The sequence below is a fragment of the Miscanthus floridulus genome, chromosome 3 (genome assembly GCF_019320115.1).
Source record: "Miscanthus floridulus cultivar M001 chromosome 3, ASM1932011v1, whole genome shotgun sequence".
Lineage (NCBI taxonomy): Eukaryota > Viridiplantae > Streptophyta > Magnoliopsida > Poales > Poaceae > Miscanthus > Miscanthus floridulus.
The window spans coordinates 132,635,247-132,705,782 of NC_089582.1; the positions used below are offsets into that span (position 1 = coordinate 132,635,247).

Below are 70,536 nucleotides of genomic sequence, written 5' to 3' on the forward strand. Positions count from 1 at the left end.
GATTTTAAATAGGCTATTCACCCCCCTCTAGCCATATTAGGACCTTTCAACCGCCTGAGTCGCTCACCCTCGCTCGACTCGGCTTCGGCATCGCCGCTCCGTCTCCGCTCTTGGCTCTTACAGGTGGGCTGAATTCTTTGTTTATTCAGGAGAAGTCGACCTTGAAACGTGAGTCGATTTTTCTCTCTTTTGCGTGAGTAGAATACTCCAATTGGTCGATTTTTCCGGCCTCCGCGTTAGATGATGAGTCGCTTTTCTATCCCCACTGGAGAAGCCCTCATTATAGTTCATCCCTGTAGTAGTTTGTGTGTACATTGGCTATGGTAAGCTCGCATATGTACCCGCCCCTGTTTGCCGCCTTCAGATATATACATGTGGTGCGCATTTGTGATGACATGTATTTCATATTGAATGAGAAGGAGAGTCTCCTAATCAAACTCTATTACCGTATTAACAAGCAACTTGGCCGCAGAACGCTTGAAGCCTAAGCATCATTAGCATAATTCTAGGCAAGCACACTTGCCTATGGCGACAAGGACTAGCACACCCGCTGGCACCTAGTGGCAGTACTCTAAAAAATTCACGTGTACCTAGGGACATTCTATAAGTGCATTAACTTACCTGCCGCGTGTCATGTAACCAAAGACATGCTGATACATACAAAGTCTACAATGTTTCAGCTAGCTGGTAGACTATTCTAATGCCTATGGACTACTTTTCTGCAACATTATGGTTGCTCTTAGATTATGTTTTCGATGGTGTTTTAATTCCACGACTAAGTAAACAGTAGCCTGCTCACAACATAAAAGCAGGCAATCACGGGACATATATAATGTGTCTGCTGGTTGTGCTTCAATGGAACGTTGGCATGGTTAAAATGGTCGAATTATAGACACATGAGCAAGAAAGAAAACGGTTTTGATGACTTGGTCCTTCGTTGCCCGATGCCTGACAATGGCGCGTGCGCCGACCCCACCACCATCGCCGCCGCAGCGCACCAGCGCCCGGACGCCCCCCGCAGACTGTGGCATCTCACACGCTGCCATGACAGTGGGTCCCACCTCCCACCTTCCCTCCCTCTCCCTTCTCCATGCATGGCAGCAGCATGAGCAACACAACCATATATGCGCAATGGATAGAGCAAGGCAAGCACGCACGCAGACAACCACCACATTTACCACACACGCACCAGCAGCACCTTGTTACCTTTAACCACGCTAACTAGCCGCCGTCCATTTGCATGCACCATGCAAAGTTAGCACGCAGGCACAAGCAAAGGCCTCAAGAGTATGCACGCGGTTCGTACTCACATGCGTGCCGACCATCACGCTGTGAGCCACCGGCCATGCATGCCGAGCATCCACCCCCCCCCCCCGCTACACACTGTACCGCCCACCTACAGCGTTGTCCCATCGTCCTATGCAGCCATGGCGCCACAGCGACACCATTAATGGCGAGAAGCTGAGCACCAGTGGCATAGCTCCTCCCCGGCCGCAAGTAGCGAAGTATGAACCTAAAAAGAATGGAGGTGACCAAATTTGAAATAACTTTTTCAACGCCTTGGAAGCGTAAACCGTGTCTGTAAGATTTTGTATGATCCTGACAAAGCAGAAGGCAATTCCTGAGGTTCACATCACGCTATCTCTGGCCACGTCTTTAAAACCACACCCTCTATCTCATTGATTAAATTTGAAATTGTCTAACATATTAAAAAGTGAGAATTATATCCATTTTAGGACGGAGAGAGTACTTAAATGTTAACACTCAAAATTGTTCGTGAATAAAGTTTTATAGTCCACTAAAAGCACGGTAAAGACCTGCCAAAAAAGCACGGTAAAGATAAAGCAATAAATGGTGGTCCCTAGAGAATTTATACGAGAAGTGCAATAGATTGAACGTGCAAAGTATATAAAACAAGATGGCGAGTGCCTCCCTAAGCTATCTAGAAATTCACTCAGTAAATTAGAAAGCACAGGACATCTTCACCTACGCAGGGTGGGTCAAAAGTAGGTGGACACATTTAATGCCTCTCCTCCTTACCATTAGATAAAAATAATTTACTGACCATGCAGGAACATTTGTACTTACACATGCATCCATGCATCTAAGAGACAGCTTGGGTTGTGTGCACGTTGCTCCCGAGGTGGTCGGTGGTTGGGGTTGGTCGCCATTAATACGACTCCCTAGCCAGTGTAGGTTCAACTTCCCAGCCATGCAGTGTCCCATCATCCCTTAGCACCTCCGTGTCCACCTCACCATGGCAAACATCAGGGCGATCGCTGCCTTCCTTGCACCGCTCGTATGCCCTACACTACCAGCAGCACCATCGACATAAATGAGGAAATAAAGCTTCGGAACCTATTTCTAAACTAAAACTTGACAACAAATTCTTTTCAAAAAGTTAGGATGTTGCATGCGAAGTTCTATAAGTAGCTCTATTACTATGGTTATGTATCCAGGATAGATGTCACTCCGCTGACTTAGGTAGGCTTAATCAAGTTCTCTATAGGTACACTGACCCTGAGCATAGTCCGATAGTATCGACTAGTTACAGGGAGAGATCGGTGTGCAAAAAACCTAAGAACGGTTGCCCTATATGTTGGCAATAGTAGAAGGACATATAGGACGTGCATTCATGCATATCCTGTTTGTGCACTGTAGTGCCCGTATTGCTTGCAGATACGCCATCCATAGGTGTCACGCGTGTCGTATGGTGCACGACTGACTCGTTCCTATTCTAGAGTTAATGATAAACTGTGGCTTTGTGCTTCGCGTCGCCTGTGGTTCACGCCTGCCATGACCCACGTCTCCCCATACTCTTTTCTGAGCTCTTGTTGAAACCTTGTCTTGCAGCCGTATTAGTCATTAATGGCATCAAACATCGCTCACCCCAAATGCGCAAAAAATTTGGTCAATTCATTTATAGTGATCTCGTGTTGGAACCTTGGTGGACCGTGTCAGGACCACTAACCGCTCTGCCTTTATAAGCAGGGTCTGGCTTAGCTGTTGGTATCACCACCCGGTGCACTTTAGCTCACCTAGCTTTTCCTTTTAAGCCAGCTTTTCGCTCAGTCCTTCCTTGCAACCACCGCCAGCGATGGCAGGAGCCTGGGTTAGTAGTTACTGCCTAAACACTGAGGGTTTTCCCAAGATCCTGTATGCCACCCTGTAAAAGCTTAGAGTAAAATATCGTCCCGACTATGAGGGCCGTGAGTATGAAAAGCATGGCACTAAGCAGTGTGAAGTTACCGTCTACATTAGGAAGAGTGAAGAGTTCCCCGACATCACTGAAGCCTGGAATGTGACCACAATCGGGTTTCGCTTCGTCGACACCTACCAGATTGTGGCCCACAAAGCCTTGCGGTACCTTTACTAGATCTATGAAGAGCCCATTGCCCGTACCCCCATGAGGTTCTTTCCACCTTTGGAAAAGAATCAACGGGCATCGAGGGATCGCATGGAGGCTTTGTAAGGGTGGGATGCGCAAGAAGATAGTCCTATTGCGGTGCACTTGACCACGTACCTGCTTGCTCTTGATGAGCAATATGACCGGCAAGCCTCAGAGCAGAGGAAGTGCCTTCGACGAGCCGAGGAAGCCAAGATCTTCTCCAAGATGCTTCAGGTGCAGCATGCCGAAGCGCATGCCGGTGCGACAGCCGCTGAGAGTCGAGAGACTACCATACCGAAAGCTCTGAAGGAGACTAAAGATCAACATGCCCATCAGTTGAGAGAGGCCTACCTTATCACCTGGGCCAAGCGAAGGACGGTGGCTGCTGAACGGTAGGATCCCTTGATCGTGGAGGGGATCCCTATCCACCCGCCAGATAGAAGGAGAACCGGTGTTGCAGTACCACCAGCACCCCCACCCTCGGAAGTGTCAGAAGTAGAACCCTTGATTCCTCTTACTCAGCCGTTGCCAAGAGAGGAGACAGATCCATAGCCAGGGCGGTAGAAGAATCCACCGAGCCCGGGAATGAAGATGCGTGGTCCAAAGTAGATTAGTTGCCTTAGAATGATGTACCCGTAGTTAGTAGTGTCTTTCGTCGCTGTCCACCGGTATTGTAATATTTCCGTTGTATTTCATCCGTAGTTGTTGAGGTAGTCCAATCGTAGGAAAGGTGAACGATATATCGAGAATGGAAGAGTAAGTGCATGTATGTTGTACCAGCATAAAGACGTTCAGAATATGCATTTTATTTATTTCGCTGTGTTATTGCATCCATCTACCGTAAGTCTCGTTAGACATGCTTAGGGTTTTCGAGGGCGATGTTAAGTGGGTTACAAGAGAAATTACCATTCGGATACGAGCAGACCAATCGTGATTGGATAACATAGGACACTGTATCGACTAATTGTGGATGTCCCAGCAGAACACTTGAATATCTTTAAATCAAATCTGTTGTTGGATTTGAAGTCCTTGTCCCTTGTTGCGAAAGGAACCCTTATTGTTTGAATCTTCCCTTGCAATACTCCTCTGATTCTGTGGTCTATGACCCCACCGTCTTCATTGCGTGTAAGTTGGTAGTAGTTGCCTGGTTAATAGCTTATGGTGTCGCGATAAAACCGAGGGCCCCTGTGGAACAGCTGCCACATGGTGACGCTACTCGGCACGCGTTGGTATCGAGGTTGTTCACCAAGTACCTTTACCAAGTTACACCGCCATACTACTTTTGATACAAATATTCGGGTGTTTGAACGGGAAATCCACAACGGGTTGATGAAATAGTGTTCTCTCAAAGTAAACAAGAGGAGGTGGTTTCGGAGGATGCATGTATGTTGCGATCCCACTTCATACAAAGATTGGCGCATATTGTGGATAAGGAAGAAAAGGAAAGAACACCTAGAAAAAGTTAGCCTTGGGTAGTAGGGAGTGCTTAGAAAAGCCTAAGTGGATGTCAAGTCCCAAGCACTGTGCCTAGCTCGACCACGCTACACATGCCGGGTCGCTGTCACCACGTGCCCTGCAGACGCCGTCGGTGTCGGGCCCATTAGCACCCTGTCCTCGCATGTCCACGACATCGTGCCGCACTCACCGTCCTCGTGTATTGTGCGCTTCTTCTTTTTTTGGCCTCCGGTCCACTCTTGATCCTCGTCCTTGTCCCCGTACCGGACCCCTCCCTTCTTTTTTCTTTTGGGGACACGGCCGTCCACACGCCTCCCTCGTCGAGCGAACCCTCTCTCATCTTCTTTATTCCCCCCCCTCCGCTCGCTTGTGCAGGGAGCGCGCCATGGCCGACTTTATCCCCGCAGCGTGAACCGACAGTGTATCCCATCCATGTCGTCTCCACTTTCGGTGCGCCGCGCCCTATCTCCGTTCGCCACTATAATATGCCCTTGGTCCTTGCTCTTCTTCTTCACCCCATCCCTCTCGAATTCGAAGCAGAGCTACGAGATCTAGTTGTCATTGTGGAACTAGGTTCGTCTGACAGAGGCGATGGTGTAATCTGAGAAGAAGGGATCTGGTTTTCGAAGAAGTTCAAGTCTACCGTTGGTTAGTTTGGTCTTAGGGTTCACGATGTTTAACTTCTTAGTCTCATGTTTCTGGATCTGTTGGTCATACGCCATATTTTGGATAATCATTATCTTGTTGTTTCTTCATTGCCCTTGTCTATCCCGACTTCTGGAGTAAGCCTTAGTTGTACTAGGTTGCTCTTAACCATGTAACTTTAAATCTCGGTGTAATTTAGTGTTCGACTTCGTGTAATCTTTCGCGTAATTCCAGATTTACGAAATGTGTTGTAGTTTCGCCTAAGGGGAGTGGATCCTAATTCACTCTTTTGTAAACCCTCGCGTTAGGAGACGTACTTGTGTTGTAGTTTTTGCTCTTTCCACCTATAATGTAATCCTAGCCAATGTTGTGCTTTGAATCTAAGTGCGTTAGTTGCTTGAGCCCAACTCCATTAAATACTTCTTTTCACTAACATGTCATTGATTTGCTGGTCTAGAATAGGCACCATATAATGACGACCAACCTCTATGTTCGTTTACAACATTGTAATGAATAAAGTCATGTTACCTTTTCTTTCCATATTTTCTCATTTAATGTACCAAATAGACCAGTCTTTCGTAGCAACGCGATGAGAAAACATATTGGCCCCTTTCGCTGGTCTGAAACTTGGCTGCAACTGGCTGAAAATACTGTTCTGGCTGAATTGTTGTGAGAGAAAAACACTGTTCTGGCTGAAAAAAGAAGTCGAACAAACCGAATATAGGGTAAACCGAACAGAGCCATTAAACATATAAGCCATATTTTCTAAGATTTTTCCTATATTAAACATATCACCTACAGCAAAGCGGGGCAGCCGTGGCCAGTCCATGTTAAAGCCCGCCAAAACACACACGCACGCACAGACGCACACACAGCAACTTACAATGTTTCACCGAGTTGTATTGTAAGGACAAAAAGGGTCCCAGCTCACTATAGAGACCCCTAGAAGAGTAGTACACATAAACTGTTCTATCCATGCAGAGCCGCCATATACAGAAATGAGCGAGTCAAAAGCAGTGAAGAAAATATACATTATCTATTGATGAAGCAGTCATTTGCTCATCGTGAATCCTTAGAACTCGCCGGTGTTTGTGTCATCGGTCGGCCAGACCACTTTCTCGACCAACCTTTGGCGCATGATATCCAGGTTCTCTTTGGAGATCCGCTCGTACATCATCGTGTGGTCGCATTTCTGCTCAGACGCGGGTTTCAACAGAAAGGTAAGTTAATTACCCTGTTTATGCCATCTAATATCTTTTTTTTTTCAGATTCAGCTTAACTTTAGTTCGTTCTCTGCGTCACTGCCTTGATCCATTTGCCGTATAGGTGGGGGCGCGTGACCATCACTCTATCCGCCAGGTCTTGCCTCTCCTATCACACGCGAACAAGAAACAGATCAAACAAATGAACCCTGGAACAATGCTTGGAGGGGGACACTCGTGTTTTTGTCAGTTTCGTCAGAACAAGAAGCGAAGGAGAAAATCGGATATATACCTTGGCGAGCAAGCGAAGGCAATAATCGCCGTCTAATGGATCGTTGACGTTAATGTAACTGACAAAAGATTTGTGTTATGGTATAATTTATAAAAGCAGTTGCACATACAAAGGAGGTAAGATTGAAGAATTCAGTCCACTAGCTCACCTGTAGAGCCAAGTGTACGATGGGGGATTCATCTCGTACAGCTGATGGAGGACCGTGTGCGTGGCCTTGTAAGTGAAGTAGTTGATGATGTTCTGCACACACAACAAGCACGACCGGTAGGTAAATCATCAGTCAATTCACACACCACACCAGGATAAACTTGTCAATGCCGCCTTCGACGACGACGAGTCAATGTAAATCGACGATGCCACATGTTTGAGCGGAGCTGAGTTGGTGACGAGTGCGGCGGGCGCATGAACCGTATGTTATGTACCTTGTGCACGTCTTCGAATCCGTCCTCGTACGTCCCACCGAACTCGGCCACGACGACGAGCCCCCGGCCGCAGCCCGTGGCTCGTCCCCCGCGCCGCGCCGGCCGTGCCCGTGCCAGCGTGCGCCGGCGGGGTCGCCACCTGAACGCGCCAGTCGTCGTCCCGTTCGCCGCCCGCGGCGAAATGCCCCGGCACGCGGCGGGAAGGTAGACGGTGTGTGCGGCGGCCGCAGCCACCACCGGTGCGGCCTGGGCGACTGCTGCATCGTTCGTGGAGATGGGATAGCTAGCGGGCCAGATATTTTCCGTCGGCTGGCCTCGCCCGGTGCGAGTGCGATGCACTCCTAGCCGTGAGACGTCAGTAGCGTGGCGGAGATAGAGTGGGCCCTGGGCGTGTCCGTGCGCGTTTATGTGAAGTTGGCTTGTTTTTTTTTTGGCTTTCGTCGAGAGAATGAGAGGGCAACGGCAGCGCCTACGAGCGCCGTGGGCTGATATTTGTGACCCGCGCTGCGGTCAGGAATAATGCGGATGAGGTTCTTGTGGGGCACCGAAGCCTCAAGGGACGACATTTCGTTGATTCAGCATTCGACCAGCGCCCGGACGCTGCTCCCACGTCCGCGCCCGACGCACGCCCAGGACCGCACCTAGCGCACGCCCCGCACCCATCCCCGCTCCGAAGGCAGTTTGTTCGGATGGAGCTTCCCGCGCCTACGTCCGACGCATGCGAGGCCCACGTCCCAACCCGCCTGATACGCCGTGCCCGCGCCACATCGCAGGCGATCCGCCGCGGCATCCAGTCCCCGTCGCTCTGGTGTCCGCGGCATCCATCTGTGCCACGTCAGAGAGCTGCAGTAGCTGGACCACCAAGAACTTAGGCTTCCTCCACACCTACTATCTACTTTTACAATACTCAGATAAAACAATTGCAAATAAATGAAGCATTCGCAACATACACCTGCAACATAGTCATTTGCAAACATATGCAATATCCGGATAAAACACTTGCAACATACGTCTGCAAAACAGATGAAATACTTGAAACATGCTCTTGAAACATGCGTGTATAGCCATAGCAGCATATGCAATATCCAGATCCACTTTTGCAACATCCAGATGAAACACTTGCAACATACGTCTAAAAACAGATGAAACATTTGAAACATGCTCTTAAAATATGCGTGTATAGCCATAGCAACATATGCAATATCCAGATCTACTTTTACAACATCCAGATAAAACACATGCAACGTAAATCTGAAAACCATATGAAATATACGCTTGAAACATGTGTAGACATAGCAACAAATGGAACATCCAAATGAAACACTTGAACATACGTTTGAAACAACTGAAACACTTCGAACATAGGCTTGCAACATGTCTGAAAACGCATAAAACACTTGAAACATAGTGTCACCAACGGTCACGGTTTACCTGGTGGGGAACTGTGGTGGTACCGGCCTCCCCTTCCTGCCGACGGGGGCGCACAGGCCCGTGGCGCATCAACGGGGGCGAGGTGGATGACGGAGCGGGCGGGAGCAAGCAACGACGCGTGGGTGGGCGAGGCGCGAGGTGCACGGACCTAGTGGCATGGGCGCGCGGAGAATCTTTTTTCTAACTGATATATCTTGAGCGTGAACCGAAAGTGCTTCTCCAGGTTGGGGAACATATGTATCTTGCAAAGCGACTCTTGCAAAACAAGGATAAAAATGGTTTGTGAAAGGCCTAAAGCTACTTTCAGTTCGTATTGAAAAAAAAAACAACTATTTATGTGAATATTCTACTTGTGGATGTTGCCATGAATTACAATGTTTCATTGCCCTGTTTGTTTGGCTGATAAGTCATGACTGAAAGTAGTATTGACTGATTTATTGTGAGAGAAAAATATTATTCGTTGGCTGAAAAAGTACGGCTTATAAGCCAAGCGAACATGGCGCATGTTCGTGGCTGCTGGTCTTTTTGTGGTTGTCTGTGTTGGTTGCTCTTGCCGTGGAGGTGAAAGGTTAGTGGTGAGGGGAGGGGAGTGTGTACGATTATTTTGTTCAAATTGTCAATTAAAGGTGTCTGTCTATGGTTCTTGGTCCCGTTCGCTTCGCTGAAAAAATAAACCAAAACACTGTTCCGGCTAATTTGTTGTGAGAGAAAAACACTGTTCCACCTGAAAAAATAAGCTGAAAAATACGGATTATAACACAAGCGAACGGGGCAAGTCACGGCGGCACGACAACTTTGCCTAAGCTACGACAGCAATACCCTCGGCCGTCCAATTAATCGATCCATATTTTTCTCATCTGGCTCGATGAGCCTAATTCACCCTGGATCGTCGTGGCCAGTCTCCCTGGCCGCGAAAACCAGAGTTTTGGTTCCGTTTTCCGGACGATCCTGAGCTCTGGCTCCATCCCACCTCCCTCGTTGCGCGGCGAGCAAAACGGGCGCGGCTGTTGCGTGATGCGTCCACGAAACCCGGCAAAAGGGGTGCACTGAAAGCGAAAGCGACAACATCGTCGCATCGCACGGCAGACAACCCCCACCTACGAAAACGAGGGAGGTGGGATGTTCGCTTGAACTTATCAACTAGAATCTATAGTATTTTTTCTCTCACAACAAAATAACAGTCGGCTTATCAGCCGCCTTTAATACCAGCCGAACATGCCCGACGACGTGGCCGCGTCAACCACGCCGCCCGTCCCGTCCCGAGCGCGACGCCGAGGCCGGGTGGGTCAGGTAAAAAAGCCGCGGGCTTTCCGGGTGGACTAGCTCGCCGGTCGTCCTTCGTGTTATCTCCACCAGCACGCGCGACGTTGTGCGGAGGGAATTGGTCGCCATCAGACATTCAGACGGTCGCCGCCCCGTGGATTGAGGGATTCGCACCGGCACCGGCAGTCCGTGCGTGGGTGGGGCGGGCTCAGCGCCGCATTCTCAACGAACCCGTGGCCGTTTAGTGTCATCATCACGCGTCCTCGGAGTTGGTGGATGCGGAGTACCGAGCACGTATGACGTATCCGTTCATGTTTCATCCAAGTTTAACGACTCGTTAGGGTAAAAACTAAGTGTTCCTTCATACAAAAAACTAGAAAGTGTCTCGTGTACGGTGAACCCGAAGCGGTTGGAACTTGGAACTAAACCATGTCCAGTGGCGGAGCCAGGGGGGGGGGGGGGGGGGCTGGCAGGGGCCATGGCCCCCCCCCCCCCCCCCCCCCAATATTTCACAAAAAAAAAATTTAGTAGTATGACTTAATATTTTTTATTTATATTAAGAGGAAGATTATATAAAATTCTTGTCATATATACCTATTAATATCTTCTAGATAATATAATCATACAAAACACAACTTTACTTGTCACAAGGAACCTAATGAGTTAAGTTGCACTTAGTTTTTACATGTTAGCTCTTTTGGCTGGCCCCCCTAAGTATAATTCTTGACGGCCGGCCCCCCTGAACATAATTCCTGGCTCCGCCACTGACCATGTCACGTACGTGTAGGTTTTCTTCGCGTGAAGAAACTCACACGCTGTAAGCTAGTATCCCTAGTTTTCTTGGAAATGCTAGCACTACAACCACATGATAGTTGGCCAAAGAACCTATTGGCAATTGCAGCCAAAATTGTAACACTCCCAGTACGGACTACACCAAGTGGCTAGTCAGTCACCTGCCGTAGTGTTCACGTCCAAAAGTCTCGCCGATACGGCGATACCGATACCGTCTTTCGCCGTCTCATCGGCTCAGACTCTCACGGTCTCACCTGCTCCGAGAAAAAGGCTGTAGCTGTTTACAAATTACAACTAACCCCGGGCCCACAAACACTCGAGGGCCTCGACCCGAACTCTCAATAAACCCGAGGGCCTTTTAAAGAAAACAACCCCCCGTCAAAGCGTTACGTTTATTCGATTTCGTGCCCCGTCCGTTTGACGACCGAGCCCCTCCCTTTTCCAACTGCCTTCCTTCCCTGCCGCTGCGGCGGTGGCGGCAACGACTCGCGCTCGCGGCGACGCCGAGGCGGTCCTCGCCTCCTCGGTTCTCCCGGAGCGGGGCGGGGCGTGCGGCGCGGTTCGGCGGGATGGGCACGCCGGAGTTCCCCGACTTGGGGAAGCACTGCAGCGTCGGCGACTGCAACCAGATCGACTTCCTCCCCTTCACCTGCGACCGCTGCGACCATGTACGTTTCCTGCAACCTCTCTCCCGTTGCTTTTGGTGCTTGGATGTGGCGATGCTCGTCTACTTTACTCCGAATCGGACTGTTGGCTGGTGCAACCAAATTTGTGTTGCGCTGTAGAATTGATCTTCTGTAGATCATGGAACTCAAGGACTGGAGAAATTTTTTTTTGATGGAAATATAGTGGACGCTGTATCGCGAGACAGATCTTGGGAGGAGTTGTAGTAGCTTGTGGGGCAAACATTCACTAGCTTTAGGTTTTGGATAATGATGTACTCCTAGGCGGCAGTAGGCACGAACCGTAGGAGAGGGAGAGAGGGAAAAGGGAACATTAACCACTCGTGCTAGTGACCGGGCAACACTTATGGCGGTCTTTTTCACTGCTTTGGTGAGATTGAATTGTTGTATCTAACCATGAACAAAACAGTGATCCTCTATGCATCTTTGGGTTCAGCTTTTGCTGTGCTCCATTTGTTATTGAGGTAGAGTTCTTGTGTCACCCTTCACCATTGGTATTTCATATTTTCATCTAATGTCAACATTTTTGGTATGGAAACCTTTAACCACTTGGCTGATTCTTGGATCCAGTTCCAGATGTTCAAGAAATAAGATCATATAGTTTATTATGAACCTATTAAAATGTTTACTGATTCACACACTATCGTGTTTTGGGTCCAAATTATAAAGAGGCTTTTACCTGTGTGCCATTATAAAAGTTGGTAATTATCTACAAGCCATTAAAAAAGTTGAGTTCTCATAGGTGCCACTGCTGTGAACTCTTTTGCCCTCCACGTCACTTCCGTCAGATTTGGCTCTAACGGTGTCAAACCGCGGTTGTGAAAAGTCCAAAATACCCTCAGGTCTGAATATGCAATTAATTTTTTTGGGCATCTTAATGACCTCAAATGAAAAAACTCAAAACTAGAAAGTTGTAGATCTCGACAATATCTACAATTTTTGTATAAAAATTATCTTCATTTAAATTCTATACAAAAAATTATGATTTGATATTATTAATGTCTTAGAAAAATCACATTTTTGTACGCAATCAAATGAAGATAATTTTTATAAAAATATTGTAGATCTCGACGAGATCTACAACTTTCTAGTTTTGAGTTTTTTCATTTGAGATCATTAAGATGCTAAAAAAATTAATTGCATATTTAGACCTGAGGGTATTTTCGACTTTTCACACCCGCAGTTTGACACCGTTAGAGCCAAATCTGACAGAAGTGGCATGGAGGGCAAAAGAGTTCCGAGCAGTGGCACCTGTGAAACTCAACTTTTTTAATGGCTTGTGGGTAATTACCAACTTTTATAATGGCACACAAGTAAAAGCCTCAATTATAAAGCCTTCATGAAAGCTGTAGTATTTTTTTTAGTCTGAAAGAATACCAGCTCTACAATTCGGATAATAGCCTGAGGCACGCTGCTTATGTAGAAGTTAAGTCCTGCTCCCAGTTATCACTTAGTTATCTGTGCTTAATTATGTTTCTGCTATTAAGGCCTTGGGCAGCACAAGTGACTGTGCAAGTACCCAGGCAGTTAGCTGTTTAGTTAATGCTCTAATGAGCCATCAATGTAATCAATGTGCTACTTATCTCCTATATATGAAAGAGCAGTCGCCTGGGTGTGTCATCCCTGGCTGAGTAAAAACACTCTGTACCTCCAACAATTGGTACCAGAGCCTAGGTTAGACACCTCTCTCTCATCTTCTACTCGAGCCCCCTTCCCTGCTTTCTCATCCATGGCCTCGACATCTTCTGAGCGCCGAAGGAAGGCTGCCAAGGGCGTCAGCGATGCGGAGGACTCCTCTGGCCGGGCTGCGCGCTTGAAAGCTGCAGAGGAGGCAGCTGCGCAGGCGGTCCAGGCGGCGCGGCAGGCGGCGGCGGCTGCAGAGGAGGCGGCAAGGACCGCGCGGGTGCTGAGGGAGGAGATTGCAGCAGAGAAGGAAGAAGAGGAGCTGGAGTATGAAGAAGGAGAGGAGGAGGTCAAGAGCCCGCGCCGGAGGTCTCCATCTCCGCCAGTCCGCAGGCGTGGCCGCGGTGGCGGGCGTCGGGAGTCGCCTGTGTACGACAGGGTCGTATACAGGGACTCGGGCAGCGGCACGAACTGGCCGATGCTGTCCAAGACGAACTACCACGAATGGAGCCAAGAGATGAAACTGCGAATGCAGGCCCGCGATCTGTGGGACGCAGTTGAAGGAGAGCGGGTCTCGTTCCGCGACGACCGGCGGGCTATGGAGGCGATTGTCGCAGCGGTTCCCAAGGAGATGGGGATTCCGCTCATCGACAAGCGGACGGCGAAGGAGGCGTGGGACGCCATAGCTGCTGCGCGCATCGGCGTGGACAGGGTCCGCCGCGCGACGCTGCAACGCCTCCGCCGCGACTGGGAGAACATGAGTGTCAAGCCAGGAGAGAGCGTCGAAGATCTTGCCTTCCGCCTCTCAACTCTGCATCGACAGCTTGTCCTTCATGGTGATCAGGACATCGATGAGAGGCGTGTGGTGGAGAAGTATCTGCGTACAGTACCGTCGAAGTATGCGCAGATTGTGGTTGCTATTGAGCAGTTTCTGGACTTTGACATGCTCACGCTTGAGGAAGCCACTGGGAGGCTCAAGGCTGTTGATGACCGTGAAGAGCAAGCGCCTACCGAGCCAATCACCGTCGGCGGCAAGCTCATGTATACTGAGGAGCAATGGCGCGCACGCTGGAAGAAGGAGAAGAAGGGCGGCGGGGATGATTCTGCTGGCTCTAGTTCAAAGAATCAGCGCGGCGGCGACCAAGGCGGCGGTGGTGGCCGCGGTCGCGGCGGCTGGCGAGGAAAGGGCCGTGGCGGCGGCCGCGATGGTGGACGCTGTGGCGATACCTGCCACAATTGTGGCCAGGAGGGCCACTGGGTAAGGGACTGCCCTCATCCACGCCGAGACAGAGATGGTGACCGTGATGGTGGCGGTGACCGCGGCGGCGGACGGGGCAGAGGCCGTCGTGGCAGCGGCCGCGGTGGCAATCAAGGCCAGCACGCTGGTTGCCGAGGGGGCGCAGGCGGCGGTGACGGCGGCCACAATGGCCGTGTGCAGTATGCAGAATGCGAGGATGATGGGGCTCTGTTTCTGGCGCATGGGCTCGTTGATCTTGATAAGTGCGCGCCGGCATACACCTATGCTGCTCAAGAGGTGAATCTGGAAGAACCAAAAGCCCGCGCCTTCCTTGGTGCCAATGACGATGAAGAAAAGGCAGATGTGTGGTACCTTGATTCAGGAGCTACACACCATATGACTGGACGGCGTGAGCTCTTTTCTGACTTGAACACGGACGTGCGAGGCACGGTCCGATTTGGAGATGCGTCCAAGGTTGACATCAAAGGCATCGGTTCGATTGCTTTCGAAGGAAGAACTGGTGAGCATAGGGTGCTGCAGGGTGTGTACTATATACCAGCCCTGAAGAATTCCATTATCAGTCTGGGTCAGCTTGACGAGACTGGCTCCAAAGTGGAGATATATCACGACGTGTTACGTATCTGGGAACACACTGGCCGTTTGATTGCCAAGGTGAAGAGAGGGGCTAACAGATTGTACACACTCCAACTTCATGCAGCCCAGCCACTTTGTCTTGCAGCATGCAGAGGAGATGTAGCGTGGCAGTGGCATGAGAGGATGGGGCATTTGAATTTTGATGCACTCCGCAGACTTGGGAAGGAGGAGATGGCGCGCGGTGTCCCGGTTATTGACCATGTGGAGCAGGTGTGTGACACCTGTGTCACCACCAAAATGAGAAGGCGCCCGTTCCCAGCTGCAACACAGTACCGTGCCAAACAGCCCCTTGAGCTGGTGCACGGCGATCTTTGCGGACCAGTGACACCTGCAACACCTGGAGGGAATCGATATTTCCTGCTGCTCGTCGATGACGCTAGCCGTTTCATGTGGGCAGCGCTCATACCAAGCAAGGATGCAGCAGCAGAAGCCATCAAGCGCATCAAACTGAGCGCAGAGGCGGAGAGTGGTCAGAAAATCAGGGTGCTTCGCACCGATAATGGAGGAGAATTCACAGTTGCTGATTTCGCTACCTACTGCGCAGAACAAGGCATTAAGAGGCACTTCAGTGCTCCCCACTCACCTCAGCAGAATGGGGTAGTTGAACGGCGCAATCAGTCAGTAGTGGCCATGGCAAGGGCACTGCTTAAGCAGAGGGGCCTGCCAGCTCGGTTTTGGGGGGAGGCTGTGATGACAGCAGTCCACATACTGAACCGATCACCGACACGTGCGTTGAAGGGGATCACCCCATATGAGGCCTGGCATGGACGTTCACCAACTCTGGGACACATGAAAGTGTTTGGGTGTGTGGCATACACAAGGAAGCTCAGTCAGCTGCGCAAACTTGATGACCGCGGCGAGGCCGGCGTGTTTATTGGTTATGCAGAAGGAGCTAAGGCATATAGGGTGTTTGAGCCTGTGAGCGGGCGTGTCAGGATCAGCCGTGATGTTGTATTTGATGAAGAACATGGCTGGGATTGGTCCTCGCCGGAATCTGGGCCATCAGCTGTGAACAGCAGTGAATTCACAGTTGAGTATATCTGGTCAGAGGAGGTGAGCGAACCAGCGCCGCCGTCGTCGCCTCTGCTCCCGGATTCACCAAGAACACCCGCACCAAACAGCCCAATTGGAGTTGAAGGAGCAGAGGGCTCCGCATCAACTCATCCTCAAGCTAATTCTGCTCCAGCGGCACTGGAAGTGTCACCACCGCCACCAAGTCCTCAGATTGAGCATGCCACGCCTCTGGAGGATGATGATGATCGACTGGATGCTTATCACGAGGATGAACCACTTCGCTACAGAACTGTCAGCAATATCATTGGCCAGCAGCCCACACCGCCACCTGCAACTCGCCTGTTCGCAGAGCTGCATCTAACGCACTCTGGCGAACCAACTTCGCATACTGAAGCCAAGAGAGATCCAGCGTGGTGCGCAGCAATGAAAGAAGAGCTGCGATCAGTAGAGAGAAACAAGACCTGGGAGCTTGTGAAGCCTCCTGCTGGTCACCGTCCAATCACCCTGAAGTGGGTGTTCAAATTGAAGAAGGACGAACACGGTAATGTTATCAAACACAAAGCCAGACTTGTCGCTCGTGGCTTTGTCCAGCAAGAAGGCGTGGATTATGATGATGCTTTCGCCCCTGTCGCACGCATGGAATCCGTTCGAGTCTTGTTGGCTCTGGCGGCACAGGAGGGCTGGTCTGTTCATCAGATGGACGTCAAGTCCGCATTTCTGAATGGAGACCTCAACGAGGAGGTATATGTGCATCAGCTGCCTGGCTTTGCTGTTGCTGGACAAGAAGACAAGGTGTATCGCTTGCGCAAAGCTCTGTATGGCCTACGGCAAGCACCAAGAGCATGGAATGCAAAGCTTGATTCAACATTGAAGAAGAAAGGTTTCAGACAAAGCAACCATGAAGCTGCAATCTATAGGCGAGGTTCTGGAAACTCTCTGTTGCTTGTCGGTGTGTATGTGGATGATTTGATCATCACAGGGGCCAAAGAGCAGGATGTTGAAAGCTTCAAGGCTGAAATGAAAGCAACATTTGAGATGAGCGACCATCGGGCTCTTAAGCTTCTATCTGGGCATTGAAGTACAGCAGAGCACCGATGGCATCACCCTTAGACAGACTCACTATGCCAAAAGGATACTGGAATTGGGTGGTATGGTGGACTGCAACCCAGCAGCCACTCCTATGGAGGAAAGGCTAAGATTGAGCAAGAAGAGTACAGCCAAGGAAGTTGATCCAACACAGTACAGGCAGCTGGTTGGAAGCCTGCGATATTTGGTTCATACTCGACCTGACTTGGCATTTGCAGTCGGGTTTGTGAGTAGATTTCTGGAGAGGCCCACCATAGAGCATCAGCAGGCAGTGAAGCGTATCCTTCGGTATGTGGCAGGCCGTCTGGAGTATGGCCTGCACTTCACCAAGGCATCCAGTGAAGCCAGATTCATTGGCTACTGTGACTCAGACTTGGCTGGAGATATTGACTCAAGCAAGAGCACTACAGGTTGTCTATTCTTCCTAGGCAACAATCTGGTCAGTTGGCAGTCCATTAAACAAAGAGTGGTTGCCTTATCTAGCTGTGAAGCAGAGTATGTTGCCATGACTACTGCTGCAACACAAGCTCTATGGCTGTCCAGGTTACTTGCTGAATTGTTGGGAAAGAAAGTGGAAGTAGTAGAGCTGCGAGTGGATAACAAATCAGCAATAGCACTTGCAAAGAACCCTGTCTTTCATGACAGAAGCAAGCATATCAGAATCAAACAACACTTCATCAGAGATTGTGTTGAAGAAGGCAGCATCAAGACTGAGTTCGTCGCCACAAATGATCAACTGGCAGACATTCTGACTAAGGCCTTAGGCAAGGCCAAGTTTGAAGACATGAGAAGCAAGATTGGGATCATGAAGATCAAGGATGGGGGAAGCAGGTCTTAGGGGGAGAACTGTAGAAGTTAAGTCCTGCTCCCAGTTATCACTTAGTTATCTGTGCTTAATTATGTTTCTGCTATTAAGGCCTTGGGCAGCACAAGTGACTGTGCAAGTACCCAGGCAGTTAGCTGTTTAGTTAATGCTCTAATGAGCCATCAATGTAATCAATGTGCTACTTATCTCCTATATATGAAAGAGCAGTCGCCTGGGTGTGTCATCCCTGGCTGAGTAAAAACACTCTGTACCTCCAACAGCTTAATGCTTCACACTATAATAGGTACCAGGAAAATATTATCTATATATGTAGATGCCAATGACTTGTTGCTAACTGCAAACATAAAGCGTCGTTTCTTATTGGAAGAATTTGTTGCTTCAGTTACAAGCCAATATTGGACACTGATAAAATCGGGAAACAGGGTAGAGGAAAAAATTGTCCTAGTCGATGACAGCCACTATACGCAAAATGTGAATGATATTGATGACAATTGATAACTAAATGCATGGAATGCTAAGGATACCAACATCCACTTGTTTCACACAATTACCATTTAACACATTATGCCGGTCACATGCCTGGAATCCTCACACGCGATGTCTTAAAGTTAAAGTTGACTTAGTTGGTTTTCCCCTGTTAGATGCTTAGTTTCTGTATTTGACATTGCAACTTGCAGTTCCTAGATGATGTATTGTTTCTCGACTTAATCCCTATTTATCTGCTGGAACTCTCAATTGACAACGTCATTTACCAGCACCATGTCCTCTTGGTCACAGGGTTTAAATGGAGCAGATAGAGAATTTTGGGCTTTTACCTTTTTTTTTGCAGAATTTATTTAATCCTTTTGATGTTTTTTTACTGCAATAGCAATAAGAGATCTCTAGCAATAATGGGACGTTCATAGTTAACAATTATATGGAAGGACATTTCCTGAGGCCATTTTTACATATTTGTTTAGAAAAAAGGTAGTATATAAATTTGGTCAAACTGAGTTCATTTAAAGGGCAACTTATTTATTGCCTGAAAGCTTACTGTCCATATCTAGTATGTATAGTTATCCTCAGTAAATACTGTCAGCCAAAATACTAATGTGGCTGTTGGACATTGTATAGGTCTTTTGCCTTCATCACCGAAGTTATACATCACACCAATGCCCAAATGCAAATATGAAAGATGTCACTGTCCTCATCTGCCCACTCTGTGCTAAAGGTGTTCGCCTCAATCCAAGTGAAGACCCAAATATCACCTGGGATACTCATGTTAACACTGATTGTGATCCATCAAATTACCAAAAAGTGACGAAGAAAAAGAAATGCCCTGTTCCTGGGTGCAGAGAGACACTGACATTTTCCAACACCATCAGATGCAAAGATTGCACCAAAGAACACTGCCTAAAGCATAGATTTGGGCCTGATCATAAGTGCCCAGGACCAAGAAAAGTGGATTCTGGCTTTCCCTTTGTAAGCATGCTAAGGAGGAGTCAGAAAGCAGAGACACGCTCAAATAGCAGTAACAACAATGGTTCTTCATGGTGGAGCTCCAGTCTTGTGAATGCAGCAACGAATTTCAAATCGTCAGCCGAAGCTGGAATGCAGAAGCTGAGCACTGTGACTAGCCAAGCTTTCCAGAAGGCTAAGTTTGGGATGTCCCCAAATAGCAGCAGTAGCAGCAGTGGTGACCTTGTGGAGCAATGTGTTCACTGCCCAGCAAGATTTTCCACCGTGGGGGCCTTAATTGAACATGTTGAGAAATCGCACCAGATGAACTCACAACCAAGTCGTGGCCGAGTGACGACGATTGATGTTTGCCCAAAATGCAGCAAGGGGTTCCGAGATCCTGTGTTGCTTGTGGAGCATGTTGAGAGGGAACATGGAGGAACGTCAAGAGTGTAAAGCTTCGTGTGTACTCTAAACCTTTGTAATTTGTAACTTTTCCTTTCCTTTTCCCATTTCATCAATTTCACTTTTGGGCTCAACATTTGCCCACAGAACAAGTATAGTCCGTTGGATTGAAGGCAAAGCAGCCATTGTCCATCGGTTCTCTTTCCAGATTTCTAGAAACTAAAGTATGGCTTGTTAAGATAATGTTAATATCTGTCGCAACTGGTGGAAAAAAAAAGGCAGCAGCTGTTGTTTGTCTATCGTATGCTTTGCTTCATTTGTTAAGCGAGGAAGCGTTCATGTGTCACCATTCACCATTGGTATTTCATCTGTTACTAATAACACGGTCGGGAATGACGACACTTGTAGCCATTAGGCTGATTTTGCGATCCAATTCCAATGAACGATATTCAAAAAACAAGAAGTTCCTTTGTTCGATTAGTTTATTACTAGACACCATTTTATTGATTCGTCATACACCATCATGTTTAGGGTCCATAGTATAAAAACCTTCTAGTTCCCCGTGGTGCATACCAAACTATGTTCTGTTTTTTTTATAAGATTATACGAATCATACTAGCTGAACATGCCCGCATGAAAGTTGCAGTGTTTTTCTTCCAGTATGTATGAAAACTAGATATGTCATCTGGTTTCCTGAACGTTGCTGTTTGGATGTGCGTAGAATTAGGATTTGGCATTGGAGACCTATTTCCTTCATATTTGACTACATCTGGAAGGGACCTATCCCAATACAAAGCCTGACCCCTCTGTATTGAGTGAAATTGACATTGACACTCACCATCTCCAGTTCTTTACCACCGGCCACCTCCACTTGGGTGCAGAATCCCCACCACCGGCCACCGCCGCCAAGGGACCCCACTGTTGGCACCCGAGGTGAACCAAGAGGCATGCTCAATGGACGCCGTAACTTTTTACTCTGAACTCCATTTACTCTGAACTCCATGTGTAGTTCGACGCCGCTCCGATACATTTAATGCAAGGATCGGACCTGCTCCTTCACACTGTGAGGTCGACTCGACGAAGGAGCTGCTCCCATCTATCGAACCCGGCTCCGAGAAATAAAAAATCATGCACTCTCTCTCACCGTCTCTTGTCGTTGCTGCTCCCGCCGCCGAGAGGAAGTTGGAGGAGCTTCGGGGGGCTCGAGGACTTCGCCCTCCCCTTCTACGCACACCAGCGGCACCTGCAGGAGGAGGGGCGGCGGCGAGCTGCAGGCTCCGGGCAGCATACACCAGGGCAGCGGTGACGGCTCCGTTAGATCCAGAGAGGGGGGGCGCAACCACGCGAGGAGGAAGCGGATTGGGGTCGCCCAGTCGCTGGAGGAGGGAGGAGGCGAGCTGTGAGAAGGCGCTGAAGAGCCATGCGAGAGGAGCAAGGAGGCAAAGATTGTCGATTGCGGTGTGGTGGGTTTGCGAGGATAACAACCGGAACAGGAGACGAGAGGTTGGGAGACGGGGAAGAGGTGGGTTGAGAATTATGTATTTTTTAATGGTTGTGGGCCCCCACTTATAGAGCCAGGTAATAGGGCCCTGTTTGCTGGTCCTGAATCTTGCTGAACCTGGCTAAAAAATACTGTTTCGGCTGAATTGTTGATAGAAACCACTCATCAGGCCAAGCCGAATAAGCCGAATATGGGATAAGCCAAACGGGGACATCACAGTATAGGAGCAGGGACGGTTCTATACATTGCTCATGCCCTTGTTCCAAAGGCTATCCAACCTAACCAAGAACAAGCCCAAGATCAACAAGAGCAAGTGTTATGCAATTGTTTCTCTTATGTTAGCACTCGGGCTTCGATTAATTGGAGCACTTTAGACTTGTCTAACTATTTGTGTTGCATCCCCATTGATAGTATGACATACATATACTCAAGATCAAGAGAATAAGTCTACTTCAACCACTTGAGTCTTTAATGTCTTCATACGCCATTTTTTCTCAATGTCTCTTCATAAGAGTTGCAACTATCTTTGTCTCAATCCTTTGAGCAAATCAACCTTGAGCTTGTGACTTGAACTATTTCAACACATGAGAGTTCCATTCATGGCTTTAAGTCATCTCCACTTATGACCCAAAAATGATTTAATCCTCCACATAATATGACTCCTCATAGCTCGATTAGTACCTCGACTCAATGCAAGTACTTTCTTATTCACCCTAGCCATGGTATCTTGGTCATCAAGCTGTCGCTTGCCCTTCACCTTTGCTTAGTCCCTTGAAGCCCTTTCCTTGCTATTTTCACCCTATCGAGCTATCCTTGAATCACACCATATCTTGAACCAACATTAAGCATTCATTGAAAATCCATCTCTTTTGATAACATATCTTGATCAACATCAATATAATCAAGCCAATCACTTGTATCCTCTTCATTTTGGCTTGACACACTTCACTATCAACATACTTGACTTCCTTTAGCAAGCTTTCTATATGAGACCAATCCATATGCAATCACTCATGTCTCATTCTTATTTTCATCTTGGCTTGCTATGCCATTATTGTTGATATTCATTCTTCATACTTCTAGCTCGATCAATATCAATGCATAGTGACTTTCCAAGTCTTTGTCATCCATACAAGCAAATCAACATTAAGACCATATTGTATCCAATATATACTGTCTCCTTTGTCATTTGATCTTTGCTTGTCATTTCTTCATTTATGCATTCTTGACATATTCTTCGATACTTAATCAAAAGCCAATCAACTTATGTCTCGTATGCCATTTACCAAATATGCTTGCTTTCACATGATGCCATGATATCCCACAACATGGAAGCAATTTCATCAATTTTATTTGCATTGTTGTCTTCTGCTTGAACTAGATTGCTTCCATGATCCTCAATCACAACAATGTAATTTGACTTGTCATTTCAATACAATGCGGAATACCATCAAGTTTGTCTTCTTGTTGAACCTTAGATACACTTGTTGTTATACAACCATTTATTTCTTCAAGTGTATGTAATATACTCAATTTCCTGTTCAACACTTAGCAAACTTGTTAGACCTTTAATTGTGTTGTCATTCAATCCACCAAAATCCACTAAACGGCTCGATGCACTTTCACCTATTGTGCCCAACACTTAGAGAGAGTTTTGTGAAGCATTTGGAGAGCCACCTAAACTAAGTGAGATCGGAGTGTTAGCGCAGAGTGCTATCAGTGTTCTTGCTTGGGTTTTCTTGAGGAAAATCTTGAAGATTAGTTACTCTTGGTGTTTGTCAACACCTAGATGGCTCAATGAAGGACTTCAAATTAGCATATGTTTCATTATTGTTCTTCAAGACTTTAATCTTATCTTAGTGTGAAACTTTGCTGAGGATATCGTTAGCTTGTTGGCCCTAAAGACTATCTAATTTATTGCTTTGCAGAAGAACTTAAGAGCTAAGAAACTTTGGGGGTTTGTTTTGCATAGGTTAAAGTTTGTTGCTTTAAATTTTTTTAGAGCCAGTTCACTTCGATCCCTTTTTTGGTTATTTGGTCCTTTCACCACCAACATACTTACACTTTCATTCTTCCTTCATATAAAAGGGTTAACATTGAGTTGCTGGTGGATTCTAGAAGACTTATATGTTCTGTAAACAATCAAGATGAGACTAAACACCCTACAATCTCACGTTAATATACACATAGGCCAAATCAAACTAGACCGATGTCACAATTGGAATGGCATTAGTCTTGACCGTTGCTCACCCCTACGCAAGAACATTCAGCCAATCACAGCCCACAACACGCAAACTTGTCTTCTCTGACTTTTTGTGCCATGACACAACAACCCAGTATGATGGACAACTTCATACCTTTCTTCGGACTGCCATGCTGATAATGACAAAATTTGAATGTAAAGTTGAGTGTGCATATCCGTAGGTGAGTGTGTCCACGTTGTACTATAGATCTATATCACTATGATCTATAAAGATATATGCAATTTATTAAAAAAGATAAGCATGTAATAAACCCACATAAATAAATCTCTTTACTTAATATGCAAGTATCGAAAACCAAGACAAAAGGCGTCATCGCAGTAGTATAAATGGACACCTGCGCCCTTCCTTTCCTCCTCACTCGACAAAGCAAATCTCAGCCTAATTTCAGTCATGAAGGCCCAGGTCGCAGCAGCAACTGTCTTGGTCTTGCTCCTCCTCACCTTTGGTCAGTAAATTCATCCAATCCCTGCAAAAAAAGAGCGAAATTGAACATGAGTATAGGCAGCACTTGTGTTCGATGATTTTATCCATCCAAATATCCTGACTCGCGATTGATTGATTATTTGGTTGAGCATGTAGCTGCGGAGGCGCATACTCCTACTCCTACTCCTATTTGCAAGTCGCGAAGCCACGAATACAAAGGGAGGTGCATTCAGGATACGGATTGTAACGCCGCCTGCGTCAAACAGTCAGAGAGCTACACCGGAGGCTTCTGCAACGGACGGCCGCCGTTCAAGCAGTGCTTCTGCACTAAGCCATGCAAGAGAGAGAGAGCTGATGCAACACTCCGGTCATCAGGCCTCTGATAGATTATGTGTGCTCATGCCGCATGGCAAGGCGACTCTCGCATGTATGCCTTAGGTTGATGAGTATATAATAAATAAAAGAAAATAGTAAATGCTATGATTTTCGTTCTTACATGAAAGTCAAGCGATTTTGCTTATCTAACCTGTGTCCGTGTGAATCCTACCATATATTAGCTCATGTTCATGTATCAAATAACCATTAGTTAATTTTAACCAGCTAACAATTAGTAGCTCTAGCCATTACTGCCTAAAAATTAATTATTTCTCATCCAAACAGCCCGAAGTTAGCGTTAAGATGGCGGCGGATATATACATTAGTGAATATACGTATTGGGATGTTAAAAAAATGGACGTATGACATTTACATTGAACATTGTCGAGAATATGTGTTGCATTGTGGAGAAGAGATAACAAAACATATGGACTAAGCATAGCTCAACTAATGGGCTCTTACCTTGTCGTGGAACAGGCTTGACTCAATTTTTCAGCGGTACTCATAGTGATACGGTTTGGGTGCATATATTCATAGAGGTTGAATATACATGCGTGTTTGTGGACGTCAGTACCATATAATATAAAAAAAAGTACGCAGAGCACGTTTGGACAGAACACTATACGTATTTCCTAGAGGAACAATAGCATGAAAACCACTCGTATCTTTAATATAAAATATATCCATCCATTCATCTATCTATATCCACATATCTCTATCTATGTCTCTATCTCTATCTCTATCTATATATTATTATTATTATTATTATTATTATATTATATTATTATTATTATTATTATTATATTATTATTATTATTATTATTATTATTATTATTATTATTATTATTATTATTATTATTATTATTATTATTATTATTATTATTATTATTATTATTATTATTATTATTATTATTATTATTATTATTATTATTATTATTATTATTCATCGTAATAATAGACGTGGTAATTTAATTTCATATTTAGAGGACTATTAAATCATATTTCCGATGGGTAATCTTTTATAAAACAAAAAAAAAGATCTAATGGTTGTTATTGGTGATGATGATTAAAGTCTACTACTACCAAATTAAATACTAGATATTTTGGTATTTGCGAGAATTTGTGGAATTTAATTTTTTTCTAATGTGTCTTGTGAGGACTAATGTGAAGGTTTCATTTGGAACATTTTCATTTAGTAACAATAAGATAAATAAAATAAGGTCAGTCAATGATCAATGTATATAAGGACACTAGTAAATTTTCCTTTTAATTACTACTCGCTGAGTAGTATCCAAGACTAGGTTATGCATATCCTTTTTCGGATCGATAATGATACCCTCAGGGCGTCCGTCCTTTCCGGACGGGACCGATCCGTCTGCCCCCACGCCTAACGCTGTGCACCCCCGCTCGCGACTCGCACCTCTCGTCGCGGTTGCGATCCATCCACTTGTCGACCATGGGCGGCGTCGAGCTCCGAGTCAACAAGCCTCTGTTGGGGGGGGCAGCAAGTAGACGAGCACATATTGCAACCATATGTTTCATATGTATATATTCCATATGTTTCATTTGAATATTGCAAAAATAGTTCTGTTGCATATGTTGTAATGACTATATACATATGTTGCAAGTGTATATTTCAAATGTTTCAGCTGTTTCAAACATATGTTGCAAGTGTTTTATCTGGATGCTGCATATGTTGCCTATGTTGCAAGTGTATATTTTAAATGTATGTTGCAAGTGTTTTATCTGGATGTTGCATATGTTGCAGTGGCCATACACATGTGTTGCAAGCGTATGTTGTAAATATTTTATCTATTTCGGATGTATGTTGCAACAAATGCTTTATGTTGCAAGTATTCCATGAGCAAGCTCAGACGGGGTAGTTTAATTTCATATTTAGAGGCTATTTAAATCATATTTCCGATGGGTAATCTTTTATAAAACAAAAAATAGATCTAATGGTTGTTATTGGTGATGACGATTAAAGTCTACTACTACCAAATTAAATACTAGATATTTTGGTATTTTCGAGAATTTGTGGAATTTAATTTTTCTAACGTGTCTCGTGAAAACTAATGTGAAGGTTCCATTTGGAACATTTTCATTTAGTAATAATATAAGATAAGATAAAATAAGGTGTACTGTCTCCAACGGAATAGGTAAACGCAGACCCAAACGTAAAATGCATACGGCACAGTGTTTTGGGTTCCGAAATCATGCTCCAACGGAGAAGGCAAACACGGTAGCCATTTTGCGTAGCATCTCCGACTCGCGACGCAAAAAATGCGTCTTCGTTCTCGACGAAGCAAAACGAGAGAGAGAGGGAGCAGGTGCGGAGCCGGCACAGGGGCGGGGCAGCACGTGCGCCACCGCAGCAGGGGCAGCCCTCGCCCTGCGTCGGTGCGCCGCCGCAGTAGGGGCAGCCCTCGCCCTGCGCCACGCCCGCGCCCTCGCTGCGTTCCCCACTCCCCGCCGGCGCGCTGCCAAGGGCCCGCCAGGGGGCGCGCTTCGCCCTAGCGCCGCCGGCCGAGGAAGGGGCTCCCGCGCCGTCCGGGAGGCGGGACGCGGACGCCCGGCGCGGCTGAGGACACCGCCGCGGCGCCTGGAAACTCGTCGGCCTCGGGTCAAGAGCTCGCCGGCGGGGCCTCTGCTCGGCGGGGAGGGAGGGAGAGCTCGCCGCCCAAGCCGCGCAGGACGCCTAGTGCCGTCTACGGCGCCGTCGCAACCGCGCGCGCTCGGGTTCTTCGCCTTTCCTCCCCGCCGCCACGGACTAGATCCGCGACTGGGAGGTGAAATCCGCCGCGGGTGGGCGCGGAATCGGGCGAGGCGGTCGAAGTTGGCCTGCATCTCCATCCAGGCGTTGTTGGCCTTGTTGCTGCTGATGAAGCGGAGGCCGCGGAGTGCCTTGTGCGCGCCGGAGCGCGTGCGCTGCCGCCTTGCGGCGAGGGCCGACTCGATGCCTGACGACGGCTCCTGCTGCTGATGCCCCTGCCCTTCCGCGCGGCTCTGGGTGCGGCCGAAGCGCTTGGTGAGGTCCTGCGAGAACTGGCGCGTGATGGACATGGCCTCCGCCTTGAGCTCCTGCGAGAACTGCAGCAGCCGGTGCAACGAGGTCCGCCTGATCGACGGCGACCGGGACCGCGACGACGCGCCGCCCGCATGGTCCCCGCGCGCGCCCAGCGGCAGCCCGGTGGCGGCCCCCGCCGTGGCCGGCTCGACGCTCCGCAGAATGATGGTGTCGTCCTCCTGCAGGTCGAGCGTGACCTCGACCAGCTCCTCCCCGTCGTCGGAGCTGCGTTCGGAGCCCCGCGGCGACGAGCCCGTGCTGAGCGACCACACCGTGAATGGGGAAAGGGGAAAGGAGGATATGGATCTCGGTGCGCCCGCTGTTGGAGAAAGGAGGATATGGGTCACGTACGTTTTTACTGTGCACCACGCAAACCGGGAAATGCGTCATGCGTTTGGGTTGGCTCTGTTGGAGTCAGTCTAAGGACACTAGTAAATTTTCCTTTTAATTACTACTTGCTGAGTAGTATCCAAGACTAGGTTATGCATATCCTTTTCCGGATACCCGGCGGTAACGATGCATGCACTCGATCGGACACTATGAATAGGCATTTGTGCCCTTTCCTTCCTCTTCATCACCCAACAAAACAAACCTCTGCTTAGTTTCAGTTCTGCCATGATGGGTAAAATTGCAGCGACGACTGCCTTGGTCTTCCTCCTCCTGACCTTAGGTGAGTGATCGACTTCATCCTACCTACAAAAGCCTGAAAAAGAAATATGAACCATGTAGTCACTCGCGGTTTTAGCTGATGAAAAAAACACTGATTGGTTGGTTCATCTGATTCAGCAGGTGCCGAGGCCAAGGTATGCCAATGGGTGACACCGACGGATGTTGTGTGCCAACAATCGACTTGTCTCCCATATTGCATCAGCAAGGGCTACACCGACGGCTACTGCACCCAACTTGACCGGAAGTGCGCGTGCACTAAGGAATGCACAGGTGATGGAGGCAGCGGTACTGGTGAGGGAGCGGTGACCGATCGAGTTAACTAACGCCGGACATGCGAGAAGATAGGGCTGCCCGGACATGATTGAACTTTCGTTATTGTGTGTCCGAGAGTCATTCTCTTGTGGTGTTTGTGCATGTCTTGAGGTGTAGTGATAATAATGAAATGGTTGTCACTTACCTGTGTGTCGTGATTTTTTTTCTTCTGAATCTATCATGTTGACATGTTACTACAGTGGATTAAAAATTAAAATTACAACACAGTCGATTTGTTTTTTAATCACCATGTCAGAATTATAGGGTTAACTGCTCATAAGATCCGTCCCTAAGCTCCCGAGTAACTAACAACCGACTGTGAAAATATATTTCTATAGTTGATTCCTAATTATAAATTCACCGTACAATAAATAGAGAAAATTACACCGTTGGTCAAATAAAATCCAACCTGTAATAGAATTATCACATAATAAGGTTCTATGAAACAATTGATTTTTATCTGAAAATTTCTCGTTTGTTTAGTTGGTTCTAGAAGATCATTAATAGTAATAGCCACTGCTACAGACGACTTATAGAGGCTTGCATTTTTGGACACAGGACCACTCAATTCCCAACCGTCCTCTATAAATACTTCCACCGAATCCCACTAACCAAGCCACATATAGAAATACATTTTTTAGAGAAGGCTCAGATTTCTTTCATCCGAACTTGGAGATCACTTTGAAAATTCATAATGTCTTCATATAATATATATTTCCATGATATCTATCTATACACAACTTCACAATTGACATTTTTTATTTGAAGTATTTATCTGTATCTGTATCTATATCTATATTACATATGTCTATATATCTATATCTTTATCTATATTTAAATAAAGTTGAAGTTAGGTGCGAACCACCGGTTACTGCCATATCTATTTTTTTTTATTTTTATTTTTATTATTATTATTATTATTATTATTATTATTATTATTATTATTATTATTATTATTATTATTATTATTATTATTATTATTATTATTATTATTATTATTATTATTATTATTCATGATAATAGACATGGTAATTTAATTTCATATATTTAGAGGGCTATTTACATATTTCCATTGGGGCAATCTTTTATTAAAAAAAGTGATTTCAGTGGAAATCTGTACCTATGATTAATATAAATCTCTCTATATATTTATTACTGTATGAAATTAAAAGGCACGATTTTCTCGACTGAGATGCGTGCAGGGAGAATGAAAAGGGTACCTAGATGGATTTATTTAAGATGCCTTTTCAAACATAAAAAAAAAAAAAGACATGCCACGCAATGACGAAAAGGATGTGCATATCCATTTTGCTGCTGCTAGTAGCAAGGTATCATATCTACTCATGTAATAAATCATCTAATTAATGAATGAGAATCCGAGGCAAGGATATGCACATCCATTTTGTTATAAATATTGGTAATGGATGAACTCTCAGAGCATTATTAATGAACACTTGTGTCATTCTCTTTCTCTTCGATCTTCTCACCTGACAAAGCAAAGCTCAATTCAGCCATGAAAGGGAAGGCCTTAGCGGCGGCGGCCTTAGTGCTAGCCCTTCTAACCTTGGGTGAGGGAGGATCGACTTCATTCAAACTCCAAAGCATGGAACAAATCAATGGTACGTACGGTCTAGTCACTGGGCTTTAGCTGATGAATATGTATAACTAGGATATATATTAACATCATAACATGATAGTCAAACTCCATTCATATTGATTGGTTCGTTCATTTGATTGCGCAGGTGCTGAGGCCAAGCAAGGTGAATCACCTCCCTTCAAGGTGAATCACCTCCCGTGCTATCCAGGCGAATGTGCCAGATCTTGTAAAAGCAAGGGCTACACCAACGGTTTCTGTCGCGGGGGCGGGGTGATACCAGAATACTGCGTGTGCGTTAATACGAACTTTATGGGTAGAAAAGGAGGTAACGGGGGAGGAGATGTTGGTGATGGTGGAGGCGAAGCCTTGTTTCTATAGGATGAGGCGATGAGTCCATGATAGTTTCGATGACTAGGGCTCTTGAGAGCTGGGTCCATGAATAAAGGCACGGCTGAGAAATTAATTACTTACAACTTGGTATGTGCTTGAGATTTAGTTATTGTGACTCTGATGCATGCCAACTCGATCTTGAGTTGGGGGTAATAACGAAGTGGATTTGTCGCCTTTACTTTTTTTTTTTTTTTTTTGGAATCCTCTAGCTCCAGCTTCTTCTCCTCCACCCACAACCTCATCTCCTCTTAGCCCGGGTCCTTAGATGCGTGCGCAGTCGAAGGCATAGTTGGTACCCGAAACTGGTTACCAGTTACCACTGTTCCTAATTTGGTTAGGAATTCCTTTTAGCTCAGTGGCATGTTCCTAATTTCGTTAGGAACTCTTTTTAGCTCAGTGGCACTGGCATAGCTGGTATTTCGTTAGAAATTAAGGTTTCCATCGAAAAACGTCAAACTTCTGCATTTGTACCCATATACCGTCTCCAATAATCCAAGCTAGGTTAACACAACATTTCCTTTTTTTTCTCTTTTTAGTCTAATATATGTCGTAATGTCGTATCTCAGACCAACCAGGCATGGCTACATATTTGTCTTTACCAGGCAATGTGAAATCTTATAATATCAGAATATTTTAATGAATATAGTGAAAAAAGACCATAGATAAATGCCCTACTATGGTGTCCTCGATGAAATAAACTATGAACGTAGATGCAGGTCAGCCTAGTCCAACAGAAGTGGTTGAACAGAAATATTATTCTTTTTCAGAATTTTACAGAAAGAGATGAGAAAATGTTGAACTATAACTTCATCTGACCAACACCTCCCCTGAATGATCCATATAAAGGCCTCGATCTCCTGAAGCTGTAAATATCAGTTATCTCACACGACTGAGGTGGCGGAGCATTTTGCACTATTGTTTCGTACTCGGCAGAATGGAGACCACCGTACACCTGTATACTAAGAATCTTCTTTTGTGGTGCATTGACCTTGACATGATCATTGAAGAAGTCTATCAACTCTTCCTTCTTGAGCTCCCTCAGTGCAGCAACCTGCCATCATAGAATTATCTTGAGACTTGAGTTCACAAAACAATACACGAAGACAATCAATGAGTACACACCTCTTCTTGTTTTCTATGAAATTTGAGGGTTCCTTCAGAAATCTCTCCCCAGAAGAAAGCTGATTCCTCACGGATGTTTTTGTATTTCTCCAGTTTCATATCAATAAGAGCACTTACATTACTCTGCAGGAGAGGCCATACAATTGTTATAAGGTACATACATAAACCATAAAATGCTGTAAGAGAAGCAAACAGGTTGCGTTGTGACTTTTGTTTGGGGGTTTTGTGATAGAAAGCTGAATCGTCACATGTCCCTAGTTTTGTGACTTTCTGTGTTTTTGTTGGGTTTTCCCCCACTTTTGTATCTCTACTTTGAAGTGTTTTGGGACCGGCTTTTCCCTCATAATAATAATAACACATGCAGGCACTATTTCTGGGAAAAAAAAATCAAACGATTCTCCTAATAAAAGTGCCAGTCTCTCTGTTAACAACTTCTGGTTAGAATTTAGAATGTTCAATCCAATGTTATAATTTCCACTGGAGGCCTGGCCATGGTGCTCCAGATGCTAATGCTCGGAGCCTAAGTGCCAAAAGATCAGAAAACACCAGAAGCAAGCTGCCATAATTCTAATCAAAGAAAATCCATAGCACAGCAAAAGTTGAACCAACAATACGACACAGTAAACGTCTTGGGAATAAGATAAGATACTTCACTACTGCATCCTACCCTTGTTCATTACCAACGCATGGGTGAAGAAAGAGTAATGTATCCTTCAGGATTAATAATAAGTATCGGTGGTTGGAAATGCTACTTGCTTTAACATTCTGGTTGAGAACAACACAACTTGCGATAGCTTTATCTTACTTGTCTGTAAAATAAAAGAATCAGGACCCGGTGCCAGACAGCATAGATTTTTAAACTATGATTTCCAAGCATGTAATTTTTCACTACTAATTAAGAAGTTTATGTATGGGTTAAAGCATTAATATGTTAGCAGATAAACATCCCACAATCACCAGGAAATAGGAACCAACATCATTAAAGATTGAAACAGGATGCTGAGAGCTTGATAAAACAGTAATTACATGGAAAGAGAAGCACGTCTAACCTTGAACTCTGCATCAGACATCTGGTAGAGAGTGCCTTCAAACATCTTCAGAAAATTTTCAACTCTGGCATCCAGATTGGCAGGATCCTATTGAAAATTGTACTGAACTTATTAGAGCTGAAGAGTAATTACACATGTTCACAACAAGCGCTAGAATTGTGAAGAGGAGATTTAAAAATAACAGAAATGGATAAAATTAGTACATTTACCTTCACAATTGACTGGATTATAAATTGCAACCCACGGACACCTGAATCATTCCTGGGTGAACACGCGTACACATTTTATTGCCAAATGCATCACACAAAAAGAAAAGGACAGAAGACAAATTCTCAAATAATCATAAAATAAGAAAGGCTTCCTTGTACCTTTGCCAAAGCAGCGCTATGTAGCCAAGTTGCTCAACTGATCGCAATTGATGAAAAGTTGGCTGCTTGCTAACAAGAGCAAGTAGTTGAAGTAGAACATTTTGCTTGACATTATCCTGATGAGTCTGCACAGATGAGGATATTGCTATAGCATTACATTGTGTGGCAGGTGGCAAATCCTGAGTCCTGGCACAATGGAATTGATACACGCATGCACAAAATTAAAGAACAGGACTGCATGAGCATCGACTACGCCACACAGTTAACATGGTGTAACACTATGACATCCCTTAGGTTAACCACCTAAATTTGCTATATGAATCTACCAATAGCACGTTTTTAGAATTAATTGTTATTACTTGAGGTACTTTTCACTGAAAACAATCGTTCATATTCAATAGATGAATCTGCCAATATCACGTTTTTAGAATCAATTGGTATTACTTGGAGGTACTTTTCACTGAAAACAATCATTTGAGAAGAACAAGTATAGAAAGCATGCCTGAATATAATGCAGAAGAGCAGAATTTTCATCTTGGTCATTTGAGCACATTGCTGGATAATAGTATCTCAAACCCTTTTCAAGCTTTACAATCCTCTTGGCAAGATGCTGTGATGGGGATAGTGGCTTGCAAGCACTAATGGGTGCATTGAATAAGACATCTTCAACATGGTGAATGATATTTTTTGCTTCATTGGGTTCAATATTACCTGAAATTGGTATATGCAATCAAGAAGGATAACAATGCAGGGCATCCTCAAGTCAAGACAGAAAAATATGAATCAGGGTATTGAATCAAATTCTTTTGAGGACATATCAAATATTCAAGTCAACTATTAAATAGATAAACCTGCAAAATAACACTCAATGAAGGTCTTTGACAGCAACCGAGGCAAAAAAAATTCTAGATCACTAGCTTCGAGGTGGGAAAGTGCAGAAAATTCCTCATCCCATGGCCACGCTTGGTCCTCCAGTATCAGCGAACAATAATACAAGACTTGCTGGTATGGCTGCCGAAATTTTAAATTCTCATACTCCTTTGTCATAGCTTCCTGATGACAAAAAAGAAGACGCCTTTAGTTCATACAAAGTGCATAGAAAGACAGTCTCAGCTTGCAATTGCATCACCTGGAAACAAGTACAGTAGGTTGAGAGCAATAATAAGGAAGGCATGACCAGAAACACTTTTTGATATTCTAGAACGCCTAGGGTAAAAGATACTATCAACTCAATTATTATTAGATAATAAAAGTAACAATTGAAATAACAAGCAACAAATGTATGCCGTGTTGATTGCCCATAGATATTCATATAATTTTCTTTACATAGAAATATACTACTACAACAACAACAACATAGCCTTTCAGTCCCTAAGCAAGCTGGGGTAGGCTAGAGTTGAAACACACCAAGAGCCCCTAGTCAAACCACTGGACTACGAAGGTTTTTTTGTTGAGAAACATACTACAACAGGGTGACAAAAAAAACTTAGGACACATTATTGCACATGTACTCAGTCCCAGCCACAAATTACCTTTTGCATTAAAAAAACAAGAAGATAGAATATTTGATCCTTGCACTGTGTTAATGTTAAAATGAGACGTTGAGAAGGCTCTTTGTTCTGTAAGAGACAGACGGGGGAACAAAAATTCTGAGGGTTAAAATTGGAGTTTCCAAATTGGATATTTGAATGTGAACCAAGTCCCAACTCTTAAGGTTCTTGCGGTGTCCAATTGTGTGGACGAGGTTCGTGAAACACCTCTTAGCCGCCGAACCACCAAGTGTTGGTCGACACAACGGGGACGTAACGTGTTGGCAAGCACGTGAACCTCAGGAGAAAATTGGTTGTCTCTTGCCCTTTGGTATTCTCCCGGTGATTCATTTAGTATTCATCTTGTGATTGGTTCACTCCTCTACACGGCGGTATAATCACCCTACTCACTCATTTATAATCTTGCAAACTAGTTGTGGCAAGCTCTTTAGTGTATCTAGAATTGAGAGCTTGCTTTGTAGTTTAAGTTCATCTAGTGGAGCTCTTTAGTGTAGCAAGTGTGAGAGCTCTTAGTGAGTAGTGACATAGCAAATTATGTTTAGTAATCATAGCAACTAGAATTGTTGATAGGTGGCTTGCAAGCCCTTGTAGAGCTAGAGCAAGTTTGCATTTCGCTATTTATTATACTAATCAAGTTGCTCTAGTTGGCTTGTAGATTTTTAAATAGGCTATTCACCCCCCCTCTAGCCATATTAGGACCTTACAAGTGGTATCAGGAGCCGTGGTCACCGTTTGATTGAAGGCTTAACAACCTCGGTGTCAAATTATGGCTCAAGTTGTGTTCAACCATGTGGGGGCAAACCACCGTTCTTTGATGGCACAAGCTATGATTATTGAAAAGAAAGATGAGGATGTATCTTGGCTCAATCAATGATCAAGTCTCTTTGTTCTGTAAGAGACAGACGGGGGAACAAAAATTCTGAGGGTTAAAATTGGAGTTTCCAAATTGGATATTTGAATGTGAACCAAGTCCCAACTCTTAAGGACTCCTAGAAGTTCTGGGCATACAACTCACAAAATAACAACAAAACAACATGCAAATTTGCAGGGAACTATTGTTTATTACCTTTATCACAGAAAAACGGTCAACCTTAACTTTAAATTCTGCAATCTTGCCAATAACAGTCTCCAGAAGGGTTCTCATTTTGTCATTGAAGCCAACCATAGTTACCTACAAGATAGTACAGTGTACAGACATCGAATGGTGAAGGAAAAGCATTAAGTTTTCAAAAAGAACACAACACAAGAAATTCATTTTGTATCAATGTGAGCATGCATGTTGTACATTAGGGCCAATGCTCAAGTAAAATCCAGAAGTATTATATCAGTCCAAGTACTATATTTTTACAGTAGTCAAAAAATAAAAATAACCAAATTATAGGACTATTATATGTGTGTGAGTTACTTGAAAAAACCAACCTGAAAACCAGTGTCATTTGGATTAACAGCATAATAGAGGCCAGCAACTTGAGCGTCATAAGCTGAAAGCAAAAACAAAATTGGTGTATCATTACAGAAGCTAGAGTGGAAGGAAGTCTGGAACAAGTTAACTTCAAAAAACAGTAACAACCTTCCACGATACAATCCCTGACTCATGACAAAACATGTATCTCAGAAAGTTAAGGGCAAGGAATAAAATTTGTGAAACTCATTTCACGGGCATCCCATATTGGCATTTTATGCGATTTTTTTATTTCTTTAACTGATTGTATTAACTGATATACAGGCATATGAATTATTGCTAACACATTCCAATAAGAATTTTTTTTCCACAGTTCCCATTTCTAGTATCTAATACATGATGTATCCAATATAATATAAAAAGGGCGTACCCAGTGCAGAGAGCTCCCGCTCTGTGCGGGGTCTGGGGAAGGGTGTTAGTGGCAAGCCTTACCCTCGCCTGTGCAATGCGAGGAGACCTGCGACTCGAACCCGGGACCTTCTGGTCACAGGCGATAAGACTCTACCGCTTGCACCAGGCCCGCCCTTCGTATCCAATATAATATACCCATGATAAATTATATGAGAAACAAGTGAAAGAATGCACTAAAAAAAAATTGATCAGCTTTTGTTGGAACTTGGAAGAACCATAAAAACAGACATCTGAGTCTGACATACCGTAATCATTCAGATAGTCCATAAGCAACCTCGTGAATACATCAGTAAGAACTGCTGACTCGGGTGAGCTTTGGGACAGTGGACAATGAAAATCCATCTTGATATAAGCCTTGGGTGTGAAAAACATTGTATCGGGCTTGTACCAGAGTCTTGAAAATGGTGTCTTCCTCAGCATGGCAGGAAAACTTACCTGGATGTAACAGAGAGATAGAGCATAAGCAAACCAGATAAAGTTAAGCAGGCAAGCCATTCAAAATATTACCATTTCCTCCACACTTTTCAATGAAAGATCTCTTGGAATGAAGATGTTTTGTTTTGGCAGGTGTAGATCTTCCTCAGGGGCTTTCTCTACCCATTTCTGCAAAATAATTACAGGATATAAGACACAGGTACTTTTCTAGCTTCAATACAGAAAGTAATAATGTCCAAAAATGTACCTGTATGATTGATGGAGGGACAGCTTCGACAGAATATGATGTACCATACCATGGCTCTGTTAAGCTTGTTTGCCCTTCAAAGTTTTTCGATTCCCAGAATATTCTGGTAGGAAATACGGAGAGCAAAGAGAGATTTAAACAGAGGGAACAAACAAAATGAAAGGCAAAGAAAATAAATTTCTCCATTTGTAATTTGTATGCTCATGTAGTGCCCTGAGAATGACCTTATAGTTTCAGGAGTTAATTCATTTAAAATATTCTGAATAGCATCTGGTGAAAACTTTGATGGCACAGATGAAGCAATCAACCAATCTTCTGGTGGAAAAATCTGTTGTAATGACAAAAAGGATCCATTAATGGGTGGCATAGTTTACCATTATTATAAAAAAGAAAATAAGCATTTGGGATAGCTTACTATATAAAATAGCTTATACTAAATCTAGGGAACTACCATATCCCAATATTATATATAAAACCACATTGTACAACATTTGTATAATTTTGTGTGAATTTTCCTACATATAGATCAATATTCAGCACACACAGATTGCTATGTGCCTAGACATATGATTACCACAACCATGGAAATTACAAAATGAATAGTTCTGTGGAAATCAAATGTACGATGTTTCTACATATTATTTTGGTTCTTCAATGGCATGCAAATTAAAGAAAATGCTGATACAATGCTTTTCTTTCATTCAATCAATAAGCTTTACTCATTGTATAGAGAGTTATTCACTAAGACTTGCCAAAGTCAAGATATGATTTAAATATATGTGAACTGCACTACAGTGCATCAGATGTTACCACAGGCATGTGCAAATAAATCCAGTATACAAAAGGGCAACAGTTGTGAAGATAAATTTAAGATAAGCATAACTGAAGCACCTGCATGTTTGAAGAAATATTTACAACATAATTGATAGGAGGGCTCTTGTCTCGATAGTGGAATCCTGTCTCACAGATAGCTTGAAGCTTCAAAGTCCAACAAAAATGTATTAGTACACAAAAAAGTACATGAAAAAATCTGAAGCAAAGGAGAGAGAGAGAGATCAACATTTTTACATTGTTGAACAATGCATTTGTATGACTTGATCATTTTATTTCGCAAATCAGAGAAGCCTATTTTAGTTATGCAAGTGTTGATGATACAAACAAAAATGACTTTTTCAACTTTCAAGCCAAGACCCATGTTTAATTGGGTGACAAAGGAACATGCATTACATTGCAAGTATACCCCAAAATCAGAACTGTCCTGTAGGTTCGATTAACTGAAGTAGAATATATCAGACAACTACGAAATAAGAACAAGGGTTGAACAAATCATAACATGGTACTATATCTCATGAAAAAATATTTTCAATGCAGACGTTTGTTCATATTATAGTGTTAGGCTGGTATTACTGATAAAGGGTAAGTGGCCTGATCGACTAAATTCTGAAATATACTAATATATTCATGGAAACTGAAAGAATCTCTGACATGCATGCACAAAGCTTCAACTCATGACTCATAAAAATGATTCAAATTTGGTAATGTACAATATTATTCATTTTTTATAATAAAAACATGTGTTCCAGACTAAATTACCTCATCAAATATCCACTTAGGAGTTTCAGAGGTCTGCAGCAACTTTATATATCTGAACAATAGTCCAACAGTATCCTCCATGTGTTCTATCACCAGTAATCAGATTTGTGATTATCACTTACATTTCAAAAGTTGATATCAAAATGGCCCTTCAGAAATTATAACTCACCCTGGCCTACATCTGTGAGCTGAATAGTAACGGAGAAGAAAGAAAAATCATGACTCCAATCCCCTTCACCAGCTTTCAAACTCATAGCCCATCCTGAATATTCAACAGAATTAGAATTTAACCATGATGACCAAATCAAGAGGATAAAAAACAGAGTGTATGTAGTTCACATGACACAATTGATCATGACATCTTGCAAGAATTAAATGTTGCAACTAGCCTATGAAATGGTGAAATGAAAGTGTGCACTGAGAGAGACTGTTTCATTCACAGTTACCAATACCGTCATGTTTTGGAAATAGTGAGATGAAATCTCCCACTGAGACTGGCCTAACAGGAATGAAGCAGACAAAAACATAACCACACTTATTCATCCATGCATACTGCAGATAAATGTAACATAAAATAACAATAAAGAAACAAAATTAGGGCTCTGGGAATGACATGAACATGATATATAGACTCACTACTCGGACATAAGAGATTTAGAACAAACACACACAGAGGTAACCCAACTCAAAAGCCCAAGCAAACACATGTCTTTTCCCTCTTCTGGCATGAAGTAAAGGTTCCTAAACTGCAACAAAGGCCACAGAAGGATAACTTACCCAACTTCTTAAGTATGTAAAAAAGAGATCCTTCTCCTTCATGACCAATCAGATGGCTAATGTACCTGCAAGGGTCTTCTTTGTAACGCCGGATATTGGGAGTGATTGGAAATAGGATTCTCAAAGTGTGCCCTTGTTTAATGGGAACTGCTTTGACAAGAATCTGCAAGGGAACAACTCGCATAAACAAGTGTACGAGCATCTGTAACTGCAAGTCTCACTTGTCAACTCATATCCTGTAATGTAAATACTAAATAGTAAACCTGGAGATGTTCACGTGTACATGGATGCCCAGGAAATGAAAATGGCTTCCTCCCAACATCTCTAATATCGCAGAACTTATTTTCAACAAGGTTCTGCAAGCTATCGAGATTCTCTGCATATACAAAAGATATGAGAATTGAGAAGGAAAATAACCAAAAAAGATTTTAGCTGCAGATAACTTGTAAGGAAATGCAGAAAAGTTTGATGGAAAACCTTTTCCATACACGACAAGTTGCATCAAGTTGGCTGAGTAGTGTGAATCATAAAATTTAATAAGCTCAAGCCTTGTGTCCAATCCTTTCTCCTTTGCTTTAACTTCAAGAGTATACCAATTTCCTAATCAATAAGAATTCTGAAATCAGTTGAGGAATTGTCCAATATTTCAAGCAAGCAGTGAGAATCAGTTCTAAGGAATTGTCCAGTATTTGAAGCAAGCAGTGAAAATCAGTTCTAAGGAATTGTCCAATATTCAAGCAAGCAGTGAAGCATATATCATAAAAAACTCTTTATTACACTGAAACTTCATTTATTGTTGAAGCAAAGAGAAGACATCTAAGATGGCTGTAGGAGGTTCGTACCACACGACTGAGTCATTGACCAAGTCATCATTCACACAGTCAAGTATTCATTTAGTTATTCTCAAAATGTTAAGGTCTTTATATTATGAACTCCATTGATTTTAATATTAACAGTAAGAAACTCATATCTACTGGGAGCTTTTGTGCTGTTACAAGATTCTATCACAAACAAAAACTGAAATAAAAGATTTTTGGGAACCAGTATGAATGCCAAAATGAATAGATATCATGTTACTCAAGGAATGAAAGACATATAAAATTAAGTAGAAGGTGAGCAGTGTATTCTCAATGTCATTAATAGTATGTAATGTAAGAACAGAAAGGGAAGGGGAAAAAACATTGTTCAGATAACAACCAGTGCTGAACTTATGATAAGGATGATTCTCTACACAAAGATGCTTCTGAAGCTGAAAACAAGAAAGGACAGGTATGAATAAAATCAGATCTCTGTAACTAAGCTGTCTGCATATTTAACGTGAGCTTGGAAAATGCAAGTACCTGACTCATTCGCCAAGGATCTGACAAAAGGTTTTTCTGATTTTCTAAAAGTGGAAAACGGAAGTTAGAATTTAAAATGTGATTCCAGCAACAGCAACAGAAAAGAGAAAAAGATATCACATACCAGAGTCAACAGCTTTTATTTCCCTAAGTGTAGCATCTGGGGACATCAATGGCTTGATAAAAAATTGTGCAAACCTAAGATTAGATGGCACAAGCATAAGTGAAATTCCGCACAAGGAAAATAAGGTAAAAATAAAGAAAGCAATAGGAGGTACCTATCAAAAGCATCATGCAGGCTATCACTGTTCACATCAAAATAGAAGTTTGTGTGTTCAGACGATGTGAAAGCATTGGTTGAACCACCATGCTACAAGAAAACACCCATTATCCAAGTACTTATACCATAAGCAACACATACCGACATAAATTTAGTGTAGATAAAATGCACAGGTGGTCCTAAACTTGTCCTAGGGTACCATCAGGTCCCCGAACTCTAAAAATGCATTTTTCAAGTCCCCAATCTTGTCCTAGGGTGTCATCCAGGTCCAAACTGTCAAAATAACATTTTCAGGTCCGAAACTTGTCACGCCGTGTCATCCAGGTCCAAATGAGGGTGGTCCCACATGTCAGACTCTGGCGCCCATCTCCATGCTCACCCATCTTTGGTGAAATTGTGAGCTAGCGAAACCTTGATCAAAATTTGGCACATTTGGGCACAAACCAAAGATGACCGATCTGTGATATAGTGCTTTTTATTTTGCAAATTTGGTAATGTCGATAGGTTGTTAGTTCAGGATTTAGGATATATCGAGCGAAAATGTTCCTTGGGCTATAACCAGCTTTCAATTTTCAATTGTTTGTTTTTCCAATTTTGTCTTTTGTGGGAACAGAAAAGTTCGAGTAGTTTTACTGAACTCGTTATTTGAGTTAGAGAAAGCTGATTTTCTCTACAGTTGTATTATTCTATCCTGACCAAATAATGTCTAAGGATTTCAGGTCCAAAAACAAGTAAAACCAAAAACACTACAATTAAATGTTTTATGATGGTTTAACTATTCTAGTATTAAGCTGCTCCTTGTCGTGTTCTAAAACAGTTCCACTGTGCCAACAAAACTTCTAAGAAAGAAGTCAGTCACTACTGACGACTTGAGGAACTGCATCCAGGAACTAAAGGAGAAAGTAAGATTTCATTGTCAATGCCAGCTAAATCCAATAACAAATTACAATAAAACAATTACGGCCATTTACAGGGATCTATTTGTAAGTAATATAAATAAGACAAAGACAATTTTCAACCTGGCAAAATAAAGCATACCTCTGCAATGTACTTTGAGTAACTGTCTTCTTCTGGATATTTTTCACTAGCATAGAAAAGCATATGCTCTGTAAAATTGGAAACAATCACAAGGATAGGGTTTAAAAAAGAACAACCCACATAGTATTCAATTTCCATCAAGATGTTAGTAAAACTGCAACTAAAGCAATATAAAATCAGAACACTAAGTGTCTATATATGTAAAAATACAAATTACATATATTGTTTATATATTATTGATCAAGTCCATAAATATTTAATTATCACCTTAAAGGATCCCGGCAATTAAGTAAAGCATCAAACCAAGCGAAAAATACATAGATAAAATTCAGGAAACTTTATAGAATATCAGACAACTTGTAGAGTTCATCAGCTAATTCAACTGAACTTTCAACTAGTATATGTCATCCATAAATGGGAGCATACTATCAAAACGACAACATGTAACAGTATTCTCCAAGTATGAATCACATTATTTATGCTTATTTTGTTGTCATGCATGTATGGATTCAGATGAGTAAGTTGTCCTGATGCTTTTTCACCACTAAGCCTTGAGATACTTGCAGATTTACTGGGTAAACACTTAGTTTCTCCAAACTAGGTGACTCTATCATTTTTCAGGATTACTGATCGTGGGGTGTCCCAGTCCACATATCATCAAGCAATCGATACCTTTTGTAAATTTCACATTAGCGACAAATGCCAAGAAAGTTCTTCTCAGCACGACATGTCTGTTCCACTCATCAAATTCAACGATATTTTGACTGCTGATAAAAGTTCTTTTTGAGACGTTTTTTCGCAGATACCAGTACAGACTTGGATGCTCAAGTGGAATCTAGCAGGTATCAGAAGAAAAGAAAAAAAAAACATGTTCGGCTCATCCTCCCTTTTCATGTTTGCTTGCACCTAATGTCTATAATATAACCCTATTTATTTCCATGTATGATCACAGGAATACATAAGTAACATCTGTTTCACAACCAAATACAAATTGAAATGCACTGTAACAAGCATTGGGACATGAGTTGTGATAAACGACAGTACATTGAGAGCACAGCAAATAAAAATAGTAACGTTCACGTATTTCTCACTTCCGAGCTATTCACAACCAATCAGGGAAAAGCTACGGACAAAAATCAGGATCAAACTGAAGCTAAACAACTCCAGTAGTCCAGTTGAAGTACAGTAAGCTGAGTTCAGAACTTCAGATCAGCAAGACGAAACAGAGCACTGACCAAGGAAGTGCGCCAGCCCCTCTAGCCCATCGGGATCGCAGAAGTACCCCACCGAAACATTCATTGACGCCGCCGCCTGCAAAACAAAGCACAATTCACAACCTCGAAATCTCGCACCAAAATCCAAAACCCACCGCCAAACCCCGTTCGGTCCATCCTAGCCCGATCGAAGTAGCAGACCTTATCGGTGTCGGGGTCGCTGATGAGCAGGCACTCGAGCGAGTTGGGGAGCACGACGCGGCGGTACCCACGCTTGTCGTTGCGGGGCCTGATGATCTCGACGTCCCCGGTCGCGGCCAGCGGAGGGGCGGCGCCGTTGGCCGGGTCGCCGGGGGCGTCAGTCTCGCGGGGCCTCGAATCCATCGCGGCGGCGTCGCAGCCGCCGGGTTCGCCGATGAGACTTCGCGACCGCGACGCTTGGAGCGGAAGTTGGCAACGAAGCGGGGCGGAGCAGTCGAGCTGAGCTAGTTTGGTTTGGCTTTGCTCGCCGCTGTTGGATTTGGAGGGGAGGGGTGGGGGCTGACGGCGACCTGCGGCGCGGGTCAGTCCAGTCAGATATCAGATAGTCAGATTGGCTGGCTTTCCGACGCTTCACGGCACACGGCTTCTGGAGTAGGAATGGACTGGGCCGGGCCGGTTGGATGAGCCAATCTGAAGGCGGCACGGCACGGTCCACGTGCTGCAGCCGCTCCGTGACTGATCGCGGAAAATACGGGGAACCTAGAAACGAATTCAAAAAATACATTTTAATCGTTTAACAAATTAAAATTTAGTACATTCATAGTATGTGCAAATATATATACATGTGTAAGCGCGTGTTTAGTTCCCCTCCCAAATTCCAAAAAAGTGCTACAGTAGCAATCACATCGAATCTTGCGATATATGTATGGAGCATTAAATGTAGACGAAAAAAAAACTATTTGCACAGTTTAGTTGGAAATTGCGAGACGAACGTTTTAAGTCTAATTAGTCCATAATTGAACACTATTTGTCAAATAAAAACGAAATGTGCTACCGTAGCTAAATTTCTAACTTTCATCCGACTAAACACGCGCTAAAATTCAGGATACAAACTCAGAACTATAAAATTCAAGAAAAATGATAAATTTGAGGTATATGTGCACTGTAAGACAAAAACGTCTTTCTAGTACACATACACATGTTAGGGCATGTTTGATTACTTTGCTGGGCACTGTTTGGCCTTGCCAATGATGCTGGGTGAGTTCGGACGTTTGGTTCTTTGCTCCGAATCCTGGGAGCTTGTGATGCTCGTGCGAAAGAGCGGAATTGGCCTGCTTGGCTGGGCGAACGTGTTATCTATTGATTTTCTAGTTTGAGTATTTTGTCTCTAGTGGACATGCATTTAAATTTATTTATTTTTGTATGATTTTTTTTTTGGTTTAAGGGGGTGTTTGGATCCGGTGACTTAAAATTTAGGAGGTATGTCGGGAGGATGTTGTATGGAGTATTCGGATACTAATAAAAAACAAATTACATAATCCGTCAGTACTCCATGAGACGAATTTTTTAAGCCTAATTAATCCGTCATTAACACATGTTTACTGTAGCAACCCTTATCAAATCATGGACTAATTAGGCTTAAAAGATTCGTCTCGTAAATTAGTCGCAAACTATGCAATTAGTTTCGTAATTAGTCTATATTTAATACTCCATACATGTGTCTAAATATTCGACTGGGACAGCGACTAAAATTTAGGAGGGGCAACCAAACACCGTATAAGTTTGCATCCTAACTTTTGCATGTGAGTACATAGTAGGGGGCGTTCGGTGTGTGTGGGGGGAGAAAAAGTTGCAGCCGCAGCCGCTGCTGCAACGGCATCTTCTCTCCTCACATGTTATTGTAGCTTCAGCCGAACATCCCAGTATTTATATGCACTATGAATATGCAAAATTTTAGATTTTTTAAACAACCAAAATAACTTTTTAAAATTGGTTTCCAATATTCACCCAGCATGTAACTTGCCCCGTATGTTTTGCCTAGTTCGTGAAGGTTCGCTTGATTCTAAACCAAAAACAGCAAATAAAAAACTCCCAGATTTTTCTTTCGAAAACAAAAGGAAAAATATAAATTTATATTCACAACTTTTATACACACCATGTTACGGAATGACTTACTATAATATTTTCTCATCATACTTTTTTAGTATATCTTTTTATATAATTTTGTAGATAACCTTTCATGACAACTATTATAGAACATTTGTAGCCAATTTTTGTTCATAACTATCAGTGAGCAACACTTTTTCATATACACTTTTCACCGTAATAACCATTAAAATATTCCACAAATTTTATTAGATCGATATTTGTATTGTCATAGTTCACCAAAACTGACGATAAGATTAGATGCACCTTCACTTTTCTTCACGCACTAACCCATCCTAGCGTGTCTTGGCGTCAATTTTGTCCTTTTCCATTTTTTGACAACACCAATCTTGCGTGTTGGCTGTCCTCCACCACACTAGCTAGTATTCTCTATCCAGAAAGGATGTAACTATAGAATTTGTGTAAGTCAAACTAGCTTAGATTTGATCAAGTTTACAGTGAATATGTTTACTACATAAAAATATATTTCATAATTAATTTAATGATACTTATTTTATATCATAAATGTTAGTATTATTTGTATAATTTTGATCAAAATTCAAACCATATGACTTCTCGAAAAATGACAACCGTATTTTTTTAGAATTTACATAATTCTTTTGAGAATTCTTTGATCCAAACAAGCCCTAAGCTCTCAATGGGTCCGAAAATCCTGGCCTCCCAACCTGTTATCTGCCTTGGCGAATGCCTCCTAGAAGAAAAATGAACTAGAAGGAGATAGAAAAGGCATGATTTTTTTTACTTTATATCGTCTCTAGCTGCCTACATTACACCTACAAGGTCAGCTTCAAAGTCAGCGTAAAGCGGTGGCCCATTGCTGTGCTTGTATCGTGTCGACCACCAAGCGCTCTTTCTTTTGGCTTGACTTTATCCTGGACTGGTTGTCGGGGTTAGCAACCGTTGATTGTACTCCTGTTATTGATTAATGGAAGCTTTGTTTTGCCTTAAAAAAAAGTCAGCGTAAAGCACAACGAATTTCAGACGAATATAAACAGCCCAGACATGAGAAAATTGACAACCGGCAGAAATCCCCATGGCATACCAGAATCCACATAATCAGAGCAGTGCATGAAACCAGGCGGCACAAAAAAAAAGTAAAACAAGCACAGATCCAGGTGCTAAATGCTCATACAGCCACAGACACAGTACAGTCCCTCACAATTCACAAAGGCGTCATCCCCTAGCCGAGAGACACTACACGACCTGATCATGCCAGCACGGCCGCGGCCACGGAGATGGCGGAGAGGGCCTTCGGCACGGCGTTGTGGTGCGGCGACGGCGCGGCCGTGGCACTGCCGGAGGGGGTCGGGGACGGTGCGGCGGAGGGGGACTCGGAAGGGGCAGCAGAGGAGGAGGCCACGCGGATGTCCACCTTCTGGCCGGCGGCGCAGTGGCCCGTGAAGCCGCAGAGGAAGTAGTGGTGGCCCGTGGTGTTGAGGATGACAGAGTCGTTGCCTGTCGACCAGGTGTCCATCGGCTTGCTGGCGTCGCAGTTCTTGTAGTCCGCCTTGCTCTCTGCCAGCACGTTGTGGAACTGCTTGTTGTACGTGAACACTGCAAACATGCGTCAACAAGATCACAAGTCGTCAGACATGAATCAATCAATAGTCACTAGTTTCTTTCTTTTTTTATTAACTAATCAGCAGGAGCAGTGCTATATAGGAGTATAATAAAATTAAGGAGGAGAATGCCAGTTGTACAAAAGGTTGTTACTTGGACAAAACTAAAACAAACACAAACACAAGCACTAAAGTGACGTGGATGATTCTATCCATGTTCCATGGATCCCCACACATAGCCAATAGCTTCAACAACTGACGAACAAAACCAGGTAGTAAACACTGATCAGTAAGATGTCCCACATGGTCAATAAGTCTGCCAGCTGAAGCCTGAAGAGGCTAGTGCCATGTTTGAAACAGAAATGAATCTGACACCAGCATGCAGCATGATGGCATCATGAATTTGACGAAGTTACTAAATTGCTGAGCTTAGATGACCAATTTCATCTATGCACCTCATCATGCTAATGTCCTATTGTATTGTAAACATAAGAAACGTCAACATCCTCAAGGACAAACTTTTTGGTTGCTGGGGATTAAAGCATAATGAATTATTTATGAAGCATAGCTCACTATCAGCACTGAATCCTACCAACCCACTCAATAGGCGGTACCGATCGCCTTTGGTGAAAGTGTTACGATTCCACACTATCTAGTTATATCTGCGTTATTCACGAAAATTCCACACAGCAATCCGTGCCAACAAACCAGAATTTTTATCTCCACTCAACAGCTACTTTACTAATTGCATAGATATGGTGGACAGAAGATTCACCTTGGTCTAAGAAAGGCAGAATTCAGTGCAGCCATGGAATAAAGAGGTAAAAAACGAGCAATTTTGACTTGAGTGGCATGCATCTCTAGACTCTAGTGGACGAAATGATAAGAGAAGTGATCATCATGGCAACTTTACAGCTTCATGGGCCTACCCCAATCTAGCATCCACATACCACATTGCAAGCATGACACTGGAGCTGTGCTCCACATTGGCAATCATAGAAACCTTTTCTGGATGGGGTTATCCTCGTTTGAAGACCTCTACATTACTATAGCTATAAAGATGCTATGCACGCCCTCATCTTTTGGACCCAATGAGAGGGCCGGCAAGAGCTAACAACAACCAGCCAACAGATCGAATCAACAAGCCTCTATTGGGGCAGCAAGTAGACGAGCACATATTGCAACCATATGTTTCATGTGTTTCAACACAGTCGATTTGTTTTTTAACCACCATGTCAGAATTATAGGGTTAACTGCTCATAAGATCCGTCCCTAGGCTCCCGAGTAACTAACAACCGACTGTGAAAATATATTTCTATAGTTGATTCCTAATTATAAATTCACCGTACAATAAATAGAGAAAATTACCCCGTTGGTCAAATAAAATCCAACCTGTAATAGAATTATCACATAATAAGGTTCTAGGAAACAATTGATTTTTATATGAAATTTCTCGATCGTTTAGTTGGTTCTAGAAGATCATTATTAGTAATAGCCACTACTACAGATGACTTATAGAGGCTTGCATTTTTGACACGGGCCACTCAATTCCCAACCGCCTCTATAAAGACTTCCACCGAATCCCACTAACCAAGCCACATATAGAAATACATTTTTTAAGAAGGTTCATATTTCTTTCATCCGAACTTGTAGATCAACTTTAAAAATTCATAATGTCTTCATACAATATATATTTCCATGATATCTATCTATATACAACTTCACAATTGACAATTTTTTTATTTGAAGTCTCTATTTGTATCTGTATCTGTATCTATATCTATATTACATATGTCTATATATCTATATCTTTATCTATATTTAAATAAAGTTGAAGTTAGGTGTGAACCACCGGTTACTGCCATATCTATTTTATTATTATTATTATTATTATTATTATTATTATTATTATTATTATTATTATTATTATTATTATTATTATTATTATTATTATTATTCATGATAATAGACATGGTAATTTAATTTCATATATTTAGAGGGCTATTTACATATTTCCGTTGGGGTAATCTTTTATAAAAAAAAGTGATTTCAGTGGAAATCTGTACCTATGATTAATGTAAATCTCTCTATATAATTATTACTGTATGAAATTAAAAGGCACGATTTTCTCAACTGAGATGCGTGCAGGGAGAATGAAAAGGGTACCTAGATGGATTTATTTAAGATGTCTTTTCAAACATAAAAAAAAAGACATGCCACGCAATGACGAAAAGGATGTGCATATCCATTTTGCTGCTGCTAGTAGCAAGGTATCATATCTACTCATGTAATAAATCATCTAATTAATGAATGAGAATCCGAGGCAAGGATATGCACATCCATTTTGTTACAAAAAGTGGTAATGGATGAACTCTCAGAGCATTATTAATGAACATTTGTGTCATTCTCTTTCTCTTCGGTCTTCTCACCTGACAAAGCAAAGCTCAATTCAGCCATGAAAGGGAAGGCCTTAGCGGCGGCGGCCTTAGCGCTAGCCCTTCTAACCTTGGGTGAGGGAGGATCGACTTCATTCAAACTCCAAAGCATGGAACAAATGAATGGTACGTACGATCTAGTCACTGGGCTTTAGCTGATGAATATGTATAACTAGGATATATATTAATATCATAACATGATAGTCAAACTCCATAAATATTGATTGGTTCGTTCATTTGATTGCGCAGGTGCTGAGGCCAAGCAAGGTGAATCAGCTCCCTTCAAGGTGAATCGCCTCCCGTGCTATCCAGGCGAATGTGCCAGATCTTGTAAAAGCAGGGGCTACACCAACGGTTTCTGTCGCAGGGGTGGGGTGATACCAGAATACTGCGTGTGCGTTAATACGAACTTTATGGGTAGAAAAGGAGGTAACGGGGGAGGAGATGTTGGTGATGGTGGAGGCGAAGCCTTGTTTCTATAGGATGAGGCGATGAGTCCATGATAGTTTCGATGACTAGGGCTCTTGAGAGCTGGGTCCATGAATAAAGGCACAGCTGAGAAATTAATTACTTACAACCTGGTATGTGCTTGAGATTTAGTTATTGTGACTCTGATGCATGCCAACTCGATCTTGAGTTGGGGGTAATAACGAAGTGGATTTGTCGCCTTTACTTATGGTTTTTTTAATCCTCTAGCTCCAGCTTCTTCTCCTCCACCCACAACCTCATCTCCTCTTAGCCCGGGTCCTAGCCCGGGTCCTTAGATAGATGCGTGCGCACTCGAAGGCATAGTTGGTACTCGAAACTGGTTACCAGTTACCACTGTTCCTAATTTGGTTAGTGTCGGGTACCATAAAAAGGGGTCCCCTAAGCAAGAACCGAAAAAATCGCTTAGACCTTGTAAATATCGAAGCCAAGAGACAACCACCGGCAAACCCCCACCTTATTTGAGGCCTGGCTGGACCACCCGGCCCACCTCGAACAGTATTCGGGCTCACCCGAAGCGGGCTCGGCCCAGAACGAAACCACGAGGCCTCGGACGAGGTACCGATTCTCCAACTCGCCCGAGGCCCCGCGCGCAAGGCCTCGGACGAGGTACCGATTCTCCGACTCGCCCGAGGCCTCGCGCCACAAGGCCTCGGACGAGGTACCGATTCTCCGACTCGCCCGAGGCCCCGCGCGCAAGGCCTTGGACGAGGTACCGATTCTCCGACTCGCCCGAGGCCCCACGCCACAAGGCCTCGGACGAGGTACCGATTCTCCAACTCGCCCGAGACCCGCGCGCAAGGCCTCGGACGAGGTACCGATTCTCCAACTCGCCCGAGGCCCCGCGCCACAAGGCCTCGGACGAGGTACCGATTCTCCGACTCGCCCGAGGCCCCACGCCACGAGGCCTCGGACGAGCACCCAGTTACCGGCTCGCTCGAGGCCGGCTCGGCATCAACCCCGTCACCACCGCCTTGATCGACTTCTCTGACGGGACGTCACATCCAACTAACGTGTCCAACCACTCCTGCGACGTCAGCCGAACGACGGCATGATACAGCGGAGTGACCGACGAGACGGGAGTCACATCAACGCCATGCTGTCCGAGACAGGACGGGGCAGGGGTTATCGGCTGCTGTGCTCAGCACTGCGCCCACGGCTGACACCCGTGTTGCACTGTGCTGCCTAAACCCTACTCCAAGAATAGCACGGCATGGAAAGTCAAGTCCGGGACCCTATAGCCTCGGAATCGACGTACAAAACCAACTGCTCCCTCTGAGCCTCGGCTATCCGCTTCCGGGCTCCTGTAGCCTCGGGACTCATGCCCGCCAAGCCTCCCACAATAGTTCAGCCTCGGCACCGACTGGGCCTCGGCTCTCTATGTTGTCAGCACTCTGGGACCGGCACGTCATCTACAGTACGTGCCATGCCCTGTGTCAAGCTACAGGAGCCCCCACGTCGTGCATAGGGCCAAGCTCCTATAGCCTTGGAATCAGCGCACCCGCGCCGTCGCATCTACCCAGCCTCGGCTCTCTGCGCCGGTCAAACATACAGTGACCAGCACGTCTCCAACCGAAGAAGGCGCGTATGCCACCACAGGAGCTCCCACGTCGCATAGGATCAGGCGTGACCGGCACGTCGCTCTAGTGCACCGAGGACAAGGCCGCTCCACCGACCATGCCGCCACAGTGACGAGCTGCAGGGCTTGGACATACCGTCTCTGCTCACAAAACGCCACGTAGTAAATACATGTACCGCCCCTGTGCCTCCCTTCGACTATAAAAGGGAGTGACCAGGGCCGCTTCGGGAGGAGACTCACACGTGTAGATCAACAACTGGCGCGACTTGGTAAAGGTCTTCGTCGGGAATTTCTAGGGCACATACGTGCGCCCCGGGAACTCCTAGGACCTCAAGAGTTGTCGCTAGAGGCCGGACGAGTCTCTCCGAGACTTCATCCGACGCTTCTCCAAGCAATGCACCGAGTTCCCCAGCATCGGTGACTCAGAAATTGTCTCTCCGGCACCTCCTGCCGAGACCTGGTCCGAGAGTTAGGCCGGAACGTACCAACCACGGTGGTCACGCTCCTCGACATCGCCACCAACTTCGCCTCAGGCGAAGAGGCTGTCGGGGCCATCTTCCCCAACAACGACGCCAAGGGGAAGCGGAGGGACGAGGCCCTCGGGGCCTTGGCCCCCCACCTCCCCAAGAAAAAGAAAAAGGGTCACCAGGGGAAGCAGGAGGTCCTCAAGGCCGATCTAGTCGCGGCTACAGATCACAAGAATCCCCGAGGCCCCACCAGAGGCCCTGGGCTCTTCGACGACATGCTTAAGAAGCCCTGCCCTTACCACCAGGGCCTGGTGAAGCACACCCTCGAAGAGTGCACCATGCTCCGGCGTTACTACGCCAAGCTCGGGCTCCCCAATGACGATGCCAAGAAGAAGGGCGCCGGCGATAGGGACAACGATAAGGACGACTGGTTCTCCGAGGTGCACAACGCCTTCATGATCTTTGGCGGGCCATCAGCGTGCCTCACGGCGCGTCAGCGAAAGAAGGAGCATTGGGAGGTCTTCTCGGTTAAGGTGGCCACTCTCCGATACCTCGACTGGTCTCGGGAGGTGATCACCTTTGATCGGGATGACCACCCCGATTATGTCCCAAACCCCGGGCAGTACCCACTCGTCGTCAACCCGATCATCGGCAACACCTGGCTCACCAAGGTGTTGATGGATGGAGGCAGCGGTCTCAACATCTTCTACGCCAACACCCTGGAGCTCCTGGAGCTCGACCAGTCATGGCTCCAAGGCAATGCCGTGCCCTTCCACGGCATCGTGCCAGGGAAACGCATGCGACCCCTCGGGCGCATCGACTTGCCCGTCTGCTTCGGCACTCCCTCCAACTACCACAAGGAGGTCCTCACCTTCGAGGTGGTTGGGTTCAAGGGGACCTATCATGCCATCCTGGGGCACCCGTGCTACGCCAAGTTCATGGCAATCCCCAACTACACCTACCTCAAGCTCAAGATGCCAGGCCCCAACGGCATCATCACTGTCGAGTCCACGTACGAGCATTCATATGACTGCGACGTCGAATGCATCGAGTACGCCGAGGCTCTCGTGGAGGCCGAGACCCTCATCGTCAACCTCGATCGACTTGGTAGCGAGGCGCCTGACTCCAAGCGTCGTGCCGGGACTTTCGAGCCCACAGAGGCTGTTAAGCTTGTCCCGATCGACCCCACCTGCTCCAACGACCGAGCATTGAGGATCAGCGCCACCCTCGATAGCAAATAGGAAGCCGTGCTCGTCGACTTTCTCCATGTGAATACCGATGTATTCACGTGGAGTCCCTCGGACATGCCGGGCGTACCGAGGAAGGTCACCGAGCACGCCTTGGACATCCAGGCCAGCTCTAGACCGGTGAAGCAGCGCCTACGCTGATTCGACAAGGAAAAGCGCAGGGCCATCGGTGAGGAGGTGCAGAAGCTTTTGGCGGCTGGATTCATCAAGGAATTGTCCCATCCAGAGTGGTTAGCTAATCCCATATTAGTTAAGAAGAAAAATGGGAAGTGGAGGATGTGTGTAGACTACACCGGTTTGAATAAAGCATGTCCAAAAGTCCCATTCCCATTACCTCGAATCGACCAAATCATTGACTCCATTACGGGATGCGAAACCCTATCTTTCCTTGATGCATATTCCGGTTACCATCAAATCTAGATGAAAGAATCCGACCAGCTCGCGACTTCTTTCATCACCCCATTTGGCATGTACTGCTATGTGACTATGCCATTCGGCCTTAGAAACGCAGGGGCCACATACCAGCGGTGCATGACCTAGGTCTTTGGTGAGCACATCGGGCGAACCATTGAGGCCTATGTGGATGACATCGTGGTCAAGTCCAGGAAGGCCAGTGATCTCATCGATGACTTGGAGATAGCCTTCAAATGCCTCAGAGAGAAGGGCATCAAGCTCAACCACGAGAAGTGTGTCTTCGGGGTCCCCCGAGGCATGCTCTTGGGATTCATAGTCTCGGAGCACGGCATCAAGGCCAACCTAGAGAAGGTCTCGGCTGTGACCAACATGGGACCAATCTGAGACCTTAAGGGAGTGCAGAGGGTTATGGGATGCCTTGCGGCCCTAAGCCGCTTCATCTCGCGCCTTGGCAAAAAAGGCTTGCCTCTGTACCGCCTCTTGAGAAAATCCAAACGCTTTTCTTAGACCCATGAGGCCGAAGAAGCCCTTACCAAGCTCAAGGCACTGCTCACCAATCCTCCCATCCTGGTGCCGCCGACCAAGGGCGAGGCCCTCTTACTCTACGTCGCCGCAACGACCCAAGTGGTCAGCGCGGCCATAGTGGCCGAGAGGCAGGAAGAGAGGCATGCTCTACCCATCCAACGACCTATTTACTTCATCAGCGAGGTGCTCTCCGAGACTAAGACACGCTACCCCCCACATCTAGAAGCTGATCTATGCCATAGTCTTGGCTCGACACAAGCTATGTCACTACTTCAAGTCCCACCTGGTGACCGTGGTGTTGTCTTTCCCTCTAGGAGAGATAATCCAGAACCAGGAGGCCTCGGGTAGAATAGCCAAGTGGGCCGTCGAACTCATGGGTGAAGCCCTGTCTTTTGCACCTTGGAAAGCTAAATCCCAGGTCTTGGCCGATTTTGTGGCTGAGTGGACCGACACCCAACTGCCACCTGCTCAAATCCAGGCGGAATGCTGGACCATGTACTTTGACGGGTCCCTGATGAAGACCGGGGTAGGCGCGGGTCTGCTCTTCATCTCACCCCTCGAAGTGCACATGCGCTACATGATCTGGCTCCACTTCGCCACCTCCAACAATGCAGCCGAGTATGAAGCCCTCGTCAACGGCTTGCAGATCGCCATCGAACTTGGAGTATGGCGTCTCGACATACGGGGTGATTCGCAGCTTGTCGTCGATCAAGTGATGAAGGAGTCGAACTGCCATGACCCCAAAATGGAGGCATACTACAAGTTGGTACGTCGCCTAGAAGACAAGTTCGACGGCCTCAAACTCAACCACATTGCGCGAAAATTCAACGAGGCCACAGACGAACTGGCAAAGATGGCGTCGGCACGGGCCCCGGTCCCCCCGAACATCTTCGCCAGAGACCTCCACAAGCCTTCCATCGACTACGCCTCGGCGACGGAAGAGGGCCCACCGTTCGAGCTCACCGTAGGGCCTAAGGCCCCCTCTGTCACCGAGGCCCCCGCGGCCGAGCCCGAGGCCATGGAAATCAACGCGGAGCCTCTCGAGGCCGACCAGGGCACAGACTGGTGAGTCCCATTCCTTGATTGCCTCGTTCAAGGAGAGCTTCCTACATATAGGACCGAAGCCCGATGGCTTGCGCGACGAGCCAAAACTTACGTCCTCGGCAACGGCGAGTTGTACAGGCGAAGCCCATATGGCGTCCTCCAACGGTGCATCACCACCGAGGCAGGCCAAGCCCTACTTTAGGACTTGCACGCAAAAGCCTACGGGCACCATGCAGCGCCTCGGACGCTCGTCAAAAACGCCTTCCGCCAAGGGTTCTACTGGCCAACGGCGGTTGCTGACGCCACCAAGCTGGTACACTCCTGCAAGGGATGCTAGTACTATGCGCGGCAGACGCACCTCCCAGCCTAAGCCCTCCAAACCATCCCCATTACATGGCCATTCGCCGTGTGGGGGCCAAACATGGTTGGGCCTCTGCAGAAGGCCCCTGGGGCTATACCCATTTGCTGGTAGCGATCGACAAGTTCTCCAAGTGGATCGAGGCTTGTCTGATCACTCGAATCAAATCCGAGCAAGCGGTGCTGTTCTTCACTGATATCATCCACAGGTTCGGGGTTCCAAACACCATCATCACTGACAATGGGACACAATTCACCGGCCACAAGTTCCTGACGTTCTACGACGACCACCACATCCATGTGGCCTGGTCGGCTGTAGGACCCCCTAGGACAAATGGCCAAGTAGAACGTGCCAATGGCATGATCCTACAGGGCCTCAAGCCAAGAATATACAACCAGTTGAAGAAATTTGGCAAGAAATGGCTTGCCAAACTCCCGTCGGTCATCTGGAGCCTAAGGAACACTCCGAGCCAAGCCACGGGGTTCACACCATTCTTCCTAGTCTATGCAGCTGAGGCCATCCTCCCTACTGACTTGGAGTACGGTTCCCCGAGGCTATAGGCCTACAACGAGCAAAGCAACCGCACTGTCCACGAGGACACCCTCGACTAACTGGAGGAAGCCCGAGACGTTGCGCTGCTACACTCGGCCAAGTACCGGCAAGCCCTACGACACTATCAAGCCCAGCGCATTCGAAGCCAAGACCTGAAAGTAGGCGACCTGGTGCTGAGACTAAGGTAGAGCAACAAGGGCCGCCACAAGCTGACCCTGCCATGGGAAGGGCCGTACATCGTCGCCCAAGTGCTAAAGCCTGGAACCTACAAGCTAGCCAACGAGAAGGGCAAAATCCTCACCAATGCTTGGAACATAGAACAGCTACGTCGCTTCTACCCTTAAATTCCCAAGCATTGTATACATTGTTTCTCAAAATACAATAAAGAAGCGTTCTTTAGTTGTTCTAATTTTTCGAGAAACCCCTCGAGCCCATCGATGGGGGATCGGCGTTACGATAATGCTATAAGGGAGACTTGGCTCTACCTCTGTAGAGGTGCCCACCGCGGGGCTCGAACAAGACTCGACTCTGCCTCTGTAGAACCGAGCCTCCCTCGGGGGCTAGAAGGGGGACCCCCTAAGTCCCAGACACCGTTTTTAGTCATTTTTCGAAAAAAAAAATTCTACACCAAACTCTTTCGCGTACTCTGACAAATCGAATGTAAAAAACCTAAGGACCAAAAGTCTGTCTCAGGGCCAAAAGGCCGGCCGAGCCGCGAGACGGCCTACGCCTCTGAGCTACGGCAACTCCCTCACCACCTTTTGCCCGAAGGGCAGCTTAGGCTCCGAGGAAGTTTTTGCAAGAGATATGTTCAAAGACGAGACAGAGGGCAGAGGCTCGGAAATACAATAAAAATGATTAAAAAGCATATACACATAAGTACTTTAAAAGGCCTCGACGGCCACAAGCATCATGGTACAATGATGTAAGTCCTAATCTATTTACATGGCCCCTTTGGCCCAGGTCAAAACTCAGGGTCGCCAGCGTCGGCGGTCGGCGTAGGAGGAACCACCTCCTCTTCGAACAACTTGGCTAGTGCCGTGCCATGGGCCTCAGCTGCCTCCACCAGCTTCATGACCTCCTCCTTGGCCTTCTCATCATCATCAGCCATGATGTAACTGTCGCTGACGGCCTCGAGGTCGATGCCAGCGTAGTGTGAGGAGACGACGGTCAGGGCGCGCTTGACGCCCGTATGCAGCGCCCCCCGGAGTGGCTCGTGGACTCGGCCGCTCAACGCAATCAAGCGGCTCCCGAGGGAGCTACCCGACTCGACCCCCCCTGACCTCCAAGGCCTCGCAGGTGGTATGGATGGCGTTATGCAATGCGTTGTGCTCCCGGATCTCAGCCTCGAGCACCGCCTGCACTGCGACGGAGGCCTCAGCTGCCCAGGAGGCCTCCTTCTTCAACCCTGCGCCAAGACAAGCGGGATAGGGTTAAGCATGAAAGAAAATAAGCCAAACAGGGGCATAAGCCTATGAGACTCACCCTCGGCTTTCTCCCTCCAGTTTTGGACCTCGATCTGAGAGGCCTCGGCCACCCTGGAAGCCTCCCTCTCTAGCTCTACGTCACATCGGGGAGTTAGGGGTCGAACGCAAGAAGAACAAATAAAACAAGGGGCGCGGCTCAACAGGACTCACCCTTGGCCTTTTCCTTCCAGGCTAAGGCCTTGACCCGGGAGGCCTCGACCACCTTGACAGCCTCCACCAGGGCACCTTTCGTCAGCAGGTGCGCGCCCTGCTCCGCCTCTAGCTGCTCGGTGATGACCTTGGCAGAGGCCGCCTCTTGTTCGGCCCGGGACCTTAAGGTGTCCCGCTCATCGGCCACCCGGGTCAGCTCCTCCTCCAGCTCCTAGGTCCGCGCCGCCAAAGGGACGGCCTACTCCTAGGCCATGGCTGCCTCAGCCTTCATGTCAGCACAGCGAAGGCGGAGGTCCTCTACCTCCATGCTCCGTACTGATAGAAGCTCATTAGCATTGGCGAGCAGGTCTTTCTGCTGCCGGAGCTGGTCCCAGACGTCCCTCTCCCGCTGGAGGAACATCGACTTCTTGAGGGACCGGGCCTTGAGCTCCTAGATAGGCAGAACAAACGTCAAGCACTTTGAGAAAACTTGGGAAAAAGACGACACAGCACGAGAAAAGAAAGTGTGTACCTAGGCAACACCGGGTAGGTTGTCAGCCACGACGGACAGCGTTCTCCACAGCGACCGCTCCACCAGCCAGCGAAATTGCTCGAAGGAGCCCTAGTGCCTCCCCTCGTCCACATCCTTAAGGGCGAACAGAGGTTCCCCCTCAGGGTCGTCCTGGCTCCGCCATAAGACACATGGGCTATCCCACCCGTGGGCTCGGGTCGTACCCGGACAAGGGTTGAGCTCCCCTCATCGGAAGTCAGAGCTGGCTGCTCCATGGTGCTGGCCGCCTCGACGTCCGCCACCTCCTTCCCCTGGGAAGTATTATCGGAGGAGATTGAATGAACCTCCACCTCCCGGGCGCTCTCCTATGATGGCAGCGGGTCTTGGACCGAGGGCGGTACCGAAGCTTGCCCCGCCTCCGTCTCCGCATCCTAGGCCGCTGGCTCTATCGTGCCCAAGCCGGCCTCCGCCACCTCGGCCTCGATGGTCCCGGGAGCTCCATCCTCTGCCACCTTAGCCTCGGTGGTCCTAGGAGTCTCGACGTCCGCCACCTCAGCTTTGGAAGCCCTAGAAGCCCCGACCTCTGCCACCTCAGCCTCGGAGGTCCTAGGGGCCTCAACCTCACCCTCGGTGGCCTCAGCGATTGAAGGCGCCTTGGCTTCACCTAACTCGAGGGCCCAACCTCGCGGGGCATAGGCGCCTCCTCCCCTGCCTACTTTGTGGCCACCTCGGTAGCCTCTCCTTGGGCGACTGGCTCCTTCGGGTCAGCCCTGGCTGATGCCGTGCCACGCTGTATGGCAGCCTGCGCGTCCACCACCCATCGGGCAGTGGAGCTGGTGCTCACCTTGAGCGCCTTAAGTGGCGCCAGGGCGGGCGCTTCCGCCTGACGCTTCCGGCTGAAGACAAAACACTCACGAGGTCAGCATACGACCAAAGAACGAGTGGGAGATGCTGCAAACTCCACAGATAAAACACTTACCTCGAACGGGGAAGCAATAGCTTCCGCACCGCATCCCTCGTCATCGGCAACGACGGTGGCGGCGGCGGTGGCATGGCTCCCGTGTCCGCCGGTACCGATCGGCCCTCGCCGGACTCCAATGCCTCCTCAGCCCTCTACGGAGGCGGTTGGGTCGCCCCCGCCATCGCCCGCTGCACTTCCGCCATCGAGCCCATCGGGCTGACGGCGTGCTTCCCCAATGCCCATGTCTTGGGCGTGTCGGCCTCGGCCCTGGGGCGGGCGATCGCTAGCCCCAAGGCACCCTCTCCTCCTCCTCCTGGAGACGCCAGGCCGCTCGTCGACGCCCCGGGTGCCGTCTCCCTGACATCAGGGAGATGGTCCAGGGGACCTCGCCCCGCCTCGCTCTTGTCGTCGTCGCTCGAAGAATCCATCGACGACGATGACGGAGACGGCTCCTCCGGGAGACCGTCGTGCCTCTATTACCGGTGACGTTTCTCTAGCTCATCGCGCTCGAGGCTCTTCCTCTACGCCTTGCCTCCTCGGCGTCCTTCCACTCCTTGTATGCCTCAGCATGCTCCCTGTTCTCCGCCCGCCGCTCCGTGTCCTCAGGAACGGGCGGTGGGGAGGCTCGCACATCCCTCATCCCCTGCAGGAACGACAAATGCAAATAAGGGAACAGATTGAAAATGTAAGGAGCAAGGAGGCCTCAGGGGCCACAGCGACGCGTGACTCACCAGAGAGATGTACCCCCGCGATGGGCGCATTAGGAACAAGGTCAGATCACTGCTCCTCTACCGCCCCTCCACTGTCTCTCTCACCTGATGCAGAATCTCCTCATCGGAAAGGGCAACGGTGGACAACCGGATGGCGTCGATCGGCTCACCCGGTGTCATCTCAAATAGGCGTTGCCGCCGAGCCATCAGCGGCAGCACCCTCCGATGGTGGAAGGCCGCCACGACCATGGCCACCGTAAGGCCATGGCTGCGTAGCCTCTCCAGCGCCTTTAGGAGCGGCTGCAGCTTTGACTGATCAGCCAACGAGACGTCGTACCTCCACCTCTCCGGCTGGCTCTCCACGACCCACCCGGTATAGGGGGAAAGCCCACCGTCATCATTGCAGAGGTAGAACCAGCTATTGTACTAGCGGCGGTTGGATGACGCAGGCTGGCCCAGGATGTAGAAGGGCTGCCTGTCTTGGTGCACTTGGAGAGTGCAGCCGTCGGCCCTCAACGCCTTCCGCGTGCCCGTTGTACCCGCCGGCTTGGTGTTGAGCCCTGCCCGAAAGAAGTGGAGCCATAGCTCCCAGTGGGGGGCGATGCCTAGGTACCCCTCGCAGACGGCGACAAAGATGGCCGCCTACGCGATGGAGTTAGGGTTGAAGTTGTGGAGCTCCACACCATAGTAATGCGGGAGCGCCCACATGAACTGGTCCGCCGGCAAGCCAAGGCCACGCTCGTGGAAGGCCACGAATCTCATGATGTAGCCATCGCGTGGCCTCGGCTTCGACTCCTCCCCTGGAGCAATCTACTCCGGTCTGTTGGGGTCGGTGACCGGGCGGAGGAGACCGTTGTCGACGAGCAACTGTAGCGTCGCTGTGGACACATCGGACGGACCCCAAGGATCCGCCTAGAGGACAACAGCGCCACCGGCCATGGGTGCGGTGGAGAATGTGGCTACGGCGGTAAGGCGTGCTCTCGCTATCTCTCTCTCTCTCTCTCTCCTTTCTCCCCCTTCTCCCTTCTTCTCCTCGGCGCTCTCTTCCTCTGTTCTTAGCAACTGCTCGAGGGCAGAAAGGGCAAACGTAGGCAAGGTAAGGAGGGGAGGGGCGTGGCTCATCACGTATTTATGAGAGAGGAAAGAGGGCGAAATGGACGGGCGATGAAACCGGGAAAGTTTCCCTCAGATCTAGCGCAGTTAATCTGGATCCGAACAAACCGCCCACGCGTCCACATTTTTCTTATTAACCGCACGCACACAAACGTCCCATCCGTAGACATCGCGTCGCATTTGACCACAGCAACGGTAGGCGTTGTTCCGTCTCCTCGAGGAACCACCTCAAAAGGCGTACCCGCCGTCGTCAGCCGATGGGAAGGGAATATCCCCCATCCAATTCCTTTCAGACTAAGGAACTGGGCACCGAGCCTGTTACGGTCCAGGGGTTCAAAGGCTGGGCCCCTGAGGGTCTCGACAGTCACCCCAAGACAAACAGAGTCAGGGATGACTATGGGCGAGCCCGTACATGACCGAGGCCCAAGCAACCAGTTGCTTGGGATGCCCTAAGTCGTATCCGAGACCGGCAGGGAGGTATCCGAATGGGATCCCACCGTAGGGAGGCACTGAGCCCCCGGGGCCAATCGAATGGCCCTGGGACCCACTAGAGAAGCCCTCTAGTACTTTTGGAGTGCGTCTCTGGACCGCTAGCTGACCCCTATCGAATGGGGCACGGGCCTCCACTCGGACTTACCGGTAACAGCTCACCGGAGGTGTCACTGCTCACCCACTGAGGGTAGCCTGGCATACTCTACCCCTCCTTTCGAATGAAAAGGATGCGTGAGGGCCGCACAAAAAAGATAGGGAAACTCCTGATCGCCCTCTTGCTCCGAGTAGAGGCTCGGGGGCTCTTCCTACAACCAAGACGAGGCCCAGCGACCCGAACTCGCACTCGGAGGCTCGGCAAACATGATAAAACCCCTCACTCAACATGAAAAAAGCCCCTAGAGGAATAAATCCGCTCCTCTAGGGCCTCGGGGGCTACACCCGACGGGTGCGCTCACGCGCACCCCCGAAGCCTCAAGTACGAAACACCATCCCAGCCAGGAGCTGTCCGCGAGCCAAGTCTTGTCAAAACCTTAGGGAGAGCGCTCACACTCTCCTCGAGGCTCAAGGGCTACTATCGGGTACCATAAAAAGGGGTCCCCTAAGCAAGAACCGAAAAAATCGCTTAGACCTTTTAAATATCGAAGCCAAGAGACAACCATCGGCAAACCCCCACCTTATCCGAGGCCCGGCTAGACCACCCAGCCCACCTCGAACAGTATATGGGCTCACCCGAAGCGGGCTCGGCCCAGAACGAAACCACGAGGCCTCGGACGAGGTACCGATTCTCCGACTCGCCTGAGGCCCCACGCGCAAGGCCTCGGACGAGGTACCGATTCTTCGACTCGCCCGAGGCCCCACGCCACAAGGCCTTGGACAAGGTACCGATTCTCTGACTCACCCGAGGCCCTGCGCGCAAGGCCTCGGATGAGGTACCGATTCTCCGACTTGCCCGAGGCCCCTCGCCACAAGGCCTCGAACGAGGTACCGATTCTCTGACTCGCCCGAGGCCCCGCGCGCAAGGCCTCGGACGAGGTACCGATTCTCCGACTCGCCCGAGGACCCCGCACCACAAGGCCTCGGACGAGGATACCGATTCTCCTGACTCGCCCGAGGCCCCGCACCACAAAGCCTTGGACGAGCACCCAGTTACCGGCTCGCTCGAGGCTGGCTCGGCATCAACCCCGTCACCGTCGCCTTGATCGACTTCTCTGACGGGACGTCACATCCAACTAACGTGTCCAACCACTCCCGCGACGTTAGCCGAACGACGACACGATACAGCGGACTGGCCGACGAGACAGGAGTCACATCGACGCCATGCCGTCCGGGATAGGACGGGGCAGGGGTTACCGGCCGCTGTGCTCGGCACTATGCCCACGGCTGACACCCGTGCTGCACTGTGCTGCCTAAACCCTGCTCCAAGGACAGCGCGGCATGGAAAGTCAAGTCCAGGGTCCCTATAGCCTCGGAATCGACGTACAAAACCAACTGCTCCCTCTGAGCCTCGGCTATCCGTTTCCGGGCTTCTGTAGCCTCGGGACTCGTGCCCGCCAAGCCCCCCACAATGGTTCAGCCTCGACACAGACTAGGCCTCGGTTCTCTACGTTGTCAGCACTCTGGGACCGGCACGTCAGCTGCAGTACGTGTCATGCCCTACATCAAGCTGTAGGAGCCCCCACGTCGTGCACAGGGCCAAGCTCCTGTAGCCTCGGAATCAGCGCACCGCGCCGTCGCATCTACCCAGCCTCGGCTCTCCGCGCCGGTCAAACATACAGTGACCAGCACGCCTCCAACCGAAGAAGGCGCGCATGCCACCACAGGAGCTCCCACGTCGCACAGGATGAGGCGTGACCGGCGCGTCGCTCCAGTGCACCGAGGACAAGGCCGCTCCACCGACCATGCCGCCACAGTGATGAGTTGCAGGGCTCGGACATACCACCTCTGCTCACAAAACGCCACGTAGCAAATACATGTACCGCCCCTGTGCGTCCCTTCGACTATAAAAGGGAGTGACCAGGGCCGCTTCGAGAGGAGACTCACACGTGTAAGCAACGCACAACACTCTGTAACACACACGCTTTCCTCACTGCAAGAGATCAACATCTCAAGCAACCCACGCCACTCCACGCAGAGACATGAGACTTAGCTCCCTCTCTCGCTCAGCTTGTAAGCCCCTACTACAAGCACCTCGATGCAAGGAATACAATATCGCTCTCTCAGACTAGACGTAGAGCACCTATTGTCTGAACCAGTATAAATCTTGTGTCTCTTTGCATCATCCATCCGAGATTAGGGGCACGCAGTACACTTTCACTAGTCGGATTGAGGACCCGCCGGACCCAAAACACCGACAGTTAGGAATTCCTTCCTTTTAGCTCAATGGCATGTTCCTAATTTCGTTAGGAACTCTTTTTAGCTCAGTGGCACTGGCATAGCTGGTATTTCGTTAGAAATTAAGGTTTCCATCGAAAAACGTCCAACTTCTGCATTTGTACCCATATACCGTCTCCAATAATCCAAGCTAGGTTAACACAACATTTCCTTTTTTTCTCTTTTTAGTCTAATATATGTTGTAATGTCGTATCTCAGACCAACCAGACATGGCTAGATATTTGTCTTTACCAGGCAATGTGAAATCTTACAATATCAGAATATTTTAATGAATATAGTGAAAAAAGACCATAGATAAATGCCCTACTATGGTGTCCTCGATGAAATAAACTATGAACGTAGATGCAGGTCAGCCTAGTCCAACAGAAGGGGTTGAACACAAATATTATTCTTTTTCAGAATTTTACAGAAAGAGATGAGAAAATGTTGAACTATAACTTCATCTGACCAACACCTCCCCTGAATGATCCATATAAAGGCCTCGATCTCCTGAAGCTGTAAATATCAGTTATCTCACACGACTGAGGTGGCGGAGCATTTTGCACTATTGTTTCGTACTCGGCAGAATGGAGACCACCGTACACCTGTATACTAAGAATCTTCTTTTGTGGTGCATTGACCTTGACATGATCATTGAAGAAGTCTATCAACTCTTCCTTCTTGAGCTCCCTCAGTGCAGCAACCTGCCATCATAGAATTATCTTGAGACTTGAGTTCACAAAACAATACACGAAGACAATCAATGAGTACACACCTCTTCTTGTTTTCTATGAAATTTGAGGGTTCCTTCCGAAATCTCTCCCCAGAAGAAAGCTGATTCCTCGCGGATGTTTTTGTATTTCTCCAGTTTCATATCAATAAGAGCACTTACATTACTCTGCAGGAGAGGCCATACAATTGTTATAAGGTACATACATAAACCATAAAATGCTGTAAGAGAAGCAAACAGGTTGCGTTGTGACTTTTGTTTGGGGGTTTTGTGATAGAAAGCTGAATCCTCACATGTCCCTAGTTTTGTGACTTTCTGTGTTTTTGTTGGGTTTTCCCCCACTTTTGTATCTCTACTTTGAAGTGTTTTGGGACCGGCTTTTCCCTCATAATAATAATAACACATGCAGGCACTATTTCTGGGAAAAAAAAATCAAACGATTCTCCTAATAAAAGTGCCAGTCTCTCTGTTAACAACTTCTGGTTAGAATTTAGAATGTTCAATCCAATGTTATAATTTCCACTGGAGGCCTGGCCATGGTGCTCCAGATGCTAATGCTCGGAGCCTAAGTGCCAAAAGATCAGAAAACACCAGAAGCAAGCTGCCATAATTCCAATCAAAGAAAATCCATAGCACAGCAAAAGTTGAACCAACAATACGACACAGTAAACGTCTTAGGGAATAAGATAAGATACTTCACTACTGCATCCTACCCTTGTTCATTACCAACGCATGGGTGAAGAAAGAGTAATGTATCCTTCAGGATTAATAATAAGTATCGGTGGTTGGAAATGCTACTTGCTTTAACATTCTTGTTGAGAACAACACAACTTGCGATAGCTTTATCTTACTTGTCTGTAAAATAAAAGAATCAGGACCCTGGTGCCAGACAGCATAGATTTTTAAACTATGATTTCCAAGCATGTAATTTTTCACTACTAATTAAGAAGTTTATGTATGGGTTAAAGCATTAATATGTTAGCAGATAAACATCCCACAATCACCAGGAAATAGGAACCAACATCATTAAAGATTGAAACAGGATGCTGAGAGCTTGATAAAACAGTAATTACATGGAAAGAGAAGCACGTCTAACCTTGAACTCTGCATCAGACATCTGGTAGAGAGTGCCTTCAAACATCTTCAGAAAATTTTCAACTCTGGCATCCAGATTGGCAGGATCCTATTGAAAATTGTACTGAACTTATTAGAGCTGAAGAGTAATTACACATGTTCACAAGAAGCGCTAGAATTGTGAAGAGGAGATTTAAAAATAACAGAAATGGATAAAATTAGTACATTTACCTTCACAGTTGACTGGATTATAAATTGCAACCCACGGACACCTGAATCATTCCTGGGTGAACACGCGTACACATTTTATTGCCAAATGCATCACACAAAAAGAAAAGGACAGAAGACAAATTCTCAAATAATCATAAAATAAGAAAGGCTTCCTTGTACCTTTGCCTAAGCAGCGCTATGTAGCCAAGTTGCTCAACTGATCGCAATTGATGAAAAGCTGCCTGCTTGCCAACAAGAGCAAGTAGTTGAAGTAGAACATTTTGCTTGACATTATCCTGATGAGTCTGCACAGATGAGGATATTGCTATAGCATTACATTGTGTGGCAGGTGGCAAATCCTGAGTCCTGGCACAATGGAACTGATACACGCATGCACAAAATTAAAGAACAGGACTACATGAGCATCGCCTACGCCACACAGTTAACATGGTGTAACACTATGACATCCCTTAGGTTAACCACCTAAATTTGCTATATGAATCTACCAATAGCACGTTTTTAGAATCAATTGTTATTACTTAGAGGTAATTTTCACTGAAAACAATCGTTCATATTCAATAGATGAATCTGCCAATATCACGTTTTTAGAATCAATTGGTATTACTTGGAGGTACTTTTCACTGAAAACAATCATTTGAGAAGAACACGTATAGAAAGCATGCCTGAATATAATGCAGAAGAGCAGAATTTTCATCTTGGTGATTTGAGCACATTGCTGGATAATAGTATCTCAAACCCTTTTCAAGCTTTACAATCCTCTTGGAAAGATGCTGTGATGGGGATAGTGGCTTGCAAGCACTAATGGGTGCATTGAATAAGACATCTTCAACATGGTGAATGATATTTTTTGCTTCATTGGGTTCAATATTACCTGAAATTGATATATGCAATCAAGAAGGATAACAATGCAGAGGATCCTCAAGTCAAGACAGAAAAATATGAATCAGGGTATTGAATCAAATTCTTTTGAGGACATATCAAATATTCAAGTCAACTATTAAATAGATAAACCTGCAAAATAACACTCAATGAAGGTCTTTGACAGCAACCGAGGTAAAAAAAATTCTAGATCACTAGCTTCGAGGTGGGAAAGTGCAGAAAATTCCTCATCCCATGGCCACGCTTGGTCCTCCAGTATCAGCGAACAATAATACAAGACTTGCTGGTATGGCTGCCGAAATTTGAAATTCTCATACTTCTTTGTCATAGCTTCCTGATGGCAAAAAAGAAGACGTCTTTAGTTCATACAAAGTGCATAGAAAGACAGTCTCAGCTTGCAATTGCATCACCTGGAAACAAGTACAGTAGGTTGAGAGGAATAATAAGGAAGGCATGACCAGAAACACTTTTTGATATTCTAGAGGGTAAAAGATACTATCAACTCAATTATTATTAGATAATAAAAGTCACAATTGAAATAACAAGCAACAAATGTATGCCGTGTTGATTGCCCATAGATATTCATATAATTTTCTTTACATAGAAATATACTACAACAACATAGCCTTTCAGTCCCAAGCAAGCTGGGGTAGGCTAGAGTTGAAACCCACCAAGAGCCCCTAGTCAAACCACTGGACTACGGAGGTTTTTTTGTTGAGAAACATACTACAACAGGGTGACAAAAAAAACTTAGGACACATTATTGCACATGTACTCAGTCCCAGCCACAAATTACCTTTTGCATTAAAAAAACAAGAAGATAGAATATTTGATCCTTGCACTGTGTTTAATGAAATAAAATGAGACGTTGAGAAGGTGAAAGCTCTAGTTTGGTTTTGGTTAATTGATGAAACCCTAAGTGTTAACCTAGTTTATCAAAGTGATTATGAGATAGGTAGCACTATTCCAAGTGGTGAATCAAATGAAGATCATGACATGATGATGGTGATTCCATGGTGATGATCAAGTGCTTGGACTTGGAAAAGGAGAAAGGAAAACAAAAGGCTCAAGGCAAAGGTATAAGTGGTAGGAGTCTTTTCGTTTCGGTGATCAAGATACTTAGCGAGTGTGATCACACTTAGGTTCGATAGTCGTACTATTAAGAGGGGTGAAACTCGTATCGAAATGCGGTTATCAAAGTGCCACTAGATGCTCTAACTCATTGCATATGCATTTAGGATCTAGTGGAGTGCTAACACCCTTGAAAATGTTTGTGAAAATATGCTAACACACATGCACAAAGGTGATAACATTGTGTTTAGCACTTGGGAGTAAGGGTTCGAAACTCCACCGGCGCCCTATACAGAAAAGACAGGGTTTCATATAATGCACCGGACACTGGTCACACAGTGACCGGACGCTGGGGTCCTACGTCCGGTCAATAGCAGCAGTGAGCGCGCTGTCTCGGTCTTGTGACCGGATGCTGGCGCGAAGAGTGACCGGACGCTCAGGGCGTGCATCCGGTCAATGCTGACGTACGCTGACGTGGCGGCGCACAGAGGAGACAGTGAGTGACCGGACGTTAGGGTGTGTCCAGTCGGTGGTGACCGGACGCGTCCGGTCGTGACTAGTACCTTACTGAAAACGACCGGACGCTGGGATCCTGCGTCCGGTCACTTCAAAGCAGCGCGTCCGGTCACAACTTAAATGTACTGATGACCGTTGAGATCGGGCGATCAGTGTTTGAAGCAGAGGACACGTGGCACGCATCGCGCGACCGGACGCTAGAGTCCAGCGTCCGGTCGATCTGACCGGCGCATCCGGTCGCCCTGTTTTTCAGTGGACTGAGGAGCCAACGGCTCTATTTCGTGGGGGCTTCTATTTAAGCCCCATGGCCGGCTCAAGCTCACCCTCTTGGCCATTTGCATTGACATAGCAACCTTATAAGCTTAGCCAAAGCCCTCCAACTCATCTCCATCATTGATTCAACATCTTTGTGAGTTTGAGAGAGAATCCAAGTGCATCGCTTGAGTGATTGTATCTAGAGGCACTTGGTGTTCGTGTTTCGCTGCGGGATTCGCTTGTTGCTCTTGGTGGTTGCCACCACCTAGACGGCTTAGACGGCTTGGAGCAGCGGAGGAGGATTGGCACGAGTTGGTGATTGTTCGTGGCCATCTCCGGTGATTGTGAGGGGACTTGTACCATCCCCGACGGAGCGCCGAAAGGTAACACTAGTGGATTGCTCGTGTCATTGAGTTACCTCACTTGTGGATAGGTTCTTGCGGTGTCCAATTGTGTGAACGAGGTTCGTGAAACACCTCTTAGCCGCCGAACCACCAAGTGTTGGTCGACACAACGGGGACGTAACATGTTGGCAAGCACGTGAACCTCGGGAGAAAATTGGTTGTCTCTTGCCCTTTGGTATTCGCCCGGTGATTGATTTAGTATTCATCTTGTGATTGGTTCACTCCTCTACACGGCGGTATAATTACCCTACTCACTCATTTATATACTTGCAAACTAGTTGTGGCAAGCTCTTTAGTGTATCTAGAATTGAGAGCTTGCTTTGTAGTTTAAGTTCATCTAGTGGAGCTCTTTAGTGTAGCAAGTGTGAGAGCTCTTAGTGAGTAGTGACATAGCAAATTGTGTGTTTAGTAATCATAGCAACTAGAATTGTTGATAGGTGGCTTGCAGCCCTTGTAGAGCTAGAGCAAGTTTGCATTTCGCTATTTGTTATACTAATCAAGTTGCTCTAGTTGGCTTGTAGATTTTTAAATAGGCTATTCACCCCCTCTCTAGCCATATTAGGACCTTACAAGTGGTATCGGAGCCGTGGTCACCGTTTGATTGAAGGCTTTAACAACCTCGGTGTCAAATTATGGCTCAAGTTGTGTTCAACCATGTGAGGGCAAACCACCATTCTTTGATGGCACAAGCTATGATTATTGGAAAAGAAAGATGAGGATGTATCTTGGCTCAATCAATGATCAAGTCTCTTTGTTCTGTAAGAGACAGACGGGGGAACAAAAATTCTGAGGGTTAAAATTGGAGTTTCCAAATTGGATATTTGAATGTGAACCAAGTCCCAACTCTTAAGGACTCCTAGAAGTTCTGGACATACAACTCACAAAATAACAACAAAACAACATGCAAATTTGCAGGGAACTATTGTTTATTACCTTTATCACAGAAAAACGGTCAACCTTAACTTTAAATTCTGCAATCTTGCCAATAACAGTCTCCAGAAGGGTTCTCATTTTGTCATTGAAGCCAACCATAGTTACCTACAAGATAGTACAGTGTACAGACATCGAATGGTGAAGGAAAAGCATTAAGTTTTAAAAAAGAACACAACACAAGAAATTCATTTTGTATCAATGTGAGCATGCATGTTGTACATTAGGGCCAATGCTCAAGTAAAATCCAGAAGTATTATATCAGTCCAAGTACTATATTTTTACAATAGTCAAAAAATAAAAATAACCAAATTATAGGACTATTATATGTGTGTGAGTTACTTGAAAAAACCAACCCGAAAACCAGTGTCATTTGGCTTAACAGCATAATAGAGGCCAGCAACTTGAGCGTCATAAGCTGAAAGCAAAAACAAAATTGGTGTATCATTACAGAAGCTAGAGTGGAAGGAAGTCTGGAACAAGTTAACTTAAAAAAACAGTAACAACCTTCCATGATACA

At 46.2% G+C, this 70,536-nt stretch overlaps 6 protein-coding genes across 7 annotated transcripts in view; 1 reads left to right on the forward strand and 5 right to left on the reverse strand.

Annotated features, from left to right (window-relative positions):
• Positions 1-6,278: 6,278 nt before the first annotated feature.
• Positions 6,279-7,970, reverse strand: LOC136544462 (chaperonin-like RbcX protein 2, chloroplastic). Its single transcript, XM_066536618.1, has 6 exons — positions 7,904-7,970; positions 7,405-7,661; positions 7,131-7,222; positions 6,983-7,040; positions 6,794-6,859; positions 6,279-6,680 (listed from the first exon to the last, which is right to left on the reverse strand). The coding sequence occupies exons 1-6, from the start codon at positions 7,968-7,970 to the stop codon at positions 6,561-6,563; spliced, it is 660 nt and encodes a 219-aa protein (XP_066392715.1). The 3' UTR covers positions 6,279-6,560.
• Positions 7,971-11,314: 3,344 nt separating this feature from the next.
• Positions 11,315-20,154, forward strand: LOC136542483 (zinc finger AN1 and C2H2 domain-containing stress-associated protein 16-like). The gene is made up of 2 exons (XM_066534949.1): positions 11,315-11,558; positions 19,127-20,154. The coding sequence occupies exons 1-2, from the start codon at positions 11,460-11,462 to the stop codon at positions 19,904-19,906; spliced, it is 879 nt and encodes a 292-aa protein (XP_066391046.1). The 5' UTR covers positions 11,315-11,459; the 3' UTR covers positions 19,907-20,154.
• A 6,901-nt stretch (positions 20,155-27,055) lies between these two features.
• On the reverse strand, positions 27,056-27,885 carry LOC136547001 (uncharacterized). The gene has a single exon (XM_066538970.1). The coding sequence runs from the start codon at positions 27,873-27,875 to the stop codon at positions 27,189-27,191; it is 687 nt and encodes a 228-aa protein (XP_066395067.1). The 5' UTR covers positions 27,876-27,885; the 3' UTR covers positions 27,056-27,188.
• Positions 27,886-31,041: 3,156 nt separating this feature from the next.
• On the reverse strand, positions 31,042-43,877 carry LOC136542484 (insulin-degrading enzyme-like 1, peroxisomal). 2 transcript variants are annotated; one of them, XM_066534950.1, is made up of 26 exons: positions 43,541-43,764; positions 43,361-43,436; positions 42,126-42,193; positions 41,086-41,177; positions 40,932-41,005; positions 40,808-40,851; positions 40,665-40,716; positions 39,945-40,067; positions 39,731-39,843; positions 39,468-39,630; positions 38,860-38,952; positions 38,691-38,776; positions 37,989-38,075; positions 37,322-37,425; positions 37,098-37,200; positions 36,923-37,018; positions 36,661-36,850; positions 35,962-36,023; positions 35,609-35,713; positions 33,844-34,045; positions 33,495-33,703; positions 32,993-33,117; positions 32,834-32,885; positions 32,625-32,711; positions 31,576-31,698; positions 31,042-31,504 (listed from the first exon to the last, which is right to left on the reverse strand). In XM_066534950.1, exons 1-26 carry the CDS (start codon positions 43,721-43,723, stop codon positions 31,253-31,255), a joined length of 2,964 nt encoding a protein of 987 aa, XP_066391047.1. In that variant the 5' UTR covers positions 43,724-43,764; the 3' UTR covers positions 31,042-31,252. The 2 variants fall into 2 exon arrangements, with proteins under 2 accessions (XP_066391047.1, XP_066391048.1); XM_066534951.1 differs by lacking the exons at positions 31,042-31,504; positions 31,576-31,698; positions 32,625-32,711; positions 32,834-32,885 and having other exon boundaries at positions 33,053-33,178; positions 43,541-43,877.
• A 2,563-nt stretch (positions 43,878-46,440) lies between these two features.
• LOC136544463 (mavicyanin-like) lies at positions 46,441-47,051 on the reverse strand. The gene has a single exon (XM_066536619.1). The coding sequence runs from the start codon at positions 47,049-47,051 to the stop codon at positions 46,695-46,697; it is 357 nt and encodes a 118-aa protein (XP_066392716.1). The 3' UTR covers positions 46,441-46,694.
• A 17,031-nt stretch (positions 47,052-64,082) lies between these two features.
• Positions 64,083-70,536, reverse strand: part of LOC136542485 (insulin-degrading enzyme-like 1, peroxisomal) — a 13,987-nt gene continuing 7,533 nt past the window's right edge. Inside the window, exons 18-26 of the mRNA XM_066534952.1 lie at positions 70,373-70,434; positions 70,020-70,124; positions 66,973-67,174; positions 66,624-66,832; positions 66,121-66,245; positions 65,962-66,013; positions 65,753-65,839; positions 64,702-64,824; positions 64,083-64,630 (exon numbers count right to left, since the gene is read on the reverse strand). Coding sequence (XP_066391049.1) covers positions 64,379-64,630; positions 64,702-64,824; positions 65,753-65,839; positions 65,962-66,013; positions 66,121-66,245; positions 66,624-66,832; positions 66,973-67,174; positions 70,020-70,124; positions 70,373-70,434 — 1,217 coding nt within the window. The 3' untranslated portion in view covers positions 64,083-64,378. The remainder of the gene's footprint in view (positions 64,631-64,701; positions 64,825-65,752; positions 65,840-65,961; positions 66,014-66,120; positions 66,246-66,623; positions 66,833-66,972; positions 67,175-70,019; positions 70,125-70,372; positions 70,435-70,536) is intronic.

Excerpts from the sequence above, each read along its gene's own strand:
- LOC136544462 (XM_066536618.1), bottom strand. The coding sequence starts at position 7,970 with ATGTCGTCCCTTGAGGCTTCGGTGCCCCACAAGAACCTCATCCGCATT. Across the intron at positions 7,041-7,130 it reads TCGTACACTTGGCTCTACAG|TTACATTAACGTCAACGATC; the intron begins GTGAGCTAGTGG and ends ATCTTTTGTCAG. Across the intron at positions 6,860-6,982 it reads GCCTTCGCTTGCTCGCCAAG|GAGAGGCAAGACCTGGCGGA; the intron begins GTATATATCCGA and ends CGCGTGTGATAG.
- LOC136542483 (XM_066534949.1), top strand. The coding sequence starts at position 11,460 with ATGGGCACGCCGGAGTTCCCCGACTTGGGGAAGCACTGCAGCGTCGGC. Across the intron at positions 11,559-19,126 it reads CCTGCGACCGCTGCGACCAT|GTCTTTTGCCTTCATCACCG; the intron begins GTACGTTTCCTG and ends GACATTGTATAG.
- LOC136547001 (XM_066538970.1), bottom strand. The coding sequence starts at position 27,875 with ATGACGCATTTCCCGGTTTGCGTGGTGCACAGTAAAAACGTACGTGAC.
- LOC136542484 (XM_066534950.1), bottom strand. The coding sequence starts at position 43,723 with ATGGATTCGAGGCCCCGCGAGACTGACGCCCCCGGCGACCCGGCCAAC. Across the intron at positions 37,019-37,097 it reads TCCCTCCATCAATCATACAG|AAATGGGTAGAGAAAGCCCC; the intron begins GTACATTTTTGG and ends ATTATTTTGCAG. Across the intron at positions 36,851-36,922 it reads TGAAAAGTGTGGAGGAAATG|GTAAGTTTTCCTGCCATGCT; the intron begins GTAATATTTTGA and ends TGTTACATCCAG.
- LOC136544463 (XM_066536619.1), bottom strand. The coding sequence starts at position 47,051 with ATGTTTGCAGTGTTCACGTACAACAAGCAGTTCCACAACGTGCTGGCA.